We start from the raw sequence: 72,089 nt of genomic DNA on the forward strand, positions 1-72,089 counted from the left end.
AAACGTGGTAGAGTGAAAGATTAGCGAAATAAACTCACACTATCAGAGAAAAAAAAATGTCGAAAAACGTATTTTTTTGACTTTTAAAATTCGCTATATATTTAATTATATGTAAGTATTTTATAGCGATAAAAATTCACAAGCATAAGAAAAAACATCTGACTGAACATTGATTTCAATACCTATTTTTGGCACAGAAGTACTTAATTTTTAGTTAAAGACTACAAAAGACAAAAAAACTGCAAAAATTGTGCGTTTTCTTAAACGATTTTAAGCAAAAATAAATCAACAAAAATCATTGTCATGTTTGAATTTGGGGATGCAGTAAGCCATCCAATATCGAAAAAATGCAAAGATGTCAAAACCAGTTTTTGAGGATTATCACCGATGCATATCGCTTCGTCACAAATGAAGAGATCCACAAAGACCTTAAAATCAAAAAAGTAAAAGAAGTCATCCGAGAATGCGCCGGGAGGCACGAGTTGAGACTGCACCGTCACCCTAACATAGAAGCGTTGCAGCTATTGGACACAACTCACCAGCAGAGGCGTTTAAAGCGAAAAAAGCCTCAAGAATTGGTGTTCTGAATGTGAGAGATTCAGAAGCCCAATTCACAATTTTGGGGATAAAAAAAAAAAAAAATAAAATAAATAAATAAAAAAAAAAAAAAAATGTTTGAATTTAGTCAATATTTGATTAATCTTCGCACCGGTAATTAATTTTGTTGTAATTAATTTAAGTGAAGACTTACAGTTAGTACATAAGTAGCATTAATAAAACTATGTTAAATATGTATGATATATGAATCTCCATAAATGATTATTTGTTACAACTTTTATATTTTTATTTCCACAAGAATATTCTAAGATAAAGTCAAACGTATGTAGTTTTATGCTTATGCAAAATCCGAACGTCTTCGATAATAGTATTTTGATTTTAAATAATAATAATGACTATGTGAAAGATGGTCAGTTTGTACCGAGTTTGTGTGCGTTCCGTTCCGGTTACGCTTTTTCTTGTACAGTAGACGTAATCCGGCAAGATCGTATTTCTAGTGAGTGTTCTGCAAGTTGGTTGTAGACTTGCGCCATAATTCAATTAGGCGGGGAGAATGAGGCTGTCTGAAAACTTGGTAGTTCGGAGCCTTTTCAGAGGTCGTTCATCACGCGCCGGCGATCCGCGAGTTCCGGCTTCCGGTCGAGAAATATGCGACGGGCATAGTTGGCGTTCCGGACCGGTGCATAATTACGGACCCATTGTGTGCAACCGGCGTCGCCTGGACGCACTACGTGATCACAATATTGATTCCGGAAAATTCTGAAAATCGAATGATCCTCCTCTTGTTTGAAAATTTTATTTTGATTTTAAGTATTTTCAAATTGAGTTGGGCTTTTGATTTCAGTAGCTAAGCGGTTGTTTATCAACGTGAAATCACCTTGGAAATATTAAGTTGTGGTTTTGTGTCACATTGCATTGGAGAAGATATGAACGGTGGAAATTAAAACTGAAAAGGAAAGTGAGTCGATTGAGGGCTTTAACTTTGGGAATCGAATGGTCTGAAATGGTCCAAATGGAATAGGTGAATTTTTATCAACTTTTTGATACATTATTTTTAAGAGCTATAGTAATTTTTAAAATGATTTAATGTACATACATATGTACTTGTAATTAAAAAAAAATAAACTAACGACGTTAGATGCCTACTTTTCTATATAAGATTTAGATAATTACACTATATTTATCTCATGAATGTGTATCACGACTCATTATAGGCATTACATTAAAGCGTGTATTTTCATTTCTCGAAGAAAGTCTCCATAAATGTAATCGATATATATATATATATATATATATATATATATATATATATATATATATATATATATATATATATATATATATATATATATATATATATATATATATATATATATATATATATATATATATATATATATGTATGAGTGGAATTTTCCATTTCGGACTCGCAGGGATCTTTTGTGTTTGCGGCTGGCTCTTACCTATTAAGAACTGGCTGTAGTTGCTAGTAAGAAAGACCATTCCTTTCTTTGTATTTTATTACTTGTTATTTTTTATTAATTCGCTACTATTTTAATGCTTAATTATTTTATATGATTGTATTAAATGTAATGCCACAATGGTCCAAACTTAAACTTAAAATAAAATATAAAATAAATTTTTGCTAGAAAATATAAAGTATGGGTTTTCGATAATAGAATTTATAAAATGCATCTCCTAAAGTCAGCAATTATATACATATGTATGTATTATATAATCTCACTATCCGTACTACAAAGTATCTTTATACTAACGAAATCAGTTTCAGTGTATTGATAGTGTAACGTACGCCGCGGATTAAGCGAATAGAAGCCCAGAGACTGTGACCGTTCAAAGATTATCTGTAACGGATATCTGTTAACGGATTAACTAAATGCATACCGTGCGACTGGTATAAGTGGGTTTTAAGGATTAGCGACAAGCTAAGTGCATGAAACAATGATTGCACTTCTCATACCGTGGGAATACATATCCGAATACGTGACTATACAGTAGGTAAACAGATTAGACGTCCTGAGAGACCGTGAGCCCGTTGTAAGTGGTTTTAGGGATTAGCGACAAGCTAAGTGCATGAAAGCTAAACAATGATTGCACTTCTCATACCGTGGGAATACATATCCGAATACGTGACTATACTGTAGGTAAACAGATTAGACGTCCTGAGAGACCGTGAGACCGGTGTAAGTGGTTTTAGGGATTAGCGACAAGCTAAGTGCATGAAAGCTAAACAATGATTGCACTTCTCATACCGTGGGAATACATATCCGAATACGTGACTTTACTGTAGGTAAACAGATTAGACGTCCTGAGAGATCTACCCCTTATAAGGCGGTACGTAGGCGATATCATGTCATTCTGGACTGAGCGGTGACAGTGCGTGTAACTCCTGAATCATCAATAAATGCTGTGAAACGACTGTTGGCCTTTTACTTGGATCCTCCACCCACCCTTACGCAACAATAGTAATTTGGATCAATATTTGACCTTTTGTATAACTTGATTATTTCCATTCCACATATTTTTATGACGTTGGTGTGTTCACGACGGTTGCTTGAACTAAAATAAAATAAAACTTTCTATGATCTAAAATTTTTGAAATTGTGTGTTTGGTTATTCAGTTGGATTTTTTTTGTCGATTTGAAAATGATTCGTGATAGCGCCAAAGCAATTAAATAAAATGGAATTGAAAATTGTCGCAGTATTGGCGCGTTTGATCAAAGCTCGTCGAAAAATGCTTTGCAATTCAATTGAGCGCTGATGGAATTGTTTTCTCGATCGATTTTTCGTCCATTTTTAACGAATACAAAGTGTATTTTAAAAGCAATAATTGTGAAGGAAAAAAACTGGAACAACAGACAAAAAATTCTAATGCAATCAAATTTTCTTAATTGATTCTTTTGTTTATATGGCGCTCGCGTTGAAGTGAAATTTACAATACCGAGATGGTTTTACATTTTTTTTATTCTTTTAATTTTGATTACTTTGAAACTGTGTCAACAGAAACAAATAAAATTTGCATCGAAATTGTTTACAGGATTGGAATTTTCAGCCGTTGCTATTTCGGTACGAACAAAGCAAAATAACAGTGACGTAAATGGAAATATTAAAAAGCGATGTGTTCATTATTATAGATTTTTTTTATTCAAAAAGAAAACAATCAGTTATAATGAAGGATAAAATACATAATTTTATAATATAACGTTTATAATATCATACATATATACGGTGTCACTTTTGTGTGCGAATCTTAAACCTCAACAGTTATTTTTATGTAACACAATCATTCGTCATAAATTTTTTACATACATTTTATATATATATATATATATATATATATATATATATATATATATATATATATATATATTTTTTTTTTTTTTATAATTACTCATATTGCAAAATCGTTATATGTACAACTTATAATATAAAATTTGTATTTCTTTCACAGTACTAGCACGACACTATCACCATGATGACGCTCAGCATCACCAAATATATTGGGTGTTTCGTCGACAGTTTCACACCCATCTGTATTGCGGCTGGTTGCTCACCTGAAAAAAATACACAGGTGGGTTAGAATTTTTATTTTAAGAATTTCCTCCTCATTTTTTCACTGTGGACACCTTGAGTCGAGAGTAAACATCATTACCCCAAACGCGGCTTTGAAGAGCGCTCACACCGTAAAAGATTGTATGTACGTTCAAAGTAAATATGACGCCTGGAGATTACACCGACTATGAGTTTAACGTTTAGAGCAGGGGAGGATAGCGTAAGGGTGGTTTGAGGGTTGAATAGATGGGGTTAGAATCGCAGTTTAGAGTTTTGGCAAAGTCGTAGGGCGAAACAACGAGCGCGCGTATGAGGATGGGGCGTGTTGTGGGAGTCGCCAGGACATAAAATGGAAAGATAGTCCATTTGGTCCCTTATCGTCCGGAACGTAGGACTAAATACGCATCCTAGTGGGGGGATGGGGTGGGTTGTATAAATATTTGCTCGCGAAAGTTCTCGATTTTGTGTTCGTTCGACGCAAAATACAATGGATAACAATACGGCATTGTCAACAAGGGATTAATCGCTCTTCGTCCGTTTGCGCAAGGACGCTCAATTTTCGCGGGATTTTGTCTGTCAAACTTATATATTTACATTATAAATGTACATATGTTGATATTTTAATGGTCTGAAAATAAATGTCAGAATAATTAAAATTACACAAACACACATAATTCATTTATAATCATATGTGAAATATCAGTTCTATTCCTACGACTAATTTTATTTATAATGTATCTTTTTTTGTATGTGTCATCTGATTTTTTTAATATTACATTTATATATATATATATATATATATATATATATATATACGTTTGATTACACGCAAACATTTTGCATATAATAAAATGGGTGCATGTACTATATATAGGTATTCATATAATAATAGAGAAGAAAAATCTAAGGATGAGACATAAGAATACGGATGAAGTGAAATGGCTGTGAAAAACGTAATTAATGTCTTAATTATCTCAAAGGGATTTAAAATAAAGTAATAGAGGTCAAAAACATGTGAAATGTATTGCGAAATGTGAATTACTCAACAACAAAAAATTAAAATAATTATAAAGATCATCTAGAAAGTGTAACAATAATGTTGATAAACACTAAATTTGGTTGTTTTAGATTTTAAAAATAGCCGTAAACATCAATGTGTCTAAATTTACTCTAGAAAGTAATGACGTGCGGGTGCGATACGGACATTGAACTTCAGAATGCTGAATAAGGTCCAGTGCTCTCTAAGAAGTATGGAACGCTGTCTAGTTGGCAACGAGAAGAGATAGAAAACGGACTTCTGTGTTAGAATTTTGACAAAGGTGGTCGATGTTAATGGTGACAGTAAAGAGATTTAAATGGAAATGGGCCGGTCACGTTGCTAGAAGATCAGACGAAAGAAGTGCTCGAATGGTACCCGAGAGAATGTAAAAGCGTGCAAGGAAGGCTACATGAGAGATGGGTGGAATGATATGTGCCTAAAACAGAGACGAATGGAAGCATGTTGGAGATACCTTCATCAAGCATTGGCGAAAAGGCGAAAAGGATGTGAAAGCAAGATGGGTTTATTTACTCACATGGAATTGTGTTAAATAAAATATTTAAAGTCACACTTTATATATAAGTAGAATATTGTAAATAGACGTACAGCTAGCAGTGAATGATGATGATGTACTGATAATATTATATTAGGTCGTCCCGAAATTAATGTCGTTTTTCATTATTATTTATAATTCATTATGATGTATATCATCAAGAGTCAACATTGGAATTTCGATAATTCATCAAGAGACAAAATTGGATTTGCTTCGTTATCCGCTTTTAGAGATGCTTAGTCCACTTCAAGGCTCGTCATCCAAGCTGAGATTGCCCGATTGAAATTTCTTAAACCAGTGTTGGCACTTCCTTACATCTAGTATATCGCTGTATATGTCGCAAATTAATTTTGAATTTTTGATGGACAAGTCTGTATCATTTTTTGTGGATGGGGTACAAAAGATGGGGTACAGAAGAAGAAAAAAAAACACAAAACACGTCTTCATTTGTCAACGAACCGAAAGAGACCTAGTCAAAATTGCATATTAAAAAAACGACATTAATTCCGGGAATACTTAATATATTCAAAATAACATGGGTTGATGCATGTTTGTACGGCAGGTGGTGTCGAATTTCTAAGGCTTCAAATATGTTTTTGGCATAAAAGCAGAAGTATGTACATTATTATAAAATGTATGTACATATTATATTTAAATATGTGGAGAATACGGAGCTTCAGATTATCGTTAGTGGTTTTAGCAGTTTTACAGGTGCGCCGGAAAGGGAAACGACGTTCATTAATATTACACGTGAAAATGCAACTGCAGTCGACCGTTATCATGTGTGCGCTAATTAGTTTGGCGCAAGGTGCATGTGATCTAGTTCAAGTTGCTCCAAGCCGAATAAATCTTGGCTGCATATAACATACGTATACTAGTAGGAGCTCGTGTAAGAGAAAAACATAAAATATAAATTACAATGTGGAAATTCGAGTCATTGAGTGGAATTACTGTATGGTGGATTGAGTGAATTATCTTTAATAATTCAAGTGTATGTATGTTAATTATAATTATAATTAAAGGTGTAGTGGGATCTGAAATATAATTATGAATGTATAAATACTTAGTCTTCATTTTAAAATTACTGTTCAATTTTATAGTACGATATACGTTTTAAGGTACAGCACAGCATCAGCAGTACGAAAAATATTCTTTCATATGTTGTATGTTACGTATTCGTAACAGCAAAAACCGACAAGATCTCTTCATATTATACAGAATTACATGTCACTGAAACGTATAAAGAAGAAAACCGTTTTTAATTTGTCGGCGTGAAGTCATAGTGGCGAGTGCACCCGTACAAACAAGTGCTGCTATGTGCATATGAATATTTTCGTGAACGTCATATTGGAACAATATTGAGCTATATTTTCGCACTCGACGTGTACTGCTGAACATTTATACTGGTATGCAATATGAAGTACAGTTTTAAGACAAGTTATTAACTATAAATTTTCTATCTAAAATATTCAACCATGATAATTATGAACACACGAAGTTGAATATTCAAAATATTATTTAGCATTTACATATTTTATAATATATTGTACTTTTAATGTATGTACATATTTAACATACATAAAATTGTCCATTAAAATGAATATTCGTATTTATTTTTATTTATTTATTTACCATACTTAGGGGAGGCGGCAAAAACGATAGACCCAAACGGTTTGACTTAAACATATATGTACGTATGTAAATTAAATGAGATGAAATTCAAGATAACAATAATAAAATAAAAACAAGATTGGGAAAAGTAAACATCAATAAAATAAAAGATATAAAAATAAAACAATAAAATTATAACTAAAAGAAAACGAAAATATAGAAACCAATTAAAATATTGGAAAAGATGAATTATAAAAACCAATCAATCAAAACCAACCAATTATTCTTTCTACCCTTTCAATATACATAGCATTTTTTTTTAAATTGAGGATTCCACGAACTAAAAGCATATATTTTTAATTGCCTGATAAAATATTTAAAAGTTTTTATTAAGATGTTAAGATGTTATATTAATTTGAGAAAATTGAATACACGTTTGATAATATACAAATATTATGATAAGTCCAAATTAATATGATAAGTTCATTTGAGGTCACAAGTAGTGGTGATAACTAGGTTTAATTGATGTTATACACAATTAATTAGATTGATATCTCACGTATGTGAATAATGATTTTATATTTATTTAGTTTAATTTCTATTACTTTTTTCTTTTGTAAATTACTGAAGAAAATATGATAATAAAACTTAACAAACTCTATTTTTCCAACTTTGTGGAAAACTTATTTGTTTTATAATACGCTTATGAAATATTATTTTAATAAAGAGGATCAACAAAAACAATAACAAATTTTGATCTTAAATACTCTTTTTTATTAAGTATAAAATAGTATCATGGCCTCAACTCGTGAACTTCATAAATTTACTTTTGGTTATTTATATTCAGTTATGTACATATGTATGTAGATATATACATCGAATTTTCGAGAGCGTATCTTAATATATGTATAATATGTAGAATATCATTATTTAGAATTGAACTGTCGCAGAATATTCGAATGATCTAGAATGAATGAATTAATGATCTAGATGTCAAAAGAAGAGGAACAACTGTTTTTATTCCCGATAAAGGTGGACGCTATACGTATATATGTATATATTTTGATATTCTGCATATGTACAATTCGAAATAATGTAGCTCTATAATTTGAGTGCCTACCATGTGCCACGCGCTCACATCATTCCTACCATACATAGCTGTTGGCAACCTTAAATAGAATTAATTCTACACAATTTGGGGGTGGATGCGAATTCGACAGAACGTGTTAATCTTACCGTTTAGCACGTGCACAACGACCGTGCGTGGGTTGGCGTTTGAGGGGCTGCACGTGTACTTTCCGGAGTCAGGGGCACGCGCCCTCTGGATCAGCAGGTACGAGGTGGTCACGTCTCCCTTCTCCGTTATAACGCTGACTCCACCCCTGGGGGAGTCGTAGTTTATCTCCTGTCAACAACAAATAGTGTTAGCGACACTGAAACCGACTACAAACACTACCCGGGGCTAAGCGCACCGCACCGGCTCTGCCACATACTCCTTGTGTATCTACATACTACATACATATTATACACGAAATCCACTCGTGTTATGTGTCTGCCGGAAGTGACGTGTTTCAGAGCTTTAATCATATGGTATATCTGCCCTTTCTGCGGTGTTTCAAATTGAAACTGAACGTGTCTATGTGTCCCGGTTGCATTCTTCCGGTGCTTTGCGGTTTGTTTCGTAAGCCGGAAATATAGATCGATCGTATTCAATTGCGAAACTTTGCGTCGATATATAGTATATATTTATAACAAATAAATAATACGACAATTTTGATGAAAATATTTTACAGAGGTAATGGATCAAATTTAAATACAATCAAGATTAAGTTGACTCCAATTGTTGAGCAACTCTTTAAACTTGTCTATGAATTGATGAAATGAAATGTATAAAAATGGATAAAGAATATTTGCGTGTGTTATATGTATGTTAGAGTGTTCACTGCAGTTCGTTCATGAAGATACTAGTTTGTTCATACACGAACTATCGGTTTTAGTCTAATTGCTAACAGTTAAATTATCTCCAAATATGTATACTCACCAGGGTTTGTAAGAAAGTTTTAGTTGTCAAAACCTTTGAGTATTATTGAGACAAAACGCAAGTATTTAAAAGGGAAATCTTACGGAAACCACATTACAACGTTGTTATAAATCCCGTTTCCGATTTTTTTTAAATATTGCAATTCATGGTGAGCATAGATACATATATATAGAGAATGCGAATGCTTAACTTGGATTGAATACTTAAGTGTGTGCATGAATAAACTATTTTATTTGCCGATTTATTATTTGCTATTTACTATTTATTATTAATTATTTACTATAGCTGTCCAGATTGGTTCTAAAATGAACAAATTAGTATATTCATGAACGAAAAAAAAATGTCCACTTGGACTGTAGCATATGCATTTAATTGTTTTTGATCAATGTGCCTCATTTTACTTTTTTATTAATGTCTTGATCACACATAGCCGTATTTTATATGTATTCATTTTACTGGGCTGGTTGAAAGTGTGTTAGAAATAAATATTTATAAAAACATACATTCAAATTGTATAAATGATAAATTATTGTAAAATTCTTATTCATATTTATTTCTATATAATATTTTTGAAGAATTAATTTACCGGTCGAAAGATAAAAACACTGAACATATGGAAATATTTAAAACATTAAAAAAACACATGCAGGTACTATATATGTTTATGGAAAAGTATGTATATATGTATGTTTATGGAAAAGCTCAAGATTGAAGTTTTTTATTTTCATATTTTAAACACCAGATACATACCTATGTATATGTACATTGATTTTCATAATTTAAATTTAATCTGATTATACATAGCCCTATCTATTCAAATTGTTATAAAATTTTATGGAAATTATGCTTTAAACATGTAATAGACGAGTAAATTTAAATAATCTATTAGAATTCAGATTAATTAATAAGTGTTTTATGATAAACCACGTTTAAACACCTCACAAATTTAATAAATTTTAGAGTAAAGTATAATAATTAAGATGTATTTTTAAATTAGCTTGGTAGCTAAAATATATATAAATTAAATAAAAAATAAAAATAAATAAAATCGTGTTTCAGTTAAAATTCAGAATAAATGTGCGTTCAGAAATTATATTTAAATATTTCATGAATAAATTATCAATAGGCACATAATAAGTTTAAGATTTGAGTTTTCGTAATTAATCATATATATAAAGACGGTAATCTGTGTGTGTGTGTGTGTGTGTGTGTGTGTGTGTGTGTGCCCTAACTCTCGCCGAACATAATGAACGAATCGATAAAAATCGATAAGTTCATTTTTCGATGAGACGACTTTGTCGCGACTCGAACCGATCACCCCAAATAGCCGGAATATAGGTCTAAATTGAGCTAATGGTCACGTGCATCACGCCAAATCCAATTCTTCATTTCGCCTTTTTTTTTAAACATTAATTGAAATATTCCTTCTCGCCATATAAAAATACGTAATTTTAATAATTTCATTCAGCGAGGTTTTGAACCATTTTTTTTATAGATTTATTTTTAATTAAATTTAAATTTAAATTTAATTTAAATTATTTATATTTTGACGATATTAGAGAAAAAAATTGATTTCATTCACCGCGGGCGCCGGGAATCGAACTTCGGACCCTTTATTTTTTTATCTATTTTTCGATCTACAAGTGATGGTCGCTTATCTGTGAGTATTGTTGTAATTTATTATCGTCGGTGCGAGACCGTCGTTTAACTGCGGTATTGTTTCGTTTCGTTTATATACATATATGTATATATTGTTTATTCATTTTTTTTTACATTACTTATTGCTATTGATGTTGATTTTTTGACGGGCTGTTGTTTGTTTGTTTTTGTTTAAATTAATTTTTGGTCAATGGAGAAATCGGTCTCCGTTGATCTTGATGGACTCCTGGTTGCCACTCACACGGCATTGAATGAAATTTCTGTTGGGTTATGGACCGCTAAGCTGAACAATGAATTCAGGGAGAAGGTGATTGCTTCCTCGACTATCGTCAGGGATGCGATTTCTCGCCTTGCGTTGCGTGCGTCCAGATGCGATGCTTTGGAGCGCGAGTGTGCCGAATTGCGCTCTCGCGTAAATGATGCTAGTGTTGAGGGTGCGCGCTCGTTCGCCAGGGTCGCTGCTGGTCCTCCTCCAATATCTAGGCCAGGAGTTAGCGATCGGAGTTTGCCTGCAAGACCACCTAGACCTGCTGTATTGGTATACCCTAAGGAGACAACTTCGTCTTCGAGTTCCGAAGTTACCAAGAGTTTGTTAACCTCTGCGGTCAATTTGACCAATGAGGGTATAGGCGTTTGGTCAGTGCGTCCGATCAAAAGCGCTGGCATCGCGGTTTATCCACGTACGGCTCTAGAAGCCTCTAAAATGGCTTCTTCGATCACCTCAAAAAGCAATTTGGGGTTAAAGGCCTCGGTACCTTCTGCCAGGAAGCCGCGTATCGAGATATTGGAGGTTCCAGGTGATATGTCTGACGGCGACTTGGTCTCGGAGTTGTTGAGGGTTAACGCTGTTGACTTCAGTGGCTCTGATGTCAGAGTCGTTAGAAGGGTAAAGCTTGGTACCAGAGGCACTGGTAGAGCGATACTGGAAGTTGTTCCTGCGTTGCAACATTTGCTGATCGCCGCCAAACGCATATTTTTGGGTTGGTCTTCTTGCCGTGTTAGGGACCATATAAGAGACTTTAGATCCTACAAGTGTCACGCATATGGCCATTTTTCTGCGAGATGCACTGAGAAAACCTGTACCTGTTCTCATTGCGCCAATACTGGACACGAGAGAAAAGATTGTCCTAAACTAGCTGATAAACCGACTTGTGCCTCTTGTACGCGTCTCAAACGTGAATCCAAACATAGGACTGGTGGATCGGATTGTCCTCTGTTCCGACGCTTTATGGATATGGAGAATGCTCGTACTGACTATGGCGCATAATTACAATTTTCGTTTCGGGCAAATAAACTTGCGAAGATCTCGTGCGGCTACAGCTCTTATCTCGCAGGTGTGTTTGGATCATCATATTGATATTTTGCTCATCCAGGAGCCTTATTCTACTGAGGGTAATATTCGTGGTCTGGGGCGACACGTTCGTGTTGTCACTGGACACAAATCTACGGAGTACCCTTGGGCAGCTGTTGCTTTGTTTTCTCCTAATATCTCTGTTCTCTCCTTAGACCATCTGTCTGGATCACATTGTGTTTGTGTAGAGCTGTCTCTCAATGGTTCTTCTTTTTATTCTATTTCGTCTTATTTCCAACCATCCATCCCTGTTGATATCCATATTCAGACATTAGATAATATTTTGTGTCATCTGCGGCCTACTTCTAAAAAGATCATCATTGGTGGTGATCTTAATTCTTACTCCCCACTTTGGGATCCTTGCCCCACAAATGATAGGAGGAGATGCGTTTGGGGTAGCGCCCTTGAAGACTTTATCTGTCAAAACGATCTATATATCCACAACAACAGAGATGATATTCCGAAGTTTGAAAGTCCTGCTGGCTCTTCTTATATTGATGTCACTTTGTCTTTGGGTTTAGATGCAGGTGATATGAAAGATTGGAGGGTTCATTCGGGAGAAACTCTGAGTGACCATAACTTAATTACTTTCGATGTAAACTTTGATAGTCCTATTAATTTTGTGTCTGGTTTGCCCTTACCTTTTCGTAACGGCACCAATCTATCTTGGATAAATTTCAAAACTCGTCTCTGTAATTTCTTTGACATATATTCTGCTGCAAACAGTTGCCCTGATTTTTGTGCTCCCGATTTGTGTGCTTCTGCAATTAACCTTGCCACTATTAATATAGCACAAGATGTCTTTGGTAGAGTTGGTGCTGTAGGTAGGCGCTCTACTCCTTGGTGGAATGACTACCTGGCATCCCTTAAATCCTTAGTCAAAAGAGCTATACGTAAATTACGCTCGGCTAAGCGTCGTGGTGTTGGTTCAGATTTGTTAATGCCCCTTGGTATCGAGGTTAGAAGAGCTTCTGCACTTTTTAAGCGTCAAATTTTGGTTTCCAAAAAAAAGTCTTGGGAGAATTTTGTTAGCTCGCAAGCAGGGTCGGGACCTTGGGGACCAGCTTATAAGGCCATCACTAGGGACCCCGCTTTTATTATGTGTGGAGTTCGTAGTCCTCTTGATGGTCACCTTGCTTTATCTAGTAGTGAAGCGGTTAATAATCTTGTGAATGCACTTATACCTGTTGATCGTTTTGACAATGATCTACCTGCTCACGTTCTTATACGTAATATTGCTTCTTATGTTACTGAACTTAGTTGCTATGAAGACCTCCCGACTTCGGAGGAAGTTAGTGCGATTTTTAATAACCTGGCTAGGGGTAAGGCTCCTGGAGTTGATATGATAGGCGGAGATATTGCCAGAGTTGTTTGGTCGGTGGGTAATTTTGAACTTCTTAATGTTTATAGAAATTGTTTTAAATTTGGAACCTTCCCTAGTTGCTGGAAGGTTGGAAAATTGTTTGTCATTAAAAAGCATGGTACTGATAGACTGGCTAGTGACCCTAAGGCTTATCGCCCTATCAGTTTGTTGCCTATTCTTGGGAAGGTCCTAGAGAGGTTAATTTCGAGTCGGCTCAATAGTTTCCTTGACGATAACTCTGTTTTATCCGGTGGTCAATTTGGATTTAGATCGCGAAAGTCTACTGTTGATGCAATTCGCTGTGTCTTGAGGGAGTCTTCGGACTCTCCATCCAAGTATGTAGTTGCTGTTTTGTTGGACGTTGCTGGAGCGTTTGATAATGCATGGTGGCCCATGCTATTGATCAAGTTGCGTCTGCTGGGACTGCATCCGAATTTACTATGCTTACTGCAGAGTTACTTGTCGGATAGGAAATTGGTTTTCGAACTTGGAGGACAGGTTGGTTTCAGGGATCTCTCTATTGGATGTCCACAGGGCTCCGTTTTGGGACCTATCCTTTGGAACATTCTCGTCAATGACCTCTTTACAATCAATTTGCCGGAGGGTTGCAGGTTGGTTGCGTATGCTGATGACATCGTGTTGTTAACGCACGCAAAGTCCCGTGTTGAGATGGAATGTAGAGCTACTGCGGCACTTCACCTTCTAGACGATTGGGCCTTAATTAACAAACTTTCTTTCTCGCCCTCTAAGTCCAAGTGCTTACTATTAAAAGGTTCTCTTGTTAGAGCCCCTAATATCAAACTCGGAGACTGTAAGATCAAATTCGTCAACGAGTACACGTATTTAGGTGTTGTTCTCGATGTCGGGCTTACATTCAATGGTCATATTGGGAAAGCATTAGATAAAGCTAAGGTTTCCTTTGGTCGTATTGGTCGCCTTTGTGGTCGCTCTTGGGGTTTGGGTTTCCATGAAAAACGCTTGGTATACGATGCTGTGTTTGTGAACTCTTTGACGTATGCATCTAGCATTTGGGGTCATCGTGTCGAATTAAAGACGGTCCGTCGTACATTAAATAGTGGTCAGCGTTTTCCTCTGATCGCTCTTACCCAGGCTTATCGCACTGCGTCTACTCACTCACTACAGATTCTTGCGGGTACATTGCCACTTGACTTGGTCGTCCAAATAAGAGCTGCTCGAGAAAAACTTCGTGGTGGGTTAGATGCTTCCGTCTCAGGCGTCCTTTTCCGTGCTCCTAATCAGTCACAGTGCGATGATCCTCGATTCTGGCAAAGTTTGAAGTCTGTTATTTTAAATTGTGCTATTTCGGCTTGGCAACTTAGATGGGATTGTTCCTCTAAAGCTAGACAAACCTATTTATTTTTTCCGAGGGTCACTTCGCGCCTTGAGCGTGATTGGCTGTCGCCTAGTTTTTGGACCAGTCAATTTTTAACTGGTCATGGCCACTTTAACGGCAAGCTCGCATCTATGGGCTTGGTATCTGAATCCTTTTGTCCGTGTTCTTTTCCAGAGCAGGATGCAGATCATATTCTGTGGTCCTGTCCTGGGATGGAGGCTGAGAGGAGGGTTCTGCTGGACAGCGTCAGGGGTTCTCTCACTGGCCCCCTACATCATGGGGATCTAATAATGAGTAAAGCATCGTTTAGAGCTTTCGAAAAGTTCGCGGAATGCTTTGGGAAGCTGTGTTCCCCTGGATGCTACTACTCCACTTAATTGCAAAAGCATTTATGTGTTGATTTATTATTATTATTTTTTTTAATATTATATTCTGTGAATGTGTGTGTGTGTGAGTGTGCGTTTGCTTTTTAGGTGAGTGTATGTATTTGTGGTTTATGTGTGTGTGTATGTGTGTGTGTGTGTGTATGTGTGTATATATATGTGTGTGTGTATGTGTGTGTGTGTGTGTGTGTGCTTGCGTGCTTATGCACGCATAATCATGCGTACATGTATGTTTACTTGAGGTGTGCGTGCATTCGCACGGCACATCTCAGGTTTTGTTTCCTACCGCATGCGCGCTTTATGTGTTCATGCGTTGTTGTTAATTTTGTACTTGGTTGTGTACAGTGTGGTTTTTTTATTAGAGCAGTGATGTGCGGTTGTTCTTGTGCGATATTCATGAACAACCGTCTCGTTCTCCGACGAAAGGGTCTCTTGGACTGTATTCGTCGGGGGGGGTGGTGGCCTCATGTTGAGGGCTTTAAGGGTCAAATTCCGTGACCTTTAAAGCGGGCTTAGTACAACCATTTATATTATTAAATTTATCGAAATAATATATGAGTCATACACAGCGCGTTGAAGAATATAGTAAATACACATTTTACATTTGCAATAACGTCTCAATGTTCCCGGGAAAGTGGCGCGTCCCGCGTCGCCCTTTTCCCGGGAGCGCTTGGCGCACTCGAAGGGTGGTGTAATGGGGCGCGAGCTAGATACGCCGACGCTCACGAGACGTCATAAGGGGTGGTTTTTCGTAACGGGGGTGTCAGGGGGTGGTTTTACCCAAAGAGCTTTTCAAGAAGCCCGCGGCAGCTTTTAAGCTTTTGTTGTAAGGAGCGGCGTCGTCAAATCCGGTGCCGGAAATGCTCGCGCTTCTACGCTAAAAATTAATTAAGTTTTCGAGCAAAACAACAGTCCGTCTGTTGATTGTGTCGATCAAATTTTGAGAAAATTCTAAGAATTTTCCCGGGCACTTTGCGTTATTTTTGTTATTTGGGCGCGCGCATGGGATTTTAAATGCGAGTTTGTAGTATTATTCAATATGAGATCAAGAATACTTCAAAAAACATACATATTTTTATAGTATGATAAGCGAATTTGTAAGGTTATTATTTTTTCAAGATATACATACATATGTTTTATATTTGATAGACAATAAACATTTACTTTATTTTTGTATATTACATGTAAACACAATTTTGTAATTTGAAATGTATCATATTTGTTATTTTAAATATGGGAACGGATACAAATATAATATTTGGAAAAATGCTATTTTGCTATATGGATGTATGTACGTATAAATGGATGGGGGACTATTTAGAAATTACAATATATAAATATTTCAATAAGTCTCATATGTAGTTCGTTTGGCGTATACATGCGTACATGAAATCTTGTTATACTTATACAATTAACTATATTTTCTGAGTAATAAAAAAAGAAATTGGTTGTACACATTTCAATTTTTATACGATAATTTTTAATTTAAGTGGACAGGTTTCCAGCTCAAAATTTTATCACAATAATAATTATTTCTGCCTTTATTAATTAAGTTTTAAATATGTAAATGATATTATTTTATTTCATATGAAAAGAAAATTTTTATTTGCTTTTAATAAAAAAATAAAAACTTATATTCCAATAGCATATAATTTATGAAAAAAATTGCAACTGATATTTTTAATGTATATTTTCAATTTTAAAATTCACTACATAATCAATTATAAGTATTTTATGGCAATAAATTATTGAAATCAATAGAAAAAACATCTGACTATTGATTCAAATACTCACTTTGAGTACAGCAATACTATGTGGATTCTGAGTTAAAGACTACAAAACCAGAAAACTGTTATAATTAATATAATTTTTTTAACGCTCATATCTCATAAACGAGGGCAAAACAACAAAAATCATTAAAATATTCGAATATAATTAGTCAAATTTAGTGAAAATTGATTAGTCTCCGTTTTGGTAATTTTATTTATTGGTCAGTGCTATTTAATATTTTAACTAGCATTGTTAACTGACCATATGATATTCCTCACTATGATGTTATTTTGCTATGTATGTCATCATATTATTACTATTTTCATGTTATAACTTAACATTGAAAATATTTTTCTATTTGTGTTGATAAATTATATATGTATGTACATATGTATATATGTATGTACATGTAAATGAATATATTCAAAAACAAATTACTTTATATGCTCGAGAGAAGACGAAGAGGTTTATTTTCATTCTATGTAATGCTCGAAGTATGTTAGGTAATATTTGTAAGGGAAAGAACTAATAAAATATGAAAGAATGAAAGCATCCCCACTCTCCTTATGTATTGCAACATTGTGGCAATGTTTATTACACAAATATTGACTGGACCTAGTGAAGAGGGAGAAGCGTATGTATGTATGTATGTATGTATGTATGTACTATCTTTCTCGCTGTTATTATCCTCCTGTCATTTTCTTTTTTATCTGATTTATTACCTACATACATCGACCTAAGAGAATACGCATTTTATATCGTCGGATATACATTATTCGCAAACAAAAATTAATCTTTTGCTCAAAAAACACGGGTATAAATGCGACAATCAATAAATTATATCAATGAGATTTAAAATCTATCGTCTGTAATGTCACAATGTAATTAATAGATTCAAGACGGGAAAAATGTTCATTTATTATTCCATTGTTTAATTCGATTGGCTCGTTAAAATGGGTCACTTTCAAGAGCTCAAATTCATTACTCTAATTAACGGAACGCTTAGATTAAAACGTCAAGTCGCATCTCACCCTAAAGAAGGGTAAAAGCGATTACAAAACGGAAAAAAGAGGACTCTAATTAAATGAAAAAGTGTGCGAATGCGATGAAGGACGATAGTGAATGTTTATTGCGTTGTGGAAATTATCAAGGGCTTTAAGGTTAAGGGGTCGCACGAATTCGTTAAATTTGGCGCCAAGGGTCACCGAATTTTAGACATTTTATCACGTATTCGTTTAAATTGGAATCTGAGCATCGTCTTTTGAATATGAAAATGATAATTTTAGCATTACCACATTGTCGTGGGTCCAAAATATGTGCGGTGGAGGCTCTGGAGAGTGTCGAACCACGCACGTCAAGTTGAGGGTGCTTCCTGTATTTATGTAGAGGTCTGGACCGCCGACTATTGTGGTTATTGGCTCTGTGTGACAAACAAAAATACATATAAGATTATACATTCAACATAAATTTAATTCAATTGAATATTGTATAGAAAATATATTCAAACAACTTTGAATTTCATTGATTATTTAATTACATATTACAATTATTAATTTGAAAATTCATCAAAAAAAAAGTATTTGATGTTATGTATTATATAATCAACGAATTCGATTGCGTTTTTGATTCGATTGCGATTTCATTTCCGATTCCCGATTCCGATTTCAGTTCCGATTCCCGATTCGAATTATATTTCCGATTTCTGTTTCGATTTCCAATTCCAATTTTAGTTGCGATCTTCGATTCCTGTTTCAGTCCCGGTTCCTTATATATATATAAAAAAAAACTATTCACTGTGTGTGTAATTCATTTCTGATTGGCTGTAGTTATTTCCTTTTCAATTCAAATAAATTTAATAAAAAACAAATGAATGTTTAATATTAGATTATCCATGTTTAAGCGGTTTGTATTGCAAATACCGAGCGAAGCCGGGTTAAACCACTAGTAAGATATTACTTTATTTTAATTCGTGTATCAATTCCTTTCCGTTATCACCCGTTGAAATTAACGGGTACAACATAAGTTATTAATAAATCCGTTTTCAGAAGAAACATCGGATATTTATCATGAAATCCATTTTATGTACCATTTATAAATTTTACATACGTTGTTTTTTTTTTTGTTGTTTACTTTGTTTTGTTGTTTTGTACGTGTTTTGTTGTTTTGTACGTGTATATTTTTCTCATGCATAATATAAGAGCGTATCAATCATGTAATTTGAACATAATCAACGAACCACCTAGGGATTCCAAAAATTGTGATATTAGCTATTACCGGGTACTATCGTAAAAAAATATCGCTATTGTAGAGTATTGGTTACCTGTATTGATTTATTTATTTATTTTTATTATTTTTTACATAGATACATATATACCAGGAAAGCTTGACAGGAAGACCCCAATACGCCTTCCTGGAAATTTAATTACAAACAATGCAGCATCTTTATTACACAAATCACTGTATTTCGAGAAGCGAAATTATCAATTGATGAAATAATCCATTGAGACATGGATTTGTAGACATGTAAATAATTTTTTACAAATTCTACATACAATAATACAGGAGATTTGTGACAGCAGGAAGAATAATTTTTGCCAATTTTTAAGGAACCGTTTCAACAATGATCAGATAAAATCGGCAAACTCTGATAAGAAACGATTGACTTGGATTCCAAATCTAACCAGCAGTATATTAAAGATTAGCCCGGGATCGAACCCAATAGTCTCTTGGTGCTAAACATAAACGCAACCACTGAGCTAACATGCTGGCTGAGTAATTAGTGCAATTTAAGCAATTAGTGCAATCAAATTGAATTAATTATCAATAAATTATAAAATAATTAATTGTAGGGTAATTCTCGGTTGATCAATAATTACTTTTAATCAATTACTTAAATTAATTTTGAATTAATTACAAAATAATATGTTCAGTCCTTCTTCGTATACTTTTAAATATACATATGTATGAATTTATGTAGGCAAACAATTGTCAAGTAAAAAATATAGATTTCCGAAAAAGTTGGAAGGTGACGAAGCTTCTTATTGTTAATAGTCTTCTTATTATTATAAATAGGGTGCCCATATTTCCCAGGACACGAAACCGAATGCCCCGCAAATAAATCCCCCCTCTATATTAAAAAATGTGTTTCACGTCCAAATTTTTTTTTATTTTTCCCTCAAATGACTATTAATATTGGTGAGGAAATACAAATATTTTACATTAAAATGTACAATCCTTGTGTACAAGGAAATAAAAACAAGAAATATAAATAATTTTTTTCTAAAACGTATCAAATCAGCAAATAAAATAGCTACAAATTTTCCAAAAAGATATTCTTCCTTTCTTTTAATTGCAAAACTTATGTGGAACTCAAAATTTAATTTCTTCTTTTGTAAGTAATACAATTTTTTTCCCAGAATGTATGTACATATGTACATACCTACGTTTTTCTTAAAAGATGAAAATGAAACAAGAAAAAAATAAATACGTAATAATATAATTTGTAGTAAAATATAATATTATATTTTAATATTCTATAAAAATAATTATAAAGAATTTTTTTTTTTTTGCATTAAGTAATTTTTATTTTTAGAAAGATTAAATGATAAACAAAATATTTAATTATACATTCCTTTAAAATTTATATACTGTACTTAGGTAATGGTTTTTTTATATAATAATATTTGTTTTTGGGATATAATAAAATTCTTCTGTGCAACAGTGGATAGACAAAACGGGATAAATCAAACAATTTTATGAAAACGACTGGACGAACGCGAATTACGTAAAAAACGGAACTGTCCCGGGCAAAACGGGACTTATGGCCACCCTAGCTATAAATGAATGTATGTATTCGGAAATATTTTTAGGTGCAAGAAAATAATACACTTAAGGTCAAAAAGTATGTTAGATGTTGACTCATTCTTTGATTAATCCATACAAACTAGCCTACGCAAGTTTTTCTTCTACATATATTAAAAAAATTAATTAACATAAATAATCATGTTTTTTTGACCGTATATATAAATAAATAAATAAAAAAGAAAACTATTAAATTTCTATAAAAAAAACCGATAGAATCGGTTTCGTTAGTACCGGAGTTGGAATACCTAATGCCGTCGAATCTTCACTTGTTTCACATATTCTTAAAAGTAATGTTGTTTTAATGTGAATTAATCAATAAATTGCTTGGGTTTAATTGTAGAACAACAAACGTCCTAGTTCGAAAATTTACCATTCAATTGTCATTATTGCTTTTCATATTTGATAAGTGAAGATATTAGAATAAGCAATAGTTTGAGTCTTTGACGTATTACTGTGAATTTACTAGAAGTCGCCAAGAAAATTAATTGCAATTATTATAGATCTTGCTCTGTTTAAATATGAAAATATTATCGGAATAAAAGAAATAATATCTCTTCATTAAATTTTAATAAAGGGCTTAGTTCTACGTCAAAATATATATTGATTTGTTTGTTCCTTTGAACTTAAATTCTTTGAGCAAAAATATAATATTATAATACAGTGCGCTTGTCATACGAAAATTTCATATTAATATTTACCAAGTAATTCAAATACATGAGCCATTTTATTTCAAAGTAACATAAGTCCACTTTTTTATATTTCGCAAAACATTAAATATATTGTTTTACGTTTAACAATATTTTAAAGTACTATGATACGTGTATTCTCCAATTCCGAGATTCTGGACATATCGAATTAAAATAAGTGATAACAGTTTGTGAATTAAGTCAAACAGAAATAGTGTTTTTGGAACTGAAAATTAATCTTCCACCATTTTCTAATATTACGGCTCATATTTATATACATACATACATACATACATATGTATGTACGTATAAACGTTACACAATACAAACCGTTACACACAAATGTCATTGTACTAAACGGTACTTACAGTTTACGAGACATCGATTCATAATACGTTTAGTCTAATAATAATTTATTTCATACTTACGCAAACATAATTGGATCACGAAACCATCTCCTTAAGCTGAATGCGTCAATACAATAGCTCTATGAATTGAACATAAACAGTTGACGATCGAAAATTAAAGGATGCCATCATCAAAAATGAATTCATATCGTAGTAAAACTCGAGTAATCGCCGTATACACATATGTATGTACATACATACATATATTACAATGAAGCCCACTATACAATATGAAAAATGGAATTTTTTAACGATTCATTGTCGCGTGTCATGCTTCAATTTTCTGCAAAATTGAGCGGAAAAATCACAGCGGGACCTAGTCGATTGCACTCTTACCCCATCCCTTCGTTTCCCACCATCCCCTCATTGCATACAGCACCGTTTATTATTTGTCTGAGCATGGATAATGGCATTTTCCGCTTCGACGAAGGCCACCCTTCCTTTTTCCACACCCACGAAATTCTTTTAAAGTGAATTTCTGGGTATATTTGCGAAACGACAGTGTTTCACTACCCATATACACATTTACGAAAAGCTCGCATCACGCTAAAATACAATTTGTGAGGAGCTTTCGCGGTCTGTTCCAAATATTGGGAGATTTTTTTTTCAACTTGGTCGTTTGTGGATTTGAACTCGTTGATATATCATTGTGTTTAGGAAGCATTTGGTGCAATGCGGTGTGTGCGATTCAAATTGGTGCAAACACGCTTTTTTTGTGCAAATTTATTAAGCTTTGAATATTCCGGCAGAATGATCAAGTGCTGAAGTGGTTTTTTCTTTATATTTATGTCTCATAGATATTTGTATTTGTCGTCCTGAATGAAAGAAAGCTTCAGGAAGGGAAGATAGTATTAGTATATTATTTGACATAAACAAATAATTGATTGTATTTACAAGTTACATCTATGTATGTACATATGTATAGTATTCACGCGTCTTTATTAATTAACTAACTTTGTATCGATTTAAATAAATTAATAAATAAAATCTATGTCCATTTATTTTAAAAATACTTATTTTAAGCTTTACTGTGCTAAAAAAATCCGCGAGCCACTGTTGCTAGACTCCATGCATCCAGCTAAAAATGAGTGTTATAAGTTAAGATAATGCAAAACCTGCGAGGTTTATTATTGTAATTAGCTATGAAAATAGTTTTATAATGTATTAAACGTCGAATAATATAAAATAAGTTCCATTAATGGAAAGCCATCATTCTCACACTTACCGTTGAGCGCAGCGTACTGAACTTTCCACCAGAGTTTGCCAATTTATCTGATTTCATTGTTGAAACGGTTCCAAACAAATTTTCAACCTATCCTAATTTGTCACCATTATTTGAATATAGTTTCTAAATTTTAATGATTCTGTAATAAATTTATATAAAGTATGTACATACATATGTATAAATAAATTTAGCTAAAGGTGTCGCCTTGGGGCAAAACCCGTAATGAAACCATGGTAAAACAAATTCAAATTTAATGTGCGGATATGTATATATTTATGTATATCGCTTATATGTATATATTTAGTTATAGACAGTGATATTTTTTTTAAAGCATATTTTCTTAATAAACATTTTCTTTAAAGTCAATTTCTTACTGTTACAATTGTACATATTAGGATTTCTTATTTTCCGGACGTTTTCAATTCTCTGGACAAGCGACGGAGCTTAGACTCATTCCTGGGAGTCCCGGAATCCTAGGAAAATTGATGCAATATATATATATATATATATATATATATATATATATATATATATATATATATATATATATATATATATATATATATATATATTCTTTTAATTTAATTTATTTTTTATTAATATAAAATTCTATTTTTCAAATCTATTTTTAATTATATTATTTACAAAATAGTTTTATTTATTTGATATTTAATTCTTCTCAAATACTATCTCATCTTTATCAGAATCTAAATTTCTTCCATTGTGGAATCATCAATATAAGAATGATACACCCGCTTCATAATAGTTTTTTCATCGTAGAACATCGTAGATTTGCATTTATTAAACGATTTAGATTACGTTTTGATTGAAATTTTTTTACGTAAAATTTCTATCCCGGGTTGACCCGGGCAGAAACTCATACATACATACATACATATGTATGTATATGCATGTAAGACGTTTTATGTTAAAGGATTAAACATATCATATAACAATTTATAAAGCTTCGTATATACATATGTACATAAGCATACATAACCAGCAGTATGGCTCGGTGGTTGTGTTTATGTTTAGCACTGAGAGTTTACCGGGTTCGGTCCCGTGCTAATCTTTTATAGTGATGGTCAGACTTGGATATTAGTGACTCTAAGTCGATCGTTTCTTATCAGCGATTGCCAATTTATCTGATTTCATTGTTGAAACGGTTCCTCCATCAAATTGGTAAAAATCATTCTACCCGCTGTCACAAATATCTGAATTTGATTTATGTACAATATGTAAAAATGTATATACAAGTCTAAATCCATAAATGTTTGTATGAAATAATTATTTAATTGTTAATGTCGTGTTCTTCAGCCTCTCGAAATACAGCGATTTATGTAATAAAAATGCTGCAATGTTTGTAATTAATTGTCTAGGAAGGCGCATTGGGATCTATCTGTTAGGTCTTCCTGGTATATATCTATGTAAAATAAAATAAATCAATATACTTATGTATATCTCGGACTTAAGCTAATACTTGAATCCACGTTTACCCCATATTATGAACTCTGCTTGTTGTCAAAGCGTAAGCTTGCGCGAAAGCTCACCGCGAAATAAACCCATAAAAGAGAGTCGCAGTGTCACGCGGTGGAAGGGATGAAAAATAAATTTATTAGCGTGCGCAGATAAAAACGCGAGATTGAATGCAAAATCCAGAACCGCGCGGAAAAATAACGAGAACATGGGGGCGAAAAAATGCCAACTCCACTATGTGTGAGATAGGAGTGTAATGCTGAAAATTCACAAAGGTCGCGGTGTTCAGCTCTCGGTCATAATGATGCAAAAAAAAAAAAAAAATACAGATAGAAGGGGAGCATACAATAAAAGTGCTATGATTTCGCCAACTCGTTCATATTTTTGTTTCTTTTCGTTTTTTGGAAATATTCCCTAGTACATTTCGTTTCGTGCGAGAATATACGGGCGCGCATCAGAGCGAATCGGATATATGCGATTGAATACACTTATCTCGGTTGCGGCTAAGTGTAGTAATGTTATTTATGATTTTATCTCATAAGAGAGACCAATCCTATATATTTATTATATCGATTTTCCTGTTTTTGGCGAACACGTTGCTACACCAGTGCTAAGGGACATTAATCATTCAGACGTAGAACGGAGAATAGCAGCTGCGACTATACGCAGAAACTTCGAAACGTCGAAAGCGTGAAATTGTACATAAATAAACGCTTGTATATTCGAAATACCGACGAAAAAAAAACTAAGCACTCTTATAATACGTAAGTGCTACAAATATTAAAACGCGTGAAAGTTTCCGAAAGAAAAAAGAAAAGCTGTATCAATATGAAAATTCTCACTTACATACATATGTATATAATTTTATATGAAAATCAAATGTACATTATTTTGAAAGCGATTCCAGCACTCCTAAAATAAATTAAAAACTTTTTGATTTATAATATATGTATGTACATATATAATTTATATTGTGAAGAGATGACTCTTTCATCGAGAGTGAATCACCACAATAATGCAAAATGCATAGTTTGGTTTCACATAACTTACAAAATGTTAATTTAAAGCGACAATGGCTTCAATTTTGGTAAATTTCATTTGCTAATTGTCTCGAAAAATTATATTTATCATTGTTTGCGTAAGATTTATTTTAAGGGTAGGCGGATGAGTGCGTGCTCAGAATGACGAGTCGAAAATTTGCCATCGAAACGTTTTACATTTACATATTTTCACTCTGTTTTATTTAAATTGCGTTTTTGAGTTTAATATCTTAAAAGATTACATGTTGCTTCTTTTTCGCATATATTTTTCAGTGACAGGATTGCATGTGGCATTTAACTCGAGCGTAGTATTGTTGTGGAGTCTTTTTCTCTCTCTCCTTTCAGTTTCAATATCACTTACTGGGGTTTCATTGTTTCATTGACCTCGTAGAAGACATTCAAGAGGAAAATAGACGTTGTAGAAATGTTCTGAATTACATTCAATCAATGTCGCGAACAAAGCTAAGCCCCGTACAGATTTAATTCAATATAAATATATTCAATGCGAGTCCAATTTTGACTGCGGAATTTATTACGGGTAACCAAAATTAGTATTCCAGCAAGTAGCTAGCGAGTGATGAATTTTCATAAGATATGTTTTCATAATACATGACTCTTTTATAGTTACAACTTATTTCATTGTCTTTATATACATATATACTACCCGGACTGTGTTTCAATTTGACCCATTATAATATTTAGGTTTATTTTTACTAAAGTTCTCCACCAAATCTTTTTGAAACAGTCTGGACGATATTGATAGGGTTGACACAATTTTCATCAAAAGCTTTCTTGATCCATAGAACATGTCTAGGTGAATTGAGTCTTTTCAAATAAGAGGTTTAACAATATGATAGTTAAGATTTCAATGTGTCTACAAGTACATTGGGTCGTTTCTAATTCTGTTTATTGATTTTTACTACTTTCCTGAAAATATTATTCAACATAAATTTAATATAATAGATCTTCATATGCTGTTTCAAAATATTTTAAGTGTTTTTTAAATTATCATCGCTCCATTTTTATTTTTTTCTTCAAAAATTTTGAATGCCTTTGGCCTAATTTTAATATTAGAAATGAAAAGAAAACTTGAAAAAATTTTTATGTGTATATTTATGAATTGAAACATTAACTTACCGACTACTTGAAGATGCATTGTTATTCCGATCGGAGGCGTAGTGCTAACTTGACACTCGTACGTGCCCGAGTCTCGGTGTTGCGGAAAACTGATCTGGAAAACAGAGAATATATAAATAAATAAATAATAATAAATTGTGTCTAGTTGTCGATCGTTGTCGGGACGAAACAAAAGGACCGTTTCTATATGTATGTATATACGTTGTGATAGGCATCTGTGAAAAACGACAAACGGGATGCGTGACCTCCCATCGAGGTTTTCCCAAGGGTATTTTCCCGTGGGAGAGAGTAAAATAAATATAATATTTCGATCGATGTAGGCTCAGTAGACTCTAGGTTCGATGTCACGCACTTGCTTTGAACACGCTAACATCGCATTCACCTTCTATTATTCACGCACTCGAAATCAAAAACCGAAAGGGTCATGAATGGGTTAAAGTGATGTGAGTCGTTAGTGGCGCCAGTCTTTTAATTTACGATAAGGTAATTCCCTAAAGGTGACCGATTCACTCCCTTTCATCGCCCCTATTTTATTGGACTCTGATTAATTACAGTTGGGAACTTAAATCCATTTACTCGTGTACATACATATGTGTAAGTTTAAAGATACATCGATAAATTATGAGATTTTAAATTCGATGAAACGCTGAACATATACATACATAGAAACAAAAATAGCACAATTCAATGTATCTCATATGGGTCTACGTGACGAGACAGAATGTTAAATGACAGAACACGCAAATATCGGAAGGCAAAGATCAAAAATCGAAAGATCTTAAGTCGAAAGATCAAAAAAAAAAAATGGTGCATGGTAAACGGTACATACTCACGTACATACTCACTTAATTTGCGCGAGTAGGATACAACAGGAACAAGAGGAACATGCTTTTCCTCCCGTATTCTGCGCGCGCACATTAATACGGGAGGAAAAGCCTGTTCCTCTTGTATCCTGCTCGCGCAAATTAAGTGAGTATGTACCGTTTACCATGCATCCTTTTTTTTTGATCTTTCGACTTGAGATCTTTCGATTTTCGATCTTTGCCTTCCGATATTTGCGTTTTCTGTCATTTAACATTCTGTCTCGTCACGGAGACCGATACTATATATATATATAAAATTTCGAATGAGACTTTGTATGTAAGTATGTATGTAAGTATCTTTGGTAGGGAACTTCATAAACAAAACAAAGTTTCTTTAACGACAATTCAATTGGTTGAATATTATATTTTTTTCCATTCAAATAAATTTAATAAAAAAAAAATAATATTTACTATTAGATTCGCCATGTTTAAGCTGTTTATATTACAAATATTGAGTGAAGCCGGGAAAAACAACTAGTACAATATATATTTAACTGAATTTTAATATTATTTTTACATTAAGTTTGAATGAAAATATAAACAAAATCTTACAATAAGTGAAATTCTTTTGTTGTTTTTTATACTAAAATTATTATTTAGAAAAATGTTATATGTACATATACATACATTGTTAATTGCTTACTTAGTTGATGCAAATGTGATTTTTTGATATATGATATAATTTCATACTATACGAATTGCTCGGCGCTATTCGGACAGGTAAAAGTTATAAAAAAAGAAAAATGGAACTCTGGTAAAAGTTATAAAAAAATAAATGGAATTTCTTGACTATTAACCAGCAGCATGGCTTGGTGGTTGCGTTAATACTAAGCACTAAGAGGTCGCCGGATTCAATCCCGTGAGCTGACCACGATTGACAAGAATTTATTCTGAGTATGATCTGTAATGCTGCTGGTCAGACTTGGGTATTTGTGACTATTTGTGGTCGATCGTTTCCTATTGAGTTTGCCAATTTATCTGATTTCATTTTTGAAGCGATTCCTCCATCAAATTGGCAATAACACTCCTACACATTATGTAACCACATTCGAGTATTATTCCAAAAATTTATTATCTATAAAATAGATGTCTCACTAATTTTATTATATAAAGTATTTGTATATTGCTTATATGTCTGGTCATAATGACGCGATAGAGTATTCTGTAATGTTACTGTGGCTATTATGTAAATAAATAAATAAACTCATATAAGAACCGTTTATGGTCCAAGTTATACCGTGAGATTGTATACGTACTATATTTTATGTTTTTATGTAAATAGAAATAAATGGTTAGTAATTAAATACACATGTTGTAGATGAGTACATATGTCCTATAGCAAAGAAGACGAAATAAAGAGTCGTATGAAATTAAGATGAATGCATTCGGGTGAATGAACGTTGTTTTTAAATCAAAAATGTCATTTTCCCTGAAAGCCAGTGAAAACGTATTTTATACTCCAAATATTACACAAGTCCAGTGTATCAAAGTTCGGAACGTTGTAAGCTCGGCATAACGAGGAGATATAGGAAACGGATAACGTGGATTAGAAGTATGATAAAGGTATTTGATATGAAAATCACTATGTGCCGGATACATATGATGATAGAATAGATATATGAAGATAGAATATGAATTATAATGTAAAAAGGTGATAGAAAAGCCGCAATGAAGATGAGTGGATGCAATTAGAAAAATGTATGGGGTGAGATGGATGAGAGTTGTGCAAAACAGAGACGAACGGAAGCTTCTTGGAGATGTTTTCACCCAGTAGTGGATTTTGAATGGATGTAAATGACGATGGTTATATATGGACATATGTACATTGTATTGTGTAATCCTTAAAAACCCCCAAAAAATTGTTTGCCCCAAAAAATGGCTGTAAATAATGTACACTTAAAACTGAAAATAGTGTATATATGTATTTATAAACAAAAAATTTTAATTTAACTACATATACATACATACAAAATATGTAGAAGATATGAGCCGTTATATTTGAAAGTGGCGGAATTCCAATTTTCAGTTCCAATAACACGATTTCAGTTTGACTCAATTCACAAATTGTTATCACTGCTTTTAATTCGAAGTTCAGAATCTCGGAAAAGCAGAATAAACGTATTACAGGATACTAGTTTTTTTATAAATATTGTTAAACGCAAAAAATTAAATTTAATGTTTTGCAAAATATGTATTTCTCGAAATGAAGAAAAGTAGACTAATGCCATTTTCAAATATAACGGCTCTTATGAAGATGTAATTCGCATGCACGACTTGTTCTCACTTTGCAATTCCGATTTTTTTTTTGTATTAAAAAAAGATTAAGTCTCTTGGTCTATTTTTTTTTCTTAGATCACATATATACATACATACAAATATATGTGTATTTGTTTGTGGAACAAAGCCAAAATAAGTTTTCTATAAAATACTTGTATTCCTTGGTGATTTTGCAATAAAAATAAACATTTCGCATTGTACTAGTCTTGTAACTGGAAATCTAATAAAATTAATAGTGTTTTATCATGCATGTGTACATATACATACATATGTACATACATATAAACATATATACCTATTCTCATACGTCGAACTTAACTAATAGTATCGGTTTTGGAAGTCGAAGTGTGTGCGACGAACACGTACTCATAAATGCGTCTTCTCTCTGTCCTAACGCTACGACAAACTTACTTAGTTCTGTTTGAGTTTGGAACGTGTACGGGGTTGAGAGGCTATGGGGAATGACATAAGGGCTACTCACTCGTAAAATCCAATCTTCCGAGTGGGGATTATGGATGCTCTGAAACCTCTGGTCGGACGTGTACGTGGACCTGTTTATCGTCAGCAGGTGAAGGTCACGATGTCTTATCCATGACACCTGAAAGTGACACAAAAGGGTTAATCATTCTGATAAAACACAGTTTTTTTTTAATTTTGCACAGTATCATTTTCATAAAATGTCCCTGAAATTCTTTGTGTAATTTGATTTTAAAATATAATTTGACGCCATGTATAATAATATTTGAAACTTTCATTTTGCGGTTTTGGCTTTGTTTCGGGTTTAAATATAGGCGGTATTATTTTTCCTTTTATTCTTTTATTATTGAATTAGCCTTGGAAGGTTTCTGAAAATATAGCACAATAAAGCTTTACAACCTTTGTATCTCGAAAGCTCGCGGAAAACTTCTTGTTTGTGCGCGCGCGCTCACACACACAAACATACACAAAAAAACTCACTCTACGACAGCGAGTTTTGTGGAAAACTTTGTGTTTTAAAATTAATTTCAACTTTAGAATATTTACATAACAACATTCTCCTCCCTTCCGTCGATGAAAACGGGCAATTCTCAAGTGATTGGTGTAAAGGTTAAACAATTTAATGGGTGACGTGAACTATTCCGCTATAACTTTATAATTGGTTCAAAACGTGGTTATACTATACAATAGCGAATAGGCACATAAAATACAAATTAATTTGAAATTGGTTTTATGGCTTTAAAAACTTTTACATTTTAAATTCTGAATGAATATGCATTATTTATTCAAATAAAACTGTAATGGTTAATTTGAGAAATATTCAAAACTCATTACCAAAGAAAGGCGTTGAATGGATGCATTTTGCACAAAAATAGTTCAATATTATTAATCTCTTAGAAAAACCATGTTTTTTTGCTCACTAACACTAATGGAGCGATCTATTGTAATTTAATAATCTGATCTCTTCTCATTACACACGAATGTGTCAATCTGTTATGAACACATACATATGTACATATGTACATAAAGACGTCATTTTTGAAGTCACTCTTCTTCAAACAGTGGCTTTTTTAAACAACCGAAAAAAAAATTTCACCTATTTATTTACAATATTCTAATTTAAAAATATATGCTTCCCAGTGGCGTAACTACCGCGCCCGCAGACCCCGCAGTGTGGGGGGGCGCCGAGGCTTGGAGGGCGCCGTAAAACGGCGCGCCTTTTTCACGGATTTTTAACTTTTTAAGTCTTTCCGTTAATAAATAATAGAACGCGACCAAAATATGTCAAATTTACAACTTTACGCACAAAGTTAGTGGGTTCGTTCAGATTTTTCGACAATTGATTTTGAACACGCTCCGGAATAAGATCGTGATTGATTACAATTACATAAACCAACTCCCGAAATGTGTTTGATCGTTTTATATAAAAATTAGCTCATTACTTAAGGTAAAGTGTACCATTGTGTTCTCTGTAGTTGAGAAGTATTTTTTTTTTTTTTAATATGAGTAGTTTTAAGAAGTTCAGTGAAGAAAGCGAAAAAATTATCAAATCTCGAGTTAATCGAAATTGACTAAAACTGACAAAGTCTCTAGTGAAATAGTGGAATTAAGTCCTTCGGCAGCTTTATCAGAAAAGCAACCTAGCTCTTCTTCGAGAAATGGAGATAATACGGCGAACTTAATGCAAATTGTTGCGAACATTCAATCGACTGATCATAGCCCTTCTTCCCCAGTCATTTCTGGTGAAGTGGTAAAATCATTTCTGAGGTTCCTGTTTTACGTACAATTTGTGGAAAAATTCAGAGAAAATTGAAAAATATATCTCTTCAGAAATGCAAAGTCATTATTAAAAAATTATTGGCGTCAAGTCCATTATCGTGCTATTAATGTCATATTAACATTGACTAAAAATAATTTGGCATTTCGATGGACATCAAGAGAGTTTTGTATCTTGTAACAATCCTGGAAATTTTATATCTTTTATTAAACTTCTGATAGCTTATGATCCACTTTTGGAATATAAAGCAGGTTTTGTGACTTACTTGAGCGCGAAAATACAAAATGCAGAAGAAGAGATTTATTGAACAGTTGTAAGGAAATAATGTGTATAAGAAGGGGGGGGGGGGGGGGGGCGCCTTAAAATATTTTGCGGCAGGGCGCCTGGAATTCACGTTACGCCACTGATGCTTCCTCATGTAAATCATTACCTGAATGAATAAATCCCTTAAGAATACATATTTGCCAGCCTCCGAGTTGTGACCAATAACCAAAAAAAGGTTAAGCATGCCTGTTTTAGAGTCAAACCGAAAACTGGGTAAACTTGGTTTTGTAGAAAATTCTAAATCAAAAAGTGGTTCTTTCAATAGTCGTTTTTATTTTTTAAACCATAGTATGAATGTAGATATATTTTATTTGTTATTTTTATATTTTATTTTTAAATCCAATCTAAAGAGTAACTTAAAAGGTTTCATACTATTCAGATTTGTAATGAATTGATTCGTGTTGCATATTAACTTGTATCACTAAATTGGAATCTGTATGGGATTTATTTATTTTTTTTTGTGAATTTTTGATAAGAAATGTAAATAGTTACAGCTGTAATCTGTATATCGACTTATAAAATCTACCTGTAAAGTCTACCGTTTGTGTTTATATTGCCGTGTAAAGCCTTGTGGATAATACTTATTTGGTGGCACGCGAATAAAGTAGACCCTTACCGATGATACTCTAGAACCCCGTTTAACCCTGTCGAACCCAAATTTTTCACTCGTACATTTACCTATTTTACGGTCGAAATTGAGGTACGATAAAGAAATATAGGATGCGTCCGTTAAATTGATTCGGGGTCGAATCGAAGCTAACTCTATCGCTGTGATTCATGTCCTGGATCACATCTAAATTCACTTTCAGAATGAAATCAAATTCACCAGGATCGTACAGTGGTATAATTTAAGGCGTATTTAAAATATTTTGACGTTAAATTTCCATACGAAACTCAAAGTAATAGCTTGTATGCGGGTTGAATAGTTTTGCGTCGCTTTAGCATGGCGGGGTTCGACTTCCGGTGCTAGTTTTCCGTTTTACTTTGTAATTAGCGTTTTGTTTAGTTGGAATGACGACGAATCGTTGGGGTTTTCAAACCACCATCCTCTTGATTTATGGGGGCAATTTTATCGCCGTCCATGTCTCGGATTAACACGAAGACTGCGAGCGCCGCGCGTTCATTTTAATGCGAAAATTTCTCGTTTTATGCGAAAAGTTCGGTGACGCCGCCACAATAAAAAGACCATGCAAATACAAGAATCAGCCCTTCTCAACATTTTTCGACTATATAGAATTTTGAAGTGTTTAGATGAGTGTTTACGATAGCAATAAAAATGATCAAACATAGGAATTTTAAGTTAGAAAAGGATCAGTATGACGCGAAGTACTGTTAAATTAAAAGCGAGAGAAATGTATTAATTACACTGTTCGACAAATGACGACTTTTTTTTGGTTCAGAGACGAGATATAACTTTTCTTATAGATAAGTTATATCTCGTGAACACGAATCTGGTAATACAAAGTGTTGATTGGTTCGAGATTCGGAGATATATGTTTTCTAAATCGCGCGATTTTTCTATATCTTGGTGTTGTTCAGTCGATTTCTCAAAATCTGTTAATTTTCTGTTCAAAATAAATATTCGAATCTATAGTCGGGTATTTTATCTTTCATTTTTAGTACTTTTCAGTTTTCAAATATCTCTAAGTAGTCGTCGAGTTCAAATCAAAAGTCAAAATTACATATTTTCACTAGGGATTTTTTCCCACTGTTAATACTATATTATATTGAGTATTTTCTATTGAAAAATGTTTATTAAGATAATGTTCTGGCCACACTATTTTTTTTTTCGTTTAAAAGGGTTAATTGGATGTGTGCTGAATTTTAAATCTGTAAATTTACGAGCAAAAAATTCGTATTACTAGAGCACGGACTATGCAGTTATCTTTTGGGAATTATTGTCGGCGCGTAGTTTTCAGGGTGCCCTTTTTATTACACTTGTACTAGTTATTTCTTCATTAATTTATTTTAAAAACAGTAACAAACAGCATTACAACGTATTAATACATCTATATAAAAATCAATGTTTGTCTGTCTGTCTTGAATAGGCTCCTAAACCACTGAACCGATTACGATGGAAATTTCAGGATTTATTGTATGCATGTCCAGAAAGCCTACTAAAAAAAATTGGCCGAAAATAGGAACGAAAACGAGAAAAACGGGAATGAGTGGTATTGCAACGCAATAATTTCAAATGTTTTCGCGTCGCGACATGCGCTGTTAGGGTAAAATAAACAAATAATTGAATAATTTCAAATGTGTTCGCTGCCTCCGTTTTTCCGACAAATGGGAACGGGAACGAGGACGGGAACGGGAAGGGGAACGAGAACGGGAACGGGAATTGCATGCATTATTGTAGCATTGCAACGCATGCCGGTTTCAGCTAGTTTATATATATTTATTGAACATGGTCAGTGTCGGTTTTCCGTTAAATTTTCAAAATTCAAAAACGGGTTTTAAATTTCCTAAGTGGGTTTTTAATCCTATAATATCAATCAATAAAAAAGTTCAATGCATCTCAAATATAAATACATACATAGATAAATAAATAGACTCACCGTCCGATTTCCGAGGTTTTTAATTTTGCAATTGAGGTAGGCTGTCTTTTCCACAAGAGCTGTCACATTCTTCGAAACAGATGGTTCGAAATATGGACCATGATTCATCTGTACGAAGTTTTCTTCGATTTCTTCCACGTGTTCTCCACCATGGTGCTGTTGTTGATCATGATACACAGGTGGTTCTTCAGTGTATACGTAGTTGCCAGATGATTCTGTTAAAATAAAGCAAAAAAATTGAATTCGAATTGCTTTTAATTAAGTATCTACCACATATACTTGAAATTGCTGAATATAGAATGGGAAATTTTAGGCGTTGAATTAAATCGAAATTTTCGTCATCGGTTAATTTTTGGGTTCGTTGGCCGTGAAAACGTCTAAGTTTGCCTTTGGAAGCTTCCCTAGCTAAGTTTCCCGGGAAAACTCCCAGCCGCCTTGTGGTTGCTAGTGATCGCATCCAAACTTCCTCATCACTGGTTGGACATTATGCAGATTATTTCACGGACTCATCCGGAAAAGCCTATCGCAGCGGGTAACTTTCCCCGGGAAACTTATTTTCACCACGACCCTTGGTAATCATTGCAAAATTTCGGCAAATGTACTTCGAAGTTTACCCGCATTCAATTATTAACAATTGATGCAGCTTAAGATAAACATAAAACATCCATCTGATATTCTAAAATAGGCACTTTGAAATTGATGCTAATAAAATATTATGCTAATAATAAAATTTCCTGAAATTTTCTTTTAACTTTATTTGGAAATGAATATTTTTTCAGTATAAAAAAGAAAAGCAAAAGTCTCGAGCACAAGACGAAATTAGATAAACACGATGGAAAATTTCTCTGGCGACAAGAACGTACTTACATACATATATACTTTGTATATATGCTCGCATATGTATGTGTGTATAAATATGTACGAATTCGGTTTGATTTATTAGCAAAACTTTTTCCCGAGCCGAAGAACGGAAGTACCGAATGAAGTGGAAAATCTCATTTGGAAAAATAAGCTCTTGGAGACACGCATGCGCATTACTAACGTTTGGCATACGCATAATTTATACGTCGACCGCAAACACACGAACGCGCACATTTCTGCACTTTATGGATCGGGAAAATTGGATTGAAAACCTTTTTTATACAATTCCATAATAAAACACACGCGAAACTGGAACTGATAATATCGTACCAGAATGTATATACATACATATGTACTTATATACATTTAATATACGCTTGTATGTTGTAGACATAAACGTGTAGGTCCTTAAAATTGATTGTAGTGTGTCAGACGTGTTCGAAGTTTCCAATTTCTATTCGTATTTATTTCTATAAAGGTTTTCATAATGTCTGTGAGAGCGGTCAAAGTTATAATACAAATAATGTCAAAAATAAATGAGGTTATTCATTGGTTGATATCATATTATTTTTTATAAAATTTTAGTTAGCTGTAATGTAATGCACTATATATGTACGTACATATGTATGTACATACATAGAGATATTTGTGACTCCAAGTCGATCATTTCCCATCAGAGTTCGCCAATTTATCAGATTTCATTGTTGAAACAGTTTCTCCATCAAATTGGCAAAAACCATCTACCCGCTATTTCACAAATATCTGAATTTGATTTTTGTACAATATGTAAAAATTTATGTGCAAGTCTAAATCCATAGAGTAAATCTATGGAGTAATTAATGAATTAATTAATTGTTTATTGTTAATGTTAAAAATGCTGCAATGTTTGTAATTTATTATCTAGGAAGGCACATTAGGGTTTACCTGTTAGGCCTTCCTGTTATATGTCTATGTAAAATTAAAATAAAATAAAATGTAACAAAATTGGCTGCCTTGGCAGGTGAAAGTAAGAAAAAAGGGGATTAATTACGTTTTTACATAGAATTTTGTATTCTACAATCTACCATGAGATTGTATACCATATTTGCTAATTCAATTTGAAAATTGATATGATTTTCATGGCAAACATTAATTTTAAATAGATGTCATATGATTACGTGAAAAAAAAATCAATTAAATAAATGAATTTTTGTTCTCTTACTTTTTGTTACTCTTGTTGATTGTCCTCCTATATTTGAATACCTTTTCCAAACTAAAAGTTCCTCTTCGTTTAAATCTATTTTAAGTCTATTTAAATCTATTTAATCTATTTTAATCGTATTAAGCTATTTTTTATATGCTTTCGAACGAATTTTATTAAAAACCTCTTATTGTGCATTTAAATGAAAAAATAGAATAATATGAAACTATAAATATGATATTTCAAAAAGAAATCAATTTAGGTCTGCAATACATATTTTCTATTGACAGGATGCTTCATGTGCAGATGAGTGTGGAAAATGTCACAAAATATTATATGGAAAAATACATAATAATTTACGCCTTGTTCAATCGCATTTGTACAACTGATACGATATGGTTTGACAGATATATGCGTGAATCGAACTCGAACAAATATAATAAATAGGTGGAAAACATATAATTTTTCCAATTATAAAAGCTTCAATGTTTCGATGAGCGAGCACATGAAAAATAGATTGTATTGTTATTTGTAAATAAATAAAAAAAATTAAAATTTCACCGTTCCATCACACATTTAAATCCAAGTATGCGTATGTACATACATACATATGTATGTTAGTTGCATAATAAATTTATACAAATTTTCATACAATTTATTATATTTTCATAGATATAAAAATGTATGTAATATGAATTATGGCTACTACGAAATAATTAACTAAAGACAAACATTTTGGTACTAGAATTTACCTTTGAATCGACGGTCGAAAGTTGCGAATGAAACTTTCATTTGGGTGAAGCTTTAGAATTAAGCTTCAGTTGAGGGAATGGGAAATGAACCACGTTATTGAGAAGTTCATGCTACATTTCTCCAATTAGCGAACTTTATTGGAAACTTAATTAAAAGGCTTGTGGCCATTTGAAATATTAATATCCAACCCTGGAATTAGATATTCAAGTTGAAAAAATATTGAAAGAGACTCGGACTTGGATTCCGCAGTCTGAAAATATCAGCATCATACACGTGTCTTAATTGAAATTTTTCAATATTAAAAAATATTAACGTGAAATTATGTACATATGTTTATTATATTTTACAATGAATATTATGATAACATTAAATACGCATCGGGCTTGTATATTCTCGGAAATTTATATTAAAATCCAATAGATAAATAATCCAAATCCAACATGCTAATATAATAATAGAATCATCGTGAGCTGTATAAATTTGATTTTGACTTATTATAGTAAATGTATTATAAACAATTAAATTAATTGCATGCGGTAAAAGTAAAATCACCGTGCAATGAAACCGCAAACGTTCGGAAGCTTTGCAGTGGCGGTAAAACGTCAAGTTTTTGATTGATTTTGATGCAATTAATAAATTGCAATAGCAAATTATGCATTTTGTCGAAATGCACAAATACATTTGTGCATTTCAGTCGGTTGAATTCATTGCAATAAAACACCATTATGTTGTCCGAGCCGGTTTCAAGGAGTGGCGATTGCGTGTGCGGTTTAACAATTAATGTCCTGCGTGATTTCATTTTTTGTACGAAATTAATATTGCGAAATATTCATTGTGTAAATACTAAAATATGTTATTATCATATTATGAGAACAAAACCTTCGGTTAATTGAACTGTGGAACACGGCAATGTCAAGTGAAAGAGAAACAACTAATGTAGCTATCGTTGAGAAAACCTTTTGTGGATAAATTAAGTTACTTTATAAATAATAATATATATTGTGTATTGAAAAATTTGAGACGTAATATATGCACGCTTTTTTAAGAGGCAATAGAACATTCCAACCCACGCAATATTGTGAAGTGGAAATTGAAAACAATCTATTTATATACAAATATGTATGTACGTATGTCTGTATAGAAACAATAATTTTCTTTTTGAATCATATGTAAATGCTAATAAAAATATAAATAAAAATATAAGTAATGCTATAAATATAATTCCATTTATGACTAACGTATGTTTAATATCTTTAAAGACGGAATTTTTCATATGTATGTCGAAATAAAACAAGAATGATTTCATTCTATGAATGTAAGTTAACTTCATTATAAAATTTTGCATAATTATGATTCACATATTATTAATTAGACTCATTGATTAATTATTTAATTAAGTATGAGATTTGGTATTTAATTTAAAAAATCTCCGTCAAATTACTAAACGTATTATTTTAAATAGATAATTAACAAATTCATAGTAAAAAAAACCAGGGATGTAGAGTTGGAGTCGGAGTCTTGGTATTTTAGGGGGAGTCGGAGTCGGAGTCTAAGTCGTAACAATTAGATACAACATGACTTCTTATTGAATACTTATCTCGCAGATAAAACTCCGTGAAGAGATATACTTTTAGCCGTGAAATGTCAGATCTGACATATTTGGCCAAAAATCAATATATATATCGTGTATTACCCTACAAGAAGCTACACGCCAAATTTGAAATTTATATATTCATATGAGAGTTAAAACTATAAATATTTATATATTAGAGATAACGAGAATCGATGGAGCAAATTTTATAAAATATAGAGTGAATTATAGGCGTTTAAACAATTAAAATGTGATATGTCCATATCAAGGCGAAAAAGTTGGTAGACACGGGACGAACGCTTGTTAAACGTCAAGAAGGTCTACGTGCCCCGTTTTTAAAACGCGTTGTATACGATATTTTATCTCCAACGTAATGGCAGACGATACATTTACGTATATTGATGACCAAAATGAGCAATATGGCAAAGTATGAAAACGATTGGATAAGAGATAAAAATAACCACTAATACGAAAGCCATGTGAAACGTAAAGGAAGTATGTAATAAATGAAAGTAAGAGGTTAGTAAAAATAGACCGATTCTGATTCCTTTTAATAATTTTCAATAATGCGTTGATTAATTATGGAAATTTGAAATATTATTATGAATTTGAAATATTATTATGAATTTGAAATACAAATTATGCAAATTTGAATTTAACTTATAAAATATACATTTTTTATTCAATTCATTTGTGGTACCTTTTTTTTATTACATATTTCAATATAATATGTCAATACAAGTGAATTAGGTAAATCCATATAAAATCCCTCCCTATAATTTTGATACAATACATTCATACAGTAACATTCTTTGTTTTTGATACATTTTAAAAGTACTCAAAGCTCTTATTCAACACATTCTTAAAGAAATTGTCAACAGAGAAATTTGATCGAGGTTGTAGTCCAAATTTGGCACTAGATGCAGATGCTCGCGTGCACCACTGACACAGTTTTATTATGGAAGTCTTTACAAAAATAAACTGTCGGAAAATTTCTCCATGGCGAAATTAAGAGGATTAATGGTGTCAATTCCTTGCAGCCGGTACAAGACAAGAGGGGGATATTAAGAGCGTCCTTCATATTATAGCACCGGGTCTTATAACTATTTATCACCCGCCTATCTCTCTCCGGGCGACATTTTTCTTTATGGGACATGCCGGGGGAAAATGCGTCGCGAAAAACGACACACTTTTCCGCGGTAATGACGCTCGCTGCTCGTGCAGTGACCACAATACCGTTGTGGAAATCCACGACTGTATCTCCTCGTTCGAACGACCGGTGAAATTATGCCGTAAAGTAAAAATAACTAAACCGTAGAAAAATAGATTTACTTTAGTATCCCGCTGCCTTCATTTTATGCATTCGTTATGGCACGTTTATGTCGACAATATAGAGCTAAATATAGAAAGTAAGGAGGACAACAATAAACGAGCCAGAAATGCGAACATTGCGATGAAAATGTAGGCACATATGTACATATATTCCGCTTTACTGAATATTTTAACCGTTCAAATACAAGCTTAGACATGACATGGCAATCAAATTAATACTCAATTTAAAACAAATCATATACTTTTGGTGTATTATATTTTGTTTTTCAAGTATACCATAGTTTGTAAAAAGTCATACGGACATACATACGAATAGACAAGTTTTTATATATAAATATGTATGTACATATATACGCCGCTATATTTGAATTCCCAAATTCTCTTCTGGTAAAAGTTGCTTTACCAGTGAGCTATGCTGTCACACCGTGAAATAATTGATTTTTCTCATGGCTTTCAGAGGTACGAAGTACAATGAAATTAAGGAAAAGAAAATCATTTTAGAAGTAGGATGAACACTTGAAATAATTTTGTTTGAAAGTCAGGTAAAATTGGAAAACTCTGCGAGAAGACAATCGATGTCAATTAATATTAATTCAAATTTGAACTGATAAAATTTAAGAATCTATTTAAATCGATTTTAAATTAATTAATATTCCTTTTCATTAAAAATACTAGGTATGTAAGTTAGTTTGAAATTTCGTATTGATAAATATCAGTGGTTTAGGAGCCTATTCGACACAGACAGACAGAGACAGACAAACATTGGTTTATATATATATATATATATATATATATATATATATATATATATATATATATATATATATATATATATATATATATATATATATATATATATATATATATATATATATATATATATATATATATATATATATATATATATATATATATATATATATATATATATATATATATATATATATATATATATATATATATTATATAGATATTTTATATATAGATGAATTTAGTTGAATATTAGTTGAATTTTTGTTTAAATTTATTTGCATTTAGTTGAGTGGATATTCTGTGCTGTGTGGTCACCCGATTTTTAGTGGTGAAAAGCTCCCCATGTACATTATTCGAGCTCGGTACGGAAAATTCGCTACCCCCTAGGGGTAAAATTTGCGATCCGCTCGGACTCACCTGTCGTTTTAAAACCGCACGGCACGCTCCTGCGGGGAAATTTTCCCTCGTTTTCTGACAATGGCAGAGAGGCGGTGAAAATTAAAAGGCTTTGTAGCGTGGACAATACGGAAAATGTGAGTATCCCCGAAAAGCGGACCCTAATGCAGCGTCGCGGGATCCGATCGAGTGACGTGTCTTTTGTTAGGCAAATCTTAGTATTTTTGTTAACGTTTTTGTCTAGATCGCGACGAAGCTCTCCCTATTGTCGAGCTTAAAGCGAGAGCTTTTGTGCCGACGACCAGGTGGGCCCTTTTGTAATTTAATATCGTGTCATCACGACATTAGAAGCGTTTAACTCTCTGAAATTATTTTTTTTAAAAATTTTTCAAGGACATTATTATTGTGCGATTATTATATTCGATACGGTACGTGTTTGAAGTCATGAATTAATAGTTTAGTTTTATTATTTTATACATGTACATAAATGATTCTAACATTTGGAATATAATATAATACCAGCAACATATTTATTTATTTATTTTTATTACATTTTTTATACCTGGAATGCCTTCCAGATAAACCCCAATGCGCCATCCTGGCCAATTACAAACAATACAGCATTTTTAATTTACACGTCGCTGAATTATGACACTGAAAACTCGCAAATTAACAAGACATCTATGATTTGTACATTAATCATACTCAAATAGTGGTGACATGATAGGTAGGACGGATTTTTAGCCAATTTTTAATCGGGAACCGTTTCAACAATGAAATCATAGAAAATTGGCAAACTCTGATGGGAAACGATGAACCTGGAACACAAATATCTAGGTCTGACCAGAATCACTACAGATATACTCAGAAATTTTTTTTTCAATCGAGGCTAGCTCATGGGATTGAATCCGTCGTCTCTCGACGCCAAGTAGAAGCTTAACAACCGAGCTATGCTGCTGGCTGATGTACATATGTATGTATATGTATTAGTGCTAAGCATGTAATGCTTTCAACTGAGTGGTCACAGGTTCAATCCCTGGTCCAGTGTGGCTGGCCAGACCTTGGATATGTGACTCCAGGTCAGTCTTTTCCTATCAGAGTTAGTCAATTATCCGACTTCATTAAAATGGATCTAAAAAATTGGCAACCTTGTCTTGTTTCTCACAAAATTTCAGCATCTCATCTCAAATTTTTTCAGCATCTCAAATTTGCTGATTGGTCAAATTTGCCAATTGAGTGAAAGGGCATTGGGATTTACCTGTTAGGCTTTCCTGGTATATACATACATACATATGTATGTTTGTATGTATATACTATGTTTAAAAATAAAATACCATGTGAATTTTTGTAAACACTCACGTGTATATCTTGAAATCAATTAAAAATACTTGTGAATACTTATGTATGTATGTTTTATAGTAGGTACTAAATTTCATTGATTCGTCTCTTAATAACTGGTAATTTGACTAAATTTCATTGATTCATCTTTTAATAAAAATTGAAAAGTATTTTATTTAAATTGTTTTTAATGTGTTATAGAGCTAGCTATTTTTTTTGTTGTTTCTGCAATTAAGAAAAATGGTTTTCAATGACATTTTTTACAATCTTTAGAATGTCTGCTACATACATATCACGTTAAAAGACGTAAACAAGTCAGGTATAAACATTTTTTTGATTAACAAATTAACGCTATAAATACACGAAAAGTTCTCAAACTACTACAATAAATGAATGAAGTCAACTTCAAGTGAAATTTCATTCAAAACCATACATTTGTATACGTATCTTTTTTATATTTTAAAATAATTCAAAGTCGTAGAAACGAAATAATACTCGAGGCAAACTATCAAATAACGCGAGACAAATCGGATTGCAAGATAATTTAGCGACAAGTAATACGACACTGGAAATTTCCTTCAAAGATAATTTGTTTCTTGAAAATAGACTTCAGAGCACGGGGAGAGGAAAATAAATAATTGCAAGTCTTACAATTATACATGTATATGTTATTTACATATGTATATCATATTATACTTACGGCTTTTGATGATGATCATCAGTATCGCTAGGACCTTCTGCATTTTAGCCACCGCGTTCATCTGAATTAATGCGATATCATAAAAAGCACACACAAATTATGTTGTTTTGGATACATTTTCAATATTATTCTTATTACTACTTTCACTGCTTATCGTCTACATATAATAATAACACTAAGATTGCACAGCACGTGCGTGTCATCCCATGAGATCGATCTGATTAAACTTCCTGCGCCGGCACGATGCGGCCACGTTATCACTGAGCATCTTCCTAGTAGGTCTTGGGAACGATACGACGATATTTTGTGTGAACTTCCGGTTTACTTCCGGTTCGCGGACGGTTAGGCTGTTGTTCGCGCGGCGTCGCGACGCCGACTGTCCCACTGAGCAGTCGCACTGCGAGCCGCCCCCGGGAAACCACCCTGTTTTCCCACCCACAAGATCACCCCCTCGACCACCCTTATCTTCTCTATTTCAAATTTATATGTGTCGTCATCGGCGTCAGTCGTTCGCAGTCACGGTGCGAGCTTATCACTCTCGTAAAGTGGACATCTTCTAATCTACCATATATGTACATGCGCATTAGTGATGATTATCGTGTTTGATTTACGAGTGATTGATTTTACATATATTACATATTTTATATCCCTTTTTTCTAGATGATACTGTATAAACACAATTGTTTATTGGTATTTGTAATTGGCCAGGAAAGAGCATTGGGGTTTACCTGTTTGGCCTTCCTAGTATAAAATAATAAAAAAATCTCATTTTTGAGTATGTGTGTATGAATTGAGAAAAACGAAAATCCATCTGGTGCGATCTCTGGTGATCCCCATTTTATTGTACGGAGTCGAGATATGGACGCTAAAAAATAGAAAAAGGGTCATATTAGATCATTTTGAAATGGGGTCGATGCCTTCGAAAGTCTAATGCTTTTAATGACTATGAGTCATTAAAAGCATTGATTTTATATACTTATTTTTTGCCTTAATTTCAAGAGACAGAGTATGCTTCCCAGAAATCCGCAGAATAGTATGAGTCTGACAAATATGTACATATGTATATGGAAGAACCGCTCTATAGGTATAATGAGAATAATAAAATCCGTCTGGTGCAATCTCTGGTGATTTCAATTGCATTGTATGGAGTCTAGACATTGAAATACACAGTAAGCACCTGGGTCTAGAGATAAAATAACAATCCTCTTCGTTAACAGGTTCGAGCCTCTCATAAAGTCCAATACTGTAAGACATTGAAGAAGTCAACGATTTTATCTACCTAGGTACCTTGATTTAAAGAGGAGGATGCCAGGAGGAGGAGGAGGAAGGAGGATCAGAAGTCCGCAGAATAACATTAATGGTGATAATGGGGATGATCTGACAAGGATATGGAAAAACCTTCCTTTAATAAGGAGAACGAAAATACGTCTGGTGTGATCTCTATTGCATTCCGCGAAGTCAAGACATGAACGCTTAAAAACTGACCATGGGATATATTAAATGTCTCGGAAATGTGGTGTTGGAGGCAAATGCGCCTTAAATGGATTGCAAGTCATACAAACATCTCCATCTTTAAAGAGCTGGTCGTTTCAAAGAGACTCTCCACAACTCGTAGAAAAATAATTCTTTTCTACTTTAGCAATATTGCAAGGAATAATGTGGAGAGTCCTAAGAAGCTTCAGTCTCTGAAAAAATGTGTGAGTCTGTGTGTATGTGTATTTTGGGGATTTTTTGAACACCGTTAGTCCTATTAAACTGAAACTTGGTATTATTTACTTAAATTCTAATCGACACGACGCATTTTTTGTTTAATTTTTAAGTTTACTGGAAATGGTACCTCCCCTAATAGGTGTCCTCTTTTTTTAAGTTTTTGAATTCAATTATCTCCCAACCCGCTAACTGAATCGGACTGGAATTTTTTTACGTATAATTAAAATGTTAACCTAAACTGGAAGTATTACTTTTAATCTAGAGAATCGGGGATTTTTTTATCTTTTTCTCAGAAACCTTTTAGTTTATTGAACTGAAATTTCGTATCTCTCAGTTTAAGCTTAATACCAAGTTATGTATAATATTTGGTAAACATTCGTCAACCAGAAGTGGCAGTTTACTCCTGTTCGATTTTTCTTCCACTATTTTTTGCAACCCCTTAAACTAGTGTGCTAAAATAAACCGGAAGTGGGATTTTTTCCTCTTAGAAACGTCAAAAATGTTTTGGCAACTATTCCGTCCACGAACTCCTGAACGTATCAAGCTGAAAATTATTAAATTTGTATTTTTTATGTACTAACTTTGAGCTGATAAGGTTTTGGTCAGAATTCGCAAACCAGAAGTAGTCTTTTTTTTTAAAACAATATTTCATTATTTGATTTTTACCTTTGTAATTATATTTATTTTCTAGATATTTATTGTGTATAATACCGATAGTGATTTTAAGCAATAAAAAAAATTGAACAAAATCCGACAGTTGGAAGTAGAACTTTTGTCTTGTGCGTACATTTTTTTCCATACATTTGCGCTCAATTTGTATCGAAAATGCTGTCTTAGCTATTAGTATTTCATAATGCTGCCGGAATATATATGAATGTGTCTGTACGGTTCAATATCGAATTTTGTTTTGTGACCTTCTTATATAAATCAAATACATATATAAAGTCATGGGTTGGTCACATCCGAATTTTTTTAATAATATGTACTTGAGTTATATCGCATACTACCTATACATATCTCGACATTTTGTTTCTATCAAATATTTTTACACAAATATGTAACGGGAATAAAAAAAATGTAAAGCCTTTAATATTAAAAAAAATATATACATAAATACCAACGTATTAGGAAGATTTAAAAGAAAGACTTGAATACAAATAAAATATATAATATTACATTTTTAATATTATATATTATATTCCATGTAGTTATTTTGTATGACACAATTAGATTTTAACTCACCGTCAAATTCCATTAACCGATAAACGGTATTTGATTTTTCTTACTTCTATACTGTTTATTATTTTCTTACTTCATTACTGGTATACCGGCATTTACCGGTAAAAGAAAAAAATCGTTGATTAGATAACTGTCTGTGGTTACTTTTCCATACTAACGTTAACCTTGTTATGACTCATAACAAAATAAAAATAAATCTCAGGTGAATAATATCATATACATAAATGCATTTAAGTTAATTCGTTATAATAAATCAATTCATTTTTATTTATATTTTCTTTGTTCTTTTTAACCAATCATATTTATTTATTTAAATTTTGGACAATTTGAAAGATTAGATTATAAGTAAAATAACCTTTAGATCACATCTATTACGATTGTTGTTCTGTATTGCCGGTGAATTTATCAATTTGAAATAGACACATTTAATACTGAAAATATACAAATTCCAGACAGCACAATACAACACACGCTATTGTATATATTGGTTAATTTAAAATTCTAGATAAAATATAAAAATATACTTATATAAAGTGCGGATTAATAAGGTTTCCAAGGTTTATAATACAGCAAATTATAACATAATCCAAGCAAATATTTTAGAGAGCAGTATATTAAAATTATTTTCGCATTATTTCGACATTTATTTTGAATTGCTGAGAATTAAATATATGTAAATGCAAAATCCACAACGAACACACACACGCTTATATATGTATATCTAATAATTTTCACAAATGAAAATGAACGCGTAAAGGTTTAATTACGGTTGAAATCAACGCACGCGTTATTGTTGTTGTCGACTTATTCATATAAATGGCTTTTAATTAAAATGTTGCTGTTTAATAGTTTCTTTACAGGCTATATATAGCTTTTACGGTGAATCCATGATTGCCATATTAATCTCGCAATGCATTTGATTTATTCCGTTTTGATATTACGTAATATGATTATTGTACGTGTATTTGTAAAGCATATACTCGAATCATTCTATCGCAATTTGCTCGTACAATATTACACGCGAGTTTTTCCGCGGAAATTTCGAATTGGTATGTGAAGTTTTCCCTGGCAAAACTGCGGTCGGCAATCAATCAAATACGTTCTGCGTTTGACGCAACTTTGTCGAGTGTAATTAGTTGCCGCAAAGTTGAACTAGCGAAAGGGTTATTTAGGAATTATTTTATACGAACCGTTTAACTTGTTGATAATAATATTTCGTTGTCGGTGAGTCGCGTCTAGTTCGCGGAAAATCTGGAAAGTTTAGCAATGGCGAGAACAATGTACGATTTTGCCCCTACTTCCGTTAATAATCTTCGGTGAAAACATACATTTTAATATGTAGATATCTACATATAACGTGGTGAGCGCAATTATTTTCGTAAATTAGTTTACTTATATATATATATATATATATATATATATATATATTATAAAAAGTGACGAAGAGAGATATATTTTTGCTTACAAAAATTCTTGGTATTATATTTCCAATAAAAAGTATAAATACCATAATTATACTACATAGTTTAATGTAGTATATACATACACATACATACTTAATTTTAGTTAGTATTATAATAATACTTAATATTAATAGTATAATATTGAACTTTTTAATGTATTATCTCTTTAATTAACCATTGAGCGAGATCACCGATATCGTAGATTTTAATTTCATTGAACGAATCGACAAATAAATCGGTCAAAATTTGGACACCTCCAATTTTTCCAAGCTGACACATCTCGAAGCCAAAAGATTTCTCTAGAGGCTGCAGTGACAACCTGAATTGTGTTGGGACCCCTTTTGAAAAACAATCCGGTCCCAAAATAATAAAATTATCTACGAAAAAAACACACCTCTCTTTTCGATTTTTTGCATGTTGAATCAGAACGTAAAAAAGAAGAAAAACCATTGATTAAATACCACATATATGTACTTATATCGTATTGCCATTTGCGAACGCATTTGTCAACAGTACATTTTTGAATAAACTTTATGTACATATGGATATGTTTGTAGATAATTTACATTGGTAATAATTGTACAGATATATAGGAAGACTGGGAATAATATTTGAGGCAGTTGGCCAATTTTGCTTAGTTTTGACTACCTAAGATGTTTGTATTTCGTGCTGGCGTCGGATGAAGTCGTTGGGGTTGGTCCTAACGTAATTATTGCCAGAAACTACCCTTACTTTTTTCCTCTCATTCTTATCGAGAGGCTCTTTTAACTGTATTTCTCTCCATTCGTCCCAATCGATTTTCAGACCTCACTTACGATGCCTATCTTGTTACAACTGGTAAGGCAATTTTTTCAAATAAAATATATAAAAACATATTAAATTTTATAAAGAAATATTAAAATAATTATAAAAATATAGCGTTATTTTAAATACAATAATAACACAAATTATTTTGTTTAGAGGAAATTTTTCACTCTTTCGTAAACGTGCATACGAATATAAATATATGTATGTACATGTACATTTATTATTTATGTTTCTTGTTTACTTTTTTTCTCTCTTATTTTTATTTTAATATTGTCATTTTGAATGTACATACATACATATTTTACTTTTTTTCTCATTTAATTTACATACATATATGTATAAATCAAACTCCTTGGGTCTATCGGCTTTGCCGCCTAGCCCAAGTATATTAAATAAATAAATAAATGAAATTATTATATAATAATTTTTATAAATTTATATTTACTACTGTGTCTTTAGAATGTTGCCTCAAGGCAACACCAATGGCCTAATTTTTACGTATGTACTTTATATAAATTTACTAGCTGAACCTGGCATGCGTTGCAATGCCACAGTAACGCATCCGATTCCCGTTCCCGTCGCTTTCCCGTTCTCGTCCCCGTTCCCGTTCTCGTTCTCGTTCCCGTTCCCATTTATCGGAAAAATGCGTGCAGCGAACACATTCGAAATTATTCAATTGTTTGTTTATTTTACGCCTAACAACGCAGATCGTGACGCGAAAACATTTGAAACTATTGCGTTGCAATGCCACTCATTCCCGTTTTTCCCGTTGCATTCCTGTTCCCGTTTCTAGTGATGGTTGGAGCTCAACGCCGTGGAGTAACGTCTCATCAACGCCATAAACCAACCTGTTAACATATGAAATTAAATGTATGAAATGGTAGTTTCCGACTTTAACTATCAAAAAAAAAAACACTGGTTATGTAAATTTTCTTTAATGTAATGTTTTTAAGTAATGTTTCTTTGTTTTTGTAATTTTAATAGTTCCTGGCTTTCCGTTGCTCGTCTGTTTTGTCCGCAACTTATGCGAATACAAATTTGCTTTCTTCAGTTGACAGAAATCGCGTTTCAAGTAATGGTTGGAGTTGGCGGACTTGTATATTGCGTTTGAAGTCATGGTTGGAGATCAAACAACGTCTTTTCAAAGTTGTGTTGTCAAAAACCAACTGTTTTTGTGGTTGCCACCAAACAAATTTCATTGACTACACAATGGCGCTTCATAGTTTCGCATCGGTAAAATGATAATTACGAATATTTCTATTAAGAGATTTTTTCCCGTTTTTTTTCACATTAATCTTCAACAAATCCCGAAAGTTCCATCGTAATCGGTTGAGTGGTTTGGGAGCCTATTCGAGACAGACAGACAAACAGACATTAAATTTTATATAAATATAGATAACGTTATTGTTATAAGTAAAGGTAGGACCGGAAGCGTGCCGTTCTTTGTTTATTGTTCGCGTTGCATTTTTTTATTTTTATGATGAACCTATTTTTTGCACTCTAGCTTTGTAAAAAGACCCAAAACGCCCTGATTCCTGGAAAATCACGCTTCCGGTCCTACCTCTAGTTATAAGCTAGCTAAAATTGCCCGGGGTTGCTCGGGCTGATTGTTATGAATTTTAAAGAAATAATTTCATATATTATATTAGTATTAACATAATATACATATGTACATACATATATACAAACGCGTATAAATAATATCCGAATGTTCTCCATACCTTGTGCTATATCCGTGCTGTGTGTTTTTTGTGCTTGTTTGCATATATGTATGTACACACATGGAGTTATGTACATATATAATATACATATGTAAATAAATAAGTGAATATTAAAACAAAAATCGCTTTCCAATTTTGACCGGGCCACTGTTCCAAATTTATAACCTTTCCCCTCTCCGTCTCCTCGGCCCTCTATGTACATATGTATTTATTATTTGTATATTTGAAATATGTACGTACATTAGAAAATTATATTAATTTAATGGTGAAAAATGAGGAAGAGAAGTTTCCAATTTGTTTGGAACCGTTTCAATAATGAAACAAATAAATTGGGAAACTCTGATAGCAAACGATTGATATATTTATAATAAGGGTCAGGCCAGCAACACCAAGCCAGGGATTTCATTAGTGATTTTAATTCCGATAAATGTATAAATAAAAAATCACATATTCGTACTTATTTATTAATGAATTTAGTGCAATATTTAACAACGGAAAAAAATCAAATCTTATTTCAACGGTATACAAAATATTTTTACAATGTCGAAAGCTTTTAAGGTTGTTTTTGTTTACTGAACTTTTTAACCGATGAATTTTATCGATGTGGCGTTTTTTTACAGCGCCTCGCTGATACTACGGACCGTTCAGTTTTGCCAAAGGAAAATTTATTCACAAATGGTAATTAATTTGGAAGCCAGCTATAAGTTGATAAATTATCATTTTGACCATCCGAATTTTCTTCAGACGGTTAGGAAAATATTTAATTTTCAAATATTAACGCGTCGACAGCGTAAACATTAAATTTAATCCTTACCGCTTCGACGTTACTTATGTATGTACATATATTATTCGCTAGAATTTTTTCAGTGCGTTTCACAGCATAAAACGATCGCTATGTAATTTCGTTACGTCTCCTTTTCCTTCTAAATTGTGCGGCTTGGACCCACTTTTCGCTGATCCTTTATTTTCGTAGCTTGTTACGCACCTCATCCTCCTACGATTCCGAAAACTGGGGTAGTGTATTTGTATTGTTATTCACAGAGCATTTTCATTTTTATCTCGGGGTGAATTTAGCTTCACTTTCTCTATTATTTCAATTGGGGTTCGTCGCACTGAGCATCACGGCCACCGATCTTCGTTTTAAGTGCATAAATATTTGCGAAAAAAATAAAACAAACAGATTTAAAAACACGTCTGCAATTCGTGATTCAAACAAATTAAAAATTGTAAATTAAAATATAAAAAATTACGGTCAGTTTTCGCGACCTTTAATTCGACACGCTTACGCTAACTCGCGCCATAAACATTTTATTATAATAAAGATAAGAATGATTTATGTACGATCGTTAATTACTAATCTGTGCACTAAAAAATTATCAAATAAACGTACACACACTTTTTTAAGCACACTTCCTGATTGATATACGACTTCCTATTTCCTTTTCTCTGCATTCGCTTTCTTTTGACTGTAATAGTAGTTGCCGTTGTAATATATACGCAAACGTTAACTCGCTCGGCTTACGATAATATACACAATGTTCGTTGTTTCTTTTCGGTGTTTTTTTTTCTTTTTATACGACTTATTAGATCGTAAAATGTATTATGTGAATAGCGGCATAGCCATAGCCAAAAATATGATAACCAGAAGTCGTAAAAAGGGGTGGAAAATATTTCACCACTACACACATACTCGTGAAAGTCAAGTTGAATTATGTTTATGGCCAGCGGCTGAATTGACATGTTAATTTTATAAATAAATACGTATTTTATCGGCCGGTAGAAATCGGTATTTACGGAATACGTGGCAAATACAGATAATGACCTTTTTTTTGTATTTATAGATTTTTTATTATATTTAAAAATAATACCTAAAAATAAAAATTATTAGGTACCTTCATTACACACATTTTTCTCATTTAATCTCATCTTATGTAACTTAATACTACCAGCTTTTATACTTTCTCAAATACGTTATTAATTCACTGATTATTAAACAGCATCATCTACACCATCCTCTGCTGGATGAACGCATTTTCCACTCGTCTCTGTTTTGCGCAATTCTCATCCACGTCGACGTAATTTCGTCTACCTATGTATCTTCTCTTCGGCCTTCCTTTTACCTTTTGTACTCTTTCGGGTACCATTCTAGCACTTATTTTGTACATTATTCTAGCCATGTGGCCCACCCATTGCCATTTCAATATCTTCACTGTATCCACTATATTGACTACCCTTATATCATACTTTTCACCCACGTATTCCGCTTCCTGTCTTTCCTTGTTTTGCCAAGCATACAGCGTTCTATTCTTCATTGAATGCATTGGACTTTGTGTATAATCTTGGCGTCCAATGTCGAAATTTCACATCCATACGTTATCACTGGTAAAAAAATGATCGAATGTGTTTTCCTTCAGGCAAAGTGGCAGTTTTGATTTAAAAACGGCATTCATTCGTTCAAATGCACTCCATCTTAATTTCATACATCTCTTTATTTCTTCTTCTTTACTACCGAACATGACTATTATTTGTCCTGAATATTAGTAATTATTTACTACTTATACTATTTTATCATCTAATGCAGGGTTTCCCAAACTTTTTCTGCAATGGAACACTTCATAAACCCGGAAATTTTAAAGGAACACTTGGCTTATTTTTTAGTACTAGTAAAAATTTTAAATTTCCTACTAGTAAAAATTTAAAAAAATGTTATTAAACCAAATTATTTATTTAGTAATTATTTTTAAATATGAAACTATAATATAATATAAACATAAAAATATGAATCACTTTGACGATTTTGAGTCCTTGAATTGCATATCTTTTTGATATTAGGCACAATATTGGTAAGTTGCATTCTAATATTCGGTGTGGCGTCGAGCCTATTCCTACACTTGCAGAATTGTATTTTTTTCTATCAAAAGATGCATTTTTTTCTCATGTATTAAAATTATAATACTTTTTTTCCTTGTAATGATGTTAACTTCATTGCACTTGGTAAAAATAGCTGCCAGATATGCAAGTTTTATAAACCACGAAGGATTTTATAAAACTACAACAAAATTTTGTTCTAATTTATTTTTTGGCTTCAAGAAGACCAATAACCCACTTCAAAGTTCATAAAGTTTCAATAGTGCTTTTCCTCTGGATAACCATCTCACTTCGGTATGTAATAAAAGTGCTTTGTGTCCACTACCCACTTTGTTTGCACAAAATTTTGAATAATCTGGATTGAAGTGGTCTTGATTTTACAGTTTATCACTTTCACGGCTTTGTGGAAATTTTTTAATCACCAGTGCTTGCCTATATCGGTCAGCCGGTTAAGGAAAAACAATATACCTCATCTCTTTCATGCGCACGGTGTGAGAAAATATGGTCCTCCGCCTGTACCTAGATACTTGACGTCATAAACATCAGTTGATGTTGATCACTCGCCTTTCAATATGAAGTGGAAGATCTTTAAATGTGTTGTAGAGTATAAAACCTTTCCAAATTGTCGCAGAACACCTATCCAGGTTCAGCGGAACACTGGTGTTCCGCGGAACATAGTTTGGAAAACCCTGATCTAATGAAATGGATGTCAGGCATGCAATAACAATTAAACATTAATTTGGTCTTTTGCCTCAATTTTGAATATACACACATATATTATCTCATGGTTTCTTAAGAACATTAGAATCTTAGCATAAACAAGTTCACAGTACATGCAAAATTAACATAACCGTATATGGACTGAGAAGAGGTTAGAGTTCATACATCCACCTGAGAAACGTGAGGTTTTTAAAACCATGGTTGTTAATTAAACGATACATGATTATTGTAAATAGGTTTTTGAGCTCTTTTTCTTATTATGCTGTAGATTAACATTAGAACAATATAATACTATGATTACTAACCAAATTAAATTAAATTGTAAAATAGAAAATGATCAGTAGATCAGTAGCTATTAAAATAGATATAAGATGTATTGTGAACAAAGTTTCGTAATAATAAAAAGCATTTAAAAATCAAAAAACGATACATGAATCAAAACTTATATCCGTGCAAACTAAAATTAGAATATGTATATAAAAATATGTATTTGTACATGTAATATACATATTATACATACGAGATATGATTTCCAATTCATTTTTATAAAAACAAAACAGAAATAAAGAGCATTTCAACGTACATAACAAAAATTGATACCAAAATAGAATAAAAACAAAGAAGAAAAGCACTGAATCGTAGTAGATAAGGGATATAATCGAATTTTACTTTAGTGTAGTCAATATATGTATGTAGTATTATCTGAAACAATTGCGTTTTTAACATTTATGTTGAATATATTTTTTCCAAACTAAATATATATTTTTTTGTTTGAAAATACGTCTCTAAAAAAGCAACTTGACAGATTCCCTCAGTATTAGCAAATATTTGCCGGAATTATAAGGGATCCCTAGAGCGATATATAAACACAGGGGCGCACAGGATAATAAACAGGAGAGAGAAAGAGAGAGAGAGCGTGGGCGGCTTTAGGTGTGGCGCCCTCGAAATGAAAAGTTAACAACATCAGCAAACCAATATCGTAATTGAATAACGCGGAAGAATGCCATTGTATAAATGTGCACGCAGATCTTTCCGTGTATAAATACATATGTTTATGTACTATATATATATACATTTTTTTTGTTGTTGATCGTCCTCTTCGCGTTAATTGATAGCAATATTTTACCGGTGAACTCTTGGAGGGGTGGATGAAAATTGGTTAATGACATTTAATTTTAACGGAATGTTACTGGGTCGGTTCATTTTATGACTGCATTTATGCATATATTGAATTTCATAGCAGAAGTTGAAATTTAATTAAGAGTGCTAATTTTGTGACGTTTGAATAAAATTGTGCATTTAGTGGAGTTTTTTTTTACACATGTTGAAACATAAGTACATACATATAATATAGTGAAAATAATGTAAGTTATCTAAAACAAAAACAATTAAACAAGTCTAACCATATAAAAATTAACTATAAAAGTTGCATAATAATGAACATACATATATATTTTCCTCTTTCCCAAGTATTCTTAAATTAAAATAAGAATCATTTTCTGTTACACCGAATAATAGAAAATTGCGTTTTTAAGTTACCAGAACGGAGATTGATAAATACTTGATAAACTTGACCTTCTTAATTCGAATAAGATAGTGTTTTATATATAGTGAGATATGACCATTTAAAAAAAAGTGCAATTTTCACAGCTTTTTAGCGTTTGCACAGTCTATAATTCAAAATCTAGTATTACGATGCTCAAAGTGAGTATTGAAATTAATAGGCGGATATTTTTTTCTATTGATTATGATAATATTCATTTAAATACTTATGTAGTGATTTTTAAAAGTAAAAAATGTATATTTTTCTATAATATTGCAAGTTTATTTCGCTAGATTTTCATTTCAATACGTTCAAGGTTGGTTTATTTTTATCAAAACGTAATAACTCGAGCGACAAAATACAAATATTTTTTAATTGGAAGCTTGATGACTACCAGAAAATAAACTTTGCGCTTTATTTTATACCAGGTAAATTATACCAGTAAAAAAAAGAACCTCAAACTTTGATCCATTTTAAAGACCATCTACCCATCTTTAGAAGGGTTCAAATTTCCTATATCTAAGCTGATAGTATCAAGAATACTATTCCAAATTTGAAAACTGCATTGGGTAAAAGCAATCAAACAAACACTTATTCATAAATGAGAGTAGGTATTTAGAGAGAATGATTTTATAATAACGGGTTAAAAATAATTTCGCGTTCAGGGCATTTATTTAAAACGATCCAAGGCCACTTGAGAAATGTAAGATTAAATCTTTGACTTTAAAGTTCGTGCAACTCTTAAATACTGAACGTGTTTAATTATTTATCTTTAAAGGGTACTATCTAGTTATTTAAATCGCCCATCTTGCTTTGAACTCGGCAAAAGTTTGTGGAAGTATAATAAAATATTCTTTCAGTATGGAGATGTTTTTAAAATATAAAATGTGTTGATATTTATGTAACTGTCATTTGAAATTTACGTAATTAAAGGGAACCCACCCTGTAAAAGCTATTTATTTATAGCTCTATACGCGAGGGTGGACTCAAAAGCTTTCGCATGCGAATGCAGGTGCTTTTTGAACCATTAATTAATGAAATTGCCGTGCTGGTTGCACTAAATGCCATAATAATGCACTGTGCCAGCGTCTACATATACAATACCACAAATATATTGAAAATAGTTATGTATAGATGTGTATATGTACATCATATTTATTATTTCGTGCTATATTTATAATTTATAATCAAACAATCAAAATTTGTACGGTAGTATAAAGTCAAAAGATTCATTACCTTCACTTGGATTAAACAAAAAAGTCACGCGAGTATTTTAAAATAGTAATGTCATGAAATTAAAATGGATTACGTGACGTTGTTTCATGATTTTCGCACTTCTAAATTAGGCGATTGCCGTTTGATAGCGGCGATTTATGCGAACTTGCGCTTTCTGCACATTTTTCATATCTGCGTGTCTAAGTCTCACTACTGAAGTAATTCATATTTAGGTTCTAAAATTATAAAATAAAAAATGATGTAAAAAAACAAACAAATAAAACTAGTTAATTATATATAACCGGGCGAAAATCGCAAATCGTAAAATTTCGCTTGTTACGAGATCGCGAGCCGCACTTGACGTTCCCTGGCGGCCCTTTTATGGCTACAACACCCCTTCCTCTACGTAGTTCTCTCGTAGTAATAAAAATACAAAGACCGGATGGTCCCGGATGATGCAAGCCGCATTATTACGTTAAGCTCTTTTATATCTGAAAATTTAATGGCGGTACCCCGTTCCGGCCGCGATGCCGACGTGAAGCACCCCTGTGGGAATATAACGGATCTTGACACACTTTCTGACGCTCTATTAAGCAATCGCGACTAGAATTGACCCGCCGAAATATATGTACATATGTATGTATGTATAGTGAAAATATTTCCAGACGAGTGGTTCTCAAGTCATCCTCTATGAAAGTGTACGAAGCGGTGGAAAATTCGCGCAAGTAGTCGGAAAAGTCGTAAATATTTTTACGTCAAATAATATAATATCATCGAGGGGAAATATTATAATTTATATCGGTGAAAACAAACCTTGAAAATAAAGACGATCAATTCAGGTGGTTTAGCCAAAGTCCTCATGAAGATTAGTTTTTGCTAAAGTCCTGTTATTATCTTTGCATTTTGTTATAAATAAAAATTTTTTTTTTAATCTACAGAACATTTCTTTTATCCTCTTTTGGCGAAATTATTTCGTTTTCATAATTCAACAATACAAATTTACATACATGGTATATATAATACTACATAAACAAATGTACATAGTAATCCTTACCTTGCCGAAAATAATAATTCGACAGTATTTTTTGTTCAAATAAGGACTACTATAATGTACGTTATCCCCTCTGGAGAAAGTCTGAAATGGCAGTCAGTAATAAAATATTTAGGAGTAACGTTTGATAAAAGAATGAGATGGGCACCTCACATTGAGGCAGCGAAATGCAAGGCGATGCGGGGTATATCCTCAATATATCCAATATTTAATCGCCATATTAAATAAAATTATATCGCGCGCTCATATTCCCATTATTAACCTATGCTTCACCTGTATGGAATAACGCCTCGAATACTAACCTTTCCAAGCTCCAAGTAATACAAAATAAATCCCTTAAAATAATTTATAATACACCCATATATACTAACCTGAAAAAACTGCATGCTACATATAATATTCCGTTTGTTACAGACATTACTAACAAACTAACCAGTAGATTCTATGAAAGAATCACTAATAACCATACTAACACACTTGTGAAGAGTCTCGGTGATTACAATAAAATGTCTATACCCTTCAGGTATAAACACAGATTACCTAAACACAATCTGCTTTAGGTCATCGACTTTAGATAGTCTTTAATTAATATTATGTATTAGATGTATTATGAACATTTATAAGGATTGTAAATAGGTTTTTGAGCTCTTTTTCCTATTATGCTTTAGATTAGATTAACATTAGAATAATATAATACTGTGATTACTAACCAAATTAAATTAAAATTGTAAAATAGAAAATGATCAGTAGATCAGTAGCTATTAAAACAGATATAAGATGTATTGTGACCATAATTTCGTAATAATAAAAAGCATTTAAAAATCAAAAAAAAAATAATGTACGTACATATTTATTTATGCATATTTGCAACTACAGTAATATTATACATATGTATGTAATCAAATCATGAAATCCCACACATTTTATATATTTATAGTTTATACTGTCGTACATTTGTTATTGAAATATTGTTTAAATTGCCTTTCTTTTTATTTTATTTTAAGTACATTAGGTTTTTTATATATGTACATATGTACATACATACATTTCATATATACATTGTTTTATATATTATTATATGATTTTTTAAACAAAACAGAAGAGGCTTGTTTCTAAAAAACTTTTTTTTACTGTAGTTTTTTTTTATTTTATACTTTTTAGTATTAAATTAATTTTTTTTATTTATAGGGTAAACACGATGAGTCCTACTTTGAACCCTAAGACAAACTTTGGCAAGATTTGATGTTATGTACAAACGTCAATTCTTAAGAAATTAATTCTATGATTATGACTAAAAAAAACCGTACTGTCCAAAACGACCATCGTATTTGATGATCTTCACAAGCATTAGCCGTTAAATCACACCAGGATCCAAGCTTAAGGTGGCGAAGTAGTCTTCCTGCTGGTAATATGCTTATTGCATTGAAAACAACAGTAAAACTGTTTTCTGTATTTGACAGTATTTAAATATTAATGAGACGCCGATGTGAACCTGTATGAAGTAAGCTGATTAGGATCTGTCATTTCTCGGCACGTGCTTAGAAATGACAGATATAAACGTCATTCGACTTTTAACCGAAACACCACGCTATTTAACATTAATTTTAACAATCATTATATAACCTACGAGTGAAGTAAAAATATATAAGAGAGATAAAGAGGGCCTATAATGCAAATTTTATATAATGTAGAGTGAAAAAAGAAACAGTTATAGGCGTTTAAATAATTAAAATCTGACATAGCGAGAGGGTGTCAGAAACACAAATAAATACGCCAACCTAATATTAGACGTCAAGAAGAACGATAATTTAGTATTTTTTAAACGTCTATTACGATTATTTTTCACCATCGTGAAATCGATTATTTTTCACCATCGATTTCCACATATATTGATGACCAAATCGAGCAAAATGGCAAAGTTTGAAAACGATTGGAAGAGTGTGGATAAGAACCCAAATTTTGTGAGATGGAAAAATCGAAAGCAAGCGGATATGAGGCTTATAATAAAAAAAATTCGGGTGTGACCAACCCATGACTTTATCTATGTATTTGAGGAATATAAGAAGGTTACAAAACAAAATTCAATATTGAACTAATAACTATGATAGCGATACAAATTGAGCGCGAATATATGCAAATACTTGCACAAGACAAAAGTTCTACTTCCGGTTGTCGGATTTTGTTCAAATTTTTTTTATTATTTAAAATCAGTATAATTATAATACACATTAAATATCAAGAGGATAAAAATAATATAAAAGGTCAAAATAAAATAATGAAATATTGTTTTAAAAAAAAATACTACTTCCGGTTTACAAATTCTGACCAAAACGTTATCAAATCTAAGTTAGTACATAAAGAATACAAATATAAATTTTCAGCTCAATACGTTTAGGGGTGTGGACAGGATCCAGGCGACAACATTTTTATCCTTTGTAATAGGAGAAAATCCCACTTCCGGTTCATTAAATTTGGTGATTTAATTTTTTAATTTTACTTAAAATCACTATCTTTATTATACACAATAAATATCAAGACGCTTAAAATAATTTAAAAGGTCAAAATAAATTAATGAAAAAATAATGAAATATTGTTTTTAAAAAAAATACTACTTCCGGTTTACGAATTCTGACCAAAACGTTACCAAATCTAAGTTAGTACATAAAAAACACAAATATAAATTTTCAGCTTAATACGTTCAGGGGTGTGGACAGGATCCAGGCGACAACATTTTTGACCTTTCTAAGACGAGAAAATCTCTCTTCCGGTTCATTAAATTTGGTGATTTAATTTTTTAATTTTACTTAAAACCACTATTTTTATTATACACAATAAATATCAAGACGCTTAAAATAATTTAAAAGGTCAAAATAAAATAATGAAATATTGTTTTAAAAAAAAATACTACTTCCGGTTTGCGAATTCTGACCAAAATGTTACCAAATCTAAGTTAATACATAAAGAATACAATTATAAATTTTCAGCTTAATACGTTTAGGGGTTTGGTCAGGATCCAGGCGACAACATTTTTGACCTTTCTAAGACGAGAAAATCTCTCTTCCGGTTCATTAAATTTGGTGATTTTATTTTTTATTTTTACTTAAAATCACTATCTTTATTATACACAATAAATATCAAGACGCTTAAAATAATTTAAAAGGTCAAAATAAATTAATGAAAAAATAATGAAATATTGTTTTTAAAAAAAATACTACTTCCGGTTTACGAATTCTGACCAAAACGTTACCAAATCTAAGTTAGTACATAAACAACACAAATATAAATTTTCAGCTTAATACGTTCAGGGGTGTGGACAGGATCCAGGCGACAACATTTTTGACCTTTCTAAGACGAGAAAATCTCTCTTCCGGTTCATTAAATTTGGTGATTTAATTTTTTAATTTTACTTAAAACCACTATCTTTATTATACACAATAAATATCAACACGCTTAAAATAATTTAAAAGGTCAAAATAAAATAATGAAAAAATAATGAAATATTGTTTTAAAAAAAAATACTACTTCCGGTTTGCGAATTCTGACCAAAATGTTACCAAATCTAAGTTAATACATAAAGAATACAATTATAAATTTTCAGCTTAATACGTTTAGGGGTTTGGTCAGGATCCAGGCGACAACATTTTTGACCTTTCTAAGACGAGAAAATCTCTCTTCCGGTTCATTAAATTTGGTGATTTTATTTTTTATTTTTACTTAAAATCACTATCTTTATTATACACAATAAATATCAAGACGCTTAAAATAATTTAAAAGGTCAAAATAAATTAATGAAAAAATAATGAAATATTGTTTTTAAAAAAAATACTACTTCCGGTTTACGAATTCTGACCAAAACGTTACCAAATCTAAGTTAGTACATAAACAACACAAATATAAATTTTCAGCTTAATACGTTCAGGGGTGTGGACAGGATCCAGGCGACAACATTTTTGACCTTTCTAATAGGAGAAAATCCCACTTCCGGTTCATTAAATTTGATGATTTTATTTTTTATTTTTACTTAAAATCACTATCTCTATTATACACAATAAATATCAAGACGCTTAAAATAATTTAAAAGGTCAAAATAAAATAATGAAAAAATAATGAAATATTGTTTTTAAAAAAAATACTACTTCCGGTATACGAATTCTGACCAAAACGTTACCAAATCTAAGTTAGTACATAAATAATATAAATATAAATTTTCAGCTTAATACGTTCAGGGGTGTGGTCAGGATCCAGGCGACAACATTTTGACCTTCCTTCCGGATGCTTCCGGAAGGGAAAAAATCCCACTTCCGGTTTATTAAAATTAGTGATTTTTTTTTATTTTAATCACATTGATACAAGAATTATACTTGCATTTTTTCGTGAAGACCACACATGTTTAAGGGGTCGAAAAAAATAGTGGAAGAAAAATCGAACAAGAGTAAACTGCCACTTCCGGTCGACGGACGCTTACCAAATTTTATACATAACTTGGTATTGAGCCTTAACTGATCGATATGAAATTTCAGTTCGAATAATCAAAAGGCTTTTGAGAAAAACATAAAAAACCTCGATTCTCTAGAGTAAAAGTACTACTTCCGGTTCAGATAAAAATATTTAAAAAATATAAAATTATAAAAATTATTATTTCTAGTACATGCAAAAAAAATTCAGTCCGATTCAGTTAGTAGTTTGGGAGAAAATCGAATTCAAAAACTTAAAAAAAAGAGGACACCTATAAGGGGAGGTACCATTTCCGGTCAACTTAAAAATTTGAAAAAAATTTACGTAGTGTCTATAAGAATTTCATTAACCGATACTAAGTTTTGGTTCGATAGGACTAACGGTGTTGAAAAAATCCCCAAAGTACACAGACACACACACAGACACACACACAGACACACACACAGACACACACACAGACACACACACAGACACACATACAGACACACACACATTTTTTCTAGATCATTAAAACGTGATCAGTAATCGATTCTGAGTTCGAATCAGTCAAAATCTCGAGTTCGAATTTTCGCATGATCACAAAACTTCATCTATTGTTACTACGTACATAGATAAAGTAAAAATAGTTAAACGCATAGGTGGGCTTACAGAATAGTGAAGAGGGTTGAATAAACGGGTCACGGACTCAAAATGCAGCGCGCTTCAGCGTGTGTTCATTTCGTAATAAAAAGTCTAAACATTTTTCACTGTCCGAAACGAAATCTCACGCAAGCCTTGCCCTAATAATAAAAAAAACGAAAACGTGACATGCTGCCTACGCACGCGGAAAATGGTGAAAAACTTTGCGGTGGAAAAGTCGCACGACCTCGATTGGCATTAGGAATTGTGAACCGTGCGAGAAAGATGAGGAAAGCTAGTCTGTCGTAGGAAAAATCAGGTGTTTGCTGAAAGCGTGACCTTGCCGTGTAATCTAACCGTGCTTTCAGTGGAGATTTTCCCGACTGAAAAGCTGGCAGATTCTGGTGAAACGAGCTTTTCGTGTAGTTACTTTATCCAAGCAATTTCAAAGTGTACCATGCCATTAATTTAGTTAAATGCACGGACGATATTGTGAAGAGGAAACGTCTGGTTATATTTACAACTGTGATGAATATTCAAATTTTGATTTAGAAAATGAAACGCGTATGAATTTACTTTTTTATTATACCTATACTAATATTTGTATTTTAAAAACCTACACATTGACTTGAATTGATAAAGCTCACAATGAAACTGTCAACTCTATGTGTATATATTATAAAATGTTTATTTACATTATCATTTTTTAATATATGTATAATACATTTTTTTATGATACTAAGATTGTATAGTTTGAATCATAAAAAATATCGACAGATCAACATTAAATTTAAATGGGATAGCAGTATATTTGTATGTTAAGTAATAGCAATGTCTAATCAAAATCCCGTGCGAACCAGTGAATGTGATTTAGCTTTCATTTCTTACAAAAAACTTATTATTTCAATAAAACTGAAACAGATGAACAAAAACGAAATTAACGGATTAAACTGAAATTGTTAATTGAACTGGATTTAAAAAGGTTCGTAAGAATTTAATTACAAGAGTTGTTCTCCATAGTCTTGTACATTTACTTTGTGAATGGATTTAATGTAATTAATAGAATTAAAAAAAATATGCATAAAATCACCAGGCAAACTTATTAATATTGTTACAGGCAGGGCTGTGGACTCGGAGTCGTAAAAACTCAACCGACTCCTTTTTATTGTTTTCTTTATAACTAACTGTATGTGACCATTAGAGTTTCCAAGTAAATCCTCTAATAAATTGAAATTTAATAATTTACTTATAAAAGTCATCAATTTAATTTAATTACTTTATAAATAAAATCATTGAGTTGCACTATTTTTAGGTGCTGTGGGACAAACCAATTGTTTCTTCCGTCTTATATATTTTTATTTCGTTCATTAAATTGATTTGTTTGCGTATGAAATTCATACATATACACTATGTATGTATTTACATTTTACTTATACCTATTTCATTATCAATAAATTGGGTTACAAGTCAATTTTTGGTGATTTTTTAAAAATCCTTTATTTTTTTCAATGTCGCTATTTTTATTACTAATAAATAATAATTTTAAATGTTAGAAAGAAAAGTCGTGAAAAATCGTACTCAAATTATTCAAGTTGGAGTCGGAGCCGGAGTTGGAACATACCAAAAAGTTACATAGAGTTGGAGTCAGTAAATTTTGAACAGACTCCACAGCCTTGGATCGTTTTGGCTTTATTAAATGATAGCTCTGCGTTAGGTCATCGAATTTAGAGAGTCTTTAATTAATATTATGTATTAGATGTATTATGAACATTTATAAGGATTGTAAATAGATTTTTTAGCTCTTTTTCTTACCTCCTTTACGTTTCACATGGCTTTCGTCACTCGACACTCGTCACTCGAGACTCGTCACTCGACGCTCCGTGAGAACGGACGTGCCGAAGACGTACTCTCTGTGCGAGCGCTCATAATACAGCGATACGCCATACCGTCAAAAAACCCACACCTTTTAACATACAAAACAAACACCCCCCACAAAACGAACACCAAACGAACACATGTTGGCACCATGCGAGGATCCAACCTGAAAAAGCGAATTAAGAAGACACTGATAACTACAACCGAAGCTCCTCAACCAGGCTGCTCTCAGACCGCTCAGATGGAGACCGAGTGGCAGTTTCCAAAACATACGGCAAAGAACGTGAAAGATGTTGCTCCTGAGTTTAAAATTCAGGAGAAAAACAAATTTGAAGGGCTCTTGGAAGTTTCCGATGTCCCCAGAAACGGTGGAAGAATCCCGCCCATCATCATGACAGCTACTGGCACTCACGGCAGCATGATCGAGTCGATCAAGAAGTTTATAAAAGACTTCACAATGACTTACATTGGTCAAAATAATGTCAAGATACAATGTAAAAGTCTTGAAGACTTTAAAAAACTTCGGGATGGATTGACACCAGACCGACAATTCCATACCTTTTCCAGGAAGGAGGAAAAGGAAATAAAAAGTGTCGTACGTGGCTTGCCGAAATTGCCGGAAGCTGATATTAAAGATGACATCATCAGACAGGGATTCCCTGTAACCAAAGTCATACAGATGAAGACGAAGGAGCCTAGGAGCAACGCCACCGAGCTATACTTGGTGTTCTTCGAGCCATCGGTATCGGCAAAGAAGATTAAAGAAATCCGGTACATCTGTTACACAAAGGTCAGTGTCGTTAAATATACTAGTAAATCACAAAATATTACTCAATGTTTCAGATGCCAAGAATATGGACACGCTGCGAAAAACTGCAATCGGCAGGCCAAGTGCGTCAAATGTGCCGGCACTCACCTCACCGCACAATGCAATAAAGGAATAGTTACCCCTGCTGTCTGCTCAGGCTGTTCAGGATCTCACCCCGCTAACTTCAAAGACTGTCCAAAAAGACAGAGCTATCTGAAAATGCTGGAATCGAGGAAGAATCGAGCATCGATTGTCAAAGCCAACCCTTGGAAACTCCCAGTGGCGCAGCCACAAAATATCCCGGTCGTTAACGATCATAACTTCCCAAAGCTACCGACCATTAAAACTCCTTCACCAAATATCCCAAATATCCCTAAAAAACCCCACCAACCAACCAATCCCAACATTCAACCAACAACAGACCTAACTTCCATGGCGTCTATGACGAAGATGTTGAAGATCCTCCAGGAGATTCGTGCCAAGGCCAGCGGTTGCACCGACAAACTAGAGCTGGCACTCATGCTTGTCGAATATCTCGATGTCTTTGATTAACGGGAGGCGCCTGAACATTCTAGCTTGGAATGCTCGTGGACTTAAGAATAAGATTGACGAACTAGAGTCGGCGATCGGTGAGTACTGTGTTGACATAGTTTTAATCTCCGAGACCTTCTTAAAACCTCATATCCGTATTAACCTAACTAACTTTAACTGCTATCGCGAAGACCGAGAACAGCATGGAGGGGGAGTTGCCATTTTTATAAAATCGTCAATTAAACATTGTCGCGTAATAACTCCGCCACTAAAAAATTTAGAACTAACCGCCATCGAACTAACAATTAACAACACCCATCACATAGTAGCATCCGCTTACAATCCTCCCCAAAAACGATTATTGGAATCCGATCTTAACAAAATATTTAACATTGGTAGTTCGGTAGTGGTAGCTGGTGACTTTAATGCCAAACATCCGTTATGGAGTTGCGTAAACACTGACCTACAAGGCACAACTCTTTATAAATACATTCAACTAACAGATACAATCTTACTTCATCCGGATACATACACACACTATCCCACAAATAACTCACAACCATCCACACTAGATCTTGTCCTCGTCAAGAACTGCCCAAAAATATCGACACCAAATGCCCTTCAAACCCTGTCGTCTGATCATCTCCCGATAATCTTCTCAATCGACGGGAAACCCGAGGAAATCATCAAGCATAGTTGGGATTACGGGAGAGCTAACTGGCGAGAGTTCAAGTCATACATAAATGACCAAACCATTCTAACTTCTACCACACTCACAAACAAAACCGAAATCGACAGCTCCATAATACACCTAACGGAATCAATAACTCGATCCAAACACCTTCACATACCTAAGACACAATACATTGAATACAAATTAGAGATAACTGACTTTGTTGCAAATCTAATTAAAAGTAAAAATAAACTCCGTAAAATTTGGCAAACATCAAAAAATCCAGCATTGAAAACATTAATTAATAAGCTCACATATAAAATTAAAATTAGAATCAAAGAAATCAAAAATGAAGCTTGGTCTAAAAAATTAGAAAAATTGAGCTCAGTTGATGGCTCTCTATGGAAATTAGCTAAAGCGATTCGCAGGACAAAAAACTCGATTCCTCCATTAGATGATGCAGGAATCTCAGTGACGCGTGATTGCGACAAAGCAGAACTATTATCAAAATCCTTCCAAAAACATCACACACTCACACAACATTACAATCACATACCAACGCATAATAAAGTCAACCGGTCCATTAAAATCATCACAAAAACTCCCACTAACAGTACTAAAAATATAAAATTGGTGCATCCGTGTGAAATCCAAAATATAATACGTAATTTAAAAAATAAAAAGGCACCTGGGCGAGATTCAATAGATAACATCACAATCAAACAACTTCCATTTAAAGCTTTAGTCTCACTATCTAAAATATTCAACGCATGTTTACTCACCGGGTATTTCCCAGAATACTGGAAAACAGCCAACGTAATTCCCATACTTAAGCCCGATAAAAGCTCAAAAAACCCGGCCAATTATCGACCCATTAGCTTACTTTGCACGCTTTCAAAAATTCTGGAAAAAATAATCTACACACGTTTACTTAAAGTCGTAAATAAGAAATTAATAAATGAACAATTTGGATTTCGCACTGGACATTCCACGACCCAACAACTAACAAGACTAACTGAACACGTGACGAAGAACTTTAATATGAAGAGAAGTACCGGAATGGTATGTCTCGACATAGAAAAGGCCTTCGACACGGTTTGGCACGATGGACTCATTCATAAGCTCCTTATTAACAAAATACCAAACTACCTAATTCTCATCATCAAATCGTACTTAACTCGTAGAAAGCTAGTGGTTAGCGTAAATAATGAATTATCGTCTCCAAAAATAATCGCAGCTGGCGTTCCGCAGGGGAGCTTGCTTGGCCCACTCTTGTTCTCCATATATATAAATGACATACCTATTCCAAAAAACTGTCACATAGCCCTATATGCAGATGATACAGCTTGCTTCACAAGTAGCAAAAAACCAGACACTATTCTTAAAAATCTTGAATTTGCAATTAAAAAAATGACTGAACACTTCACTAAGTGGAAAATTCAAATTAATCAAACCAAAACAGACGCCATATTCTTTAGTGTTAGAAAACATAAGCCAAGTTCAGATCTGAAAATCCCCTCTGGAGAAAGTCTGAAATGGCAGTCAGTAATAAAATATTTAGGAGTAACGTTTGATAAAAGAATGAGATGGGCACCTCACATTGAGGCAGCGAAATGCAAGGCGATGCGGGGTATATCCTCAATATATCCAATATTTAATCGCCATAGTTCTTTATCAACGCTAAATAAAATAAAATTATATCGCGCGCTCATATTACCATTATTAACCTATGCTTCACCTGTATGGAATAACGCCTCGAATACTAACCTTTCCAAGCTCCAAGTAATACAAAATAAATCCCTTAAAATAATTTATAATACACCCATATATACTAACCTGAAAAAACTGCATGCTATATATAATATTCCGTTTGTTACAGACATTACTAACAAACTAACCAGTAGATTCTATGAAAGAATCACTAATAACCATACTAACACACTTGTGAAGAGTCTCGGTGATTACAACAAAATGTCTATACCCTTCAGGTATAAACACAGATTACCTAAACACAATCTGCTTTAGGTCATCGACTTTAGATAGTCTTTAATTAATATTATGTATTAGATGTATTATGAACATTTATAAGGATTGTAAATAGGTTTTTGAGCTCTTTTTCCTATTATGCTTTAGATTAGATTAACATTAGAATAATATAATACTGTAATTACTAACCAAATTAAATTAAAATTGTAAAATAGAAAATAATCAGTAGATCAGTAGCTATTAAAATAGATATAAGATGTATTGTGAACATAATTTCGTAATAATAAAAAGCATTTAAAAATCAAAAAAAAAACATGGCTTTCGTGTCAGTGGTCATTTTTATCTCTTATCCGATCGTTTTCATACTTTGCCATATTGCTCATTTTGGTCATCAATACACGCTAATGTATCATCTGCCATTATGTTGGAGATAAAATATCGTATACAACACGTTTTAAAAACGGGGAAAGTAAATCTCCCTGACGTTTAACAAGCGTTGTTTAACAAGGCGTAAACTGTTCACCATGACACGGCCTTATCAATTTTAATTGTTTAAACGCCTATAATTCACTCTATATTTTATGAAATTTGCTCTATTGGTTCTCGTTATCTATAATATATAAATATTTATAGTTTTAACTATCATATGTATATATAAATTTCAAATTTGGCGTGTAGCTTCCAGTAGGGTAATACACGATATATATTGATTTATGGCCAAAGATGTCAAATCTGACATTTCACGGCTATAAGTATATCTCTTCACGGAGTTTTATCTGCGAGATAAGTATGCAATAAGAAGTTACGTTGTATCTAATTGTTAATATGATTTACAATAAGCTTACATACATTTAGTTTTTTACAATAAGCTTATTCCTATTATGCTGCAGATTAACATTAGAATAATATAATACTATGATTACTAACCAAATTAAATTAAATTGTAAAATAGAAAATGATCAGTAGATCAGTAGCTATTAAAATAGATATAAGATGTATTGTGAACACAATTTCGTAATAATAAAAATCAAAAAAATTAAATGATATACATATGTACTCAATTAGTATTACTATTTGAGAGATAGTTTTGGATTTGAATCGATTTTTAAAGATGATGTCATATCTCCTACTAATTGAATTCTCACGTACGTACTTTTGGGTGAAAAAACTACGATTTGGAGATGATCACGCATTGCTTTGTATAAAGTACATACATACATACATATATCTATCATATAAATTTTGATTGTACGGTACAAATAATAGACTCCGAACTATTGTAGTACATTTATTTATTTTATTTATTTATTTTTTTTACATATATACCAGGAAGGCCTTACAGGAAAATCCCAATGCGCCTTCCTGGCCAATTACAAATACAAATGCAGCATTTTTTTTATTATAAGTCGTTGAATTGCGAGACATTGAAAAAACTCGCAAATTAACGAGACATCTATGAATTGTACATAAATTTTTATTGTACATCCATCAAATTTCAAATAGTGGTGACATAGTAGGTAGGAAGGATTTTTAGCCAATTTTTTTTTTCCGGGAACCGTTTCAACAATGAAATCAGAGAAAATTGGCAAACTCTGATAGGAAACGATCAACCTGGAGTCACAAATCCAGGTCTGACCAACAGCATACTCTGAAAAATTCATTTTCATTCAGGGATAGAACCCGGCACCTTCTTGACGATAAGCAGAAGCTTAACGTCCGAGCTATGCTACATGTATAGTTTATCGCATACTTATATCACAATTATAATATAATACAAACTAATCATATAATATATATTATATACATACATATGTATATAATGTACGTACGGGGACGCAAGTAATGTAACCGCACACGCCTTATTTATGGGTGCGTTTCTAAAGGAGTCTGGCTTGAATGCTATCTGCGTATCGGTGAACGTTTCCTTAAACCGATCGTAACGCGCCGTTCGGCGGCCATTACCCCAGAATGGGGATATTTCCCTTAAACCACTCTCCTCAACCCTTCTCCAGCATCCCTCCCACCTATCCCCGTGCCGGAAGTGCTGGGAAAGCTCGAGCGTCGCTTTGTGTTCGACGCCGTTTTATTCGAAGGCCGTGACGAGCGTCGTTGCGACAGAGAGTGTTAATTCGGGCACGTTTTTAAACTCGTGTCGAGCCGATTTACGTTCACGTTACGCAGTGCGTGCCGTGAACTCCAAATCGACACGTGATGCACTCGCAATCTCGCCGAAAAATATCGCAAAATCTGCTCGAAGCATACGATGAGGATGCGGCGACTTTGGAGGTGATCTATTTGGCTGGTTTGCGTTGCTTGCGAAGAATTTTAAAGCTCGAGAGCATTTTTAAAGCTTAATTTAGTTTATATTTTCCCCTCGATGCCATTATTTACCATTCACATTCACATCTATGATATTAAGCTTCTGCATACAGTTATGTACCTTGCTTATCAATGTAGTCGACTAACCAGTAGGGATAAGACACACCATTGATATGTGGCACACCTAATTTAATAATTAGCACCATTGATTTATAGCACA

The 72,089-nt window shown here is 32.7% G+C and overlaps 1 protein-coding gene across 1 annotated transcript; it reads right to left on the reverse strand.

Annotated features, from left to right (window-relative positions):
* Nucleotides 1-3,959: 3,959 nt before the first annotated feature.
* On the reverse strand, nt 3,960-44,645 carry LOC143913150 (neurotrimin-like). Its single transcript, XM_077432780.1, has 7 exons — nt 44,268-44,645; nt 35,364-35,578; nt 30,709-30,825; nt 27,088-27,181; nt 18,545-18,672; nt 8,568-8,736; nt 3,960-4,130 (listed from the first exon to the last, which is right to left on the reverse strand). The coding sequence occupies exons 1-7, from the start codon at nt 44,326-44,328 to the stop codon at nt 4,030-4,032; spliced, it is 885 nt and encodes a 294-aa protein (XP_077288906.1). The 5' UTR covers nt 44,329-44,645; the 3' UTR covers nt 3,960-4,029.
* Nucleotides 44,646-72,089: the final 27,444 nt, after the last annotated feature.

The sequence above is a fragment of the Arctopsyche grandis genome, chromosome 6, assembly GCF_051622035.1.
Source record: "Arctopsyche grandis isolate Sample6627 chromosome 6, ASM5162203v2, whole genome shotgun sequence".
Classification (NCBI taxonomy): Eukaryota; Metazoa; Arthropoda; class Insecta; order Trichoptera; family Hydropsychidae; genus Arctopsyche; species Arctopsyche grandis.

Excerpts from the sequence above, each read along its gene's own strand:
- LOC143913150 (XM_077432780.1), bottom strand. The coding sequence starts at position 44,328 with ATGAACGCGGTGGCTAAAATGCAGAAGGTCCTAGCGATACTGATGATC. Across the intron at positions 18,673-27,087 it reads AATGCATCTTCAAGTAGTCG|AGCCAATAACCACAATAGTC; the intron begins GTAAGTTAATGT and ends TTTGTCACACAG. Across the intron at positions 4,131-8,567 it reads CGTTGTGCACGTGCTAAACG|GTGAGCAACCAGCCGCAATA; the intron begins GTAAGATTAACA and ends TATTTTTTTCAG.